This window comes from Selaginella moellendorffii, unplaced genomic scaffold (genome assembly GCF_000143415.4).
Source record: "Selaginella moellendorffii unplaced genomic scaffold, v1.0 SELMOscaffold_9, whole genome shotgun sequence".
Taxonomy (NCBI): Eukaryota; Viridiplantae; Streptophyta; class Lycopodiopsida; order Selaginellales; family Selaginellaceae; genus Selaginella; species Selaginella moellendorffii.
In genome coordinates this window covers 215,842-279,640 of record NW_003314270.1, presented here as the reverse complement: position 1 = coordinate 279,640, position 63,799 = coordinate 215,842, and the positions used below count along the sequence as shown (strand labels likewise).

General features: G+C 46.2%; 13 protein-coding genes across 14 annotated transcripts; 6 read left to right on the top strand and 7 right to left on the bottom strand.

Moving 5' to 3' along the window:
• Positions 1–2,028: 2,028 nt before the first annotated feature.
• Positions 2,029–3,912, bottom strand: LOC9630849 (pentatricopeptide repeat-containing protein At4g02750). Its single transcript, XM_002967514.2, has one exon. It carries the CDS (start codon positions 3,910–3,912, stop codon positions 2,029–2,031), a length of 1,884 nt encoding a protein of 627 aa, XP_002967560.2.
• Positions 3,913–3,981: 69 nt separating this feature from the next.
• LOC9632635 (transmembrane protein 230) lies at positions 3,982–4,490 on the top strand. The gene is made up of 2 exons (XM_002967772.3): positions 3,982–4,284; positions 4,340–4,490. Exons 1-2 carry the CDS (start codon positions 3,999–4,001, stop codon positions 4,417–4,419), a joined length of 366 nt encoding a protein of 121 aa, XP_002967818.2. The 5' UTR covers positions 3,982–3,998; the 3' UTR covers positions 4,420–4,490.
• A 14-nt stretch (positions 4,491–4,504) lies between these two features.
• Positions 4,505–5,686, bottom strand: LOC9632634 (chitinase 2). Its single transcript, XM_002967513.2, has 2 exons — positions 5,629–5,686; positions 4,505–5,563 (listed from the first exon to the last, which is right to left on the bottom strand). Exons 1-2 carry the CDS (start codon positions 5,684–5,686, stop codon positions 4,533–4,535), a joined length of 1,089 nt encoding a protein of 362 aa, XP_002967559.2. The 3' UTR covers positions 4,505–4,532.
• Positions 5,687–6,290: 604 nt separating this feature from the next.
• On the bottom strand, positions 6,291–8,087 carry LOC9632633 (pentatricopeptide repeat-containing protein At4g02750). The gene has a single exon (XM_002967512.2). The coding sequence runs from the start codon at positions 8,085–8,087 to the stop codon at positions 6,291–6,293; it is 1,797 nt and encodes a 598-aa protein (XP_002967558.2).
• Positions 8,088–11,682: 3,595 nt separating this feature from the next.
• On the bottom strand, positions 11,683–15,880 carry LOC9632631 (NFX1-type zinc finger-containing protein 1). The gene is made up of 2 exons (XM_024672907.1): positions 12,588–15,880; positions 11,683–12,535 (listed from the first exon to the last, which is right to left on the bottom strand). The coding sequence occupies exons 1-2, from the start codon at positions 15,827–15,829 to the stop codon at positions 11,746–11,748; spliced, it is 4,032 nt and encodes a 1,343-aa protein (XP_024528675.1). The 5' UTR covers positions 15,830–15,880; the 3' UTR covers positions 11,683–11,745.
• A 586-nt stretch (positions 15,881–16,466) lies between these two features.
• On the top strand, positions 16,467–17,720 carry LOC112345664. Of its 2 annotated transcripts, none has more exons than XM_024672906.1 (3): positions 16,467–16,655; positions 17,361–17,427; positions 17,482–17,720. In XM_024672906.1, exons 1-3 carry the CDS (start codon positions 16,478–16,480, stop codon positions 17,633–17,635), a joined length of 399 nt encoding a protein of 132 aa, XP_024528674.1. In that variant the 5' UTR covers positions 16,467–16,477; the 3' UTR covers positions 17,636–17,720. The 2 variants fall into 2 exon arrangements, with proteins under 2 accessions (XP_024528674.1, XP_024528673.1); XM_024672905.1 differs by having other exon boundaries at positions 17,477–17,720.
• Positions 17,721–23,212: 5,492 nt separating this feature from the next.
• LOC9630848 lies at positions 23,213–24,461 on the bottom strand. The gene is made up of 2 exons (XM_024672703.1): positions 23,734–24,461; positions 23,213–23,663 (listed from the first exon to the last, which is right to left on the bottom strand). Exon 1 carries the CDS (start codon positions 24,459–24,461, stop codon positions 23,775–23,777), a length of 687 nt encoding a protein of 228 aa, XP_024528471.1. The 3' UTR covers positions 23,213–23,663; positions 23,734–23,774.
• A 4,036-nt stretch (positions 24,462–28,497) lies between these two features.
• Positions 28,498–30,053, bottom strand: LOC112345595. Its single transcript, XM_024672719.1, has 3 exons — positions 29,981–30,053; positions 28,802–28,896; positions 28,498–28,668 (listed from the first exon to the last, which is right to left on the bottom strand). The coding sequence occupies exons 1-3, from the start codon at positions 30,051–30,053 to the stop codon at positions 28,498–28,500; spliced, it is 339 nt and encodes a 112-aa protein (XP_024528487.1).
• A 3,546-nt stretch (positions 30,054–33,599) lies between these two features.
• LOC9630847 (pentatricopeptide repeat-containing protein At4g21065) lies at positions 33,600–36,324 on the bottom strand. Its single transcript, XM_024672603.1, has 2 exons — positions 35,367–36,324; positions 33,600–34,992 (listed from the first exon to the last, which is right to left on the bottom strand). The coding sequence occupies exons 1-2, from the start codon at positions 36,273–36,275 to the stop codon at positions 33,664–33,666; spliced, it is 2,238 nt and encodes a 745-aa protein (XP_024528371.1). The 5' UTR covers positions 36,276–36,324; the 3' UTR covers positions 33,600–33,663.
• A 135-nt stretch (positions 36,325–36,459) lies between these two features.
• LOC9630846 (agamous-like MADS-box protein AGL62) lies at positions 36,460–37,251 on the top strand. The gene has a single exon (XM_002967770.2). The coding sequence runs from the start codon at positions 36,590–36,592 to the stop codon at positions 37,220–37,222; it is 633 nt and encodes a 210-aa protein (XP_002967816.1). The 5' UTR covers positions 36,460–36,589; the 3' UTR covers positions 37,223–37,251.
• A 1,491-nt stretch (positions 37,252–38,742) lies between these two features.
• LOC9630845 (homocysteine S-methyltransferase 1) lies at positions 38,743–40,952 on the top strand. The gene is made up of 7 exons (XM_024672606.1): positions 38,743–39,081; positions 39,187–39,243; positions 39,531–39,736; positions 39,792–39,921; positions 39,981–40,184; positions 40,232–40,303; positions 40,360–40,952. Exons 1-7 carry the CDS (start codon positions 38,905–38,907, stop codon positions 40,489–40,491), a joined length of 978 nt encoding a protein of 325 aa, XP_024528374.1. The 5' UTR covers positions 38,743–38,904; the 3' UTR covers positions 40,492–40,952.
• Positions 40,953–42,725: 1,773 nt separating this feature from the next.
• On the top strand, positions 42,726–43,196 carry LOC9630844 (peroxidase 15). Its single transcript, XM_024672718.1, has one exon. The coding sequence runs from the start codon at positions 42,726–42,728 to the stop codon at positions 43,194–43,196; it is 471 nt and encodes a 156-aa protein (XP_024528486.1).
• Positions 43,197–43,600: 404 nt separating this feature from the next.
• LOC9630843 lies at positions 43,601–60,469 on the top strand. Its single transcript, XM_024672602.1, has 67 exons — positions 43,601–43,715; positions 43,811–43,892; positions 43,949–44,052; positions 44,110–44,205; positions 44,264–44,311; positions 44,366–44,419; positions 44,476–44,579; positions 44,637–44,754; positions 44,814–44,915; positions 44,966–45,133; positions 45,183–45,343; positions 45,390–45,545; positions 45,599–45,694; positions 45,746–46,094; positions 46,151–46,264; positions 46,315–46,410; positions 46,468–46,535; positions 46,588–46,708; positions 46,754–46,951; positions 47,000–47,206; positions 47,260–47,369; positions 47,427–47,523; positions 47,573–47,671; positions 47,726–47,848; positions 47,895–47,954; positions 48,009–48,416; positions 48,474–48,770; positions 48,816–48,947; positions 48,998–49,111; positions 49,172–49,359; positions 49,412–49,520; positions 49,574–49,717; positions 49,769–50,056; positions 50,114–50,713; positions 50,758–50,955; positions 51,002–51,108; positions 51,156–51,448; positions 51,501–51,585; positions 51,643–51,939; positions 52,005–52,349; positions 52,406–52,724; positions 52,779–52,937; positions 52,993–53,156; positions 53,224–53,407; positions 53,467–53,727; positions 53,778–53,978; positions 54,030–54,084; positions 54,137–54,297; positions 54,351–54,869; positions 54,928–55,737; positions 55,794–55,870; positions 55,919–56,333; positions 56,393–56,482; positions 56,538–56,693; positions 56,751–56,935; positions 56,986–57,498; positions 57,548–57,725; positions 57,776–57,924; positions 57,986–58,112; positions 58,163–58,384; positions 58,442–58,801; positions 58,854–59,012; positions 59,076–59,399; positions 59,450–59,725; positions 59,779–59,837; positions 59,913–60,021; positions 60,069–60,469. The coding sequence occupies exons 1-67, from the start codon at positions 43,701–43,703 to the stop codon at positions 60,378–60,380; spliced, it is 13,095 nt and encodes a 4,364-aa protein (XP_024528370.1). The 5' UTR covers positions 43,601–43,700; the 3' UTR covers positions 60,381–60,469.
• The last annotated feature ends 3,330 nt before the right edge of the window (positions 60,470–63,799 follow it).

Genomic DNA, 63,799 nt, shown 5'->3' with positions numbered 1-63,799 from the left:
GGGCGAGAGGTACCCATACCGGGCCGTTAGGCCACGGTGTTTCGCCCCGACGTCCCGAAGCAAGTGCTACACCCAAGGCTTGGGATTTAGAGGGTCCCATGATCAAGTCTTGTGGTACCTTGGGGTGTTAGGAATCTGGAAGCTTGGTATGCTTGGTTGCTTGTGCCTGCGGGGAGTGTAGCCGAACCTTAAGTCCAGTCTAACCCGGGGAGGGGGATTGGGAGAGATTTGGGAATCCGTAGATGGATGGCTAACACTCCGTTGCTCGTGCAGTGAGTAGCTGAAACCAAGTAGGAGCAAGTAGGAGCTGGTACCATAGGCGAGAACTCTGGCGAGGGAACTTAGCACAAGCCAAGGCAGAGTTGGTCGGATAGTCGAGGTAAGCTGGCAAATTGGAAAGGAAAAATTTGTGGCTTACAATAAACACTGAGCATCATCCCAAGAATGATATGTGGCAATCACTTTAAAGTGATCAAACCAATGGTATACATCATTCTTAGGATTCCTAGAAAAGAACTCCAGCCGGATGTGAGGATTAGCAATAAGAGTCAGAAGAGTTGTACCACATGTTGTTAATGTTGCTATTAATTGAGTTTGATTATTTAATTACAACTGTATAGTATCAAGTAATTGCACCAACTATTGCTTCATAGTCAAAAGAGGAGGAGGTTGCTACTCTGTCATGAAGATGAATGAAAATGAATGAAAATGAAAAAACAAAAAGAAGAAGTTAAGAAAAGCTATAAGAAAATGGAGATTTAGACAATGTAAGAACTAGATTTAAACTAAAATCCCAAATCCTAGCACTCCTTAGGGATATATAAAATTGCCCTTCACTTTCACCAATGTGAGTGCATGGAATATGGACCAAAATCCCACTAATATTAGTATACAACATCATAGCCATATACTTGAACCTCACAATTAATAAAAAATAAAAAATTAATTTAAATATTAAATGGAGAATATCCCAGAATATACAAGCATATTCTAGATAAACACATACATATAGAGAGAGAGAAATCATAAAATATTATGAAATATGATGGTAAAATTATAGTGGTATTATAAAGTTTATTAATTTTAAACTTATTTATAATTTATAAACATTCTATTGTTTGGTTTAAATTTAATTTCTTTTCAATAGCTGTTTTTAAGAAGTTTGGATCCCTGAATCATTAGTAAGAAGCAGCAGCTGTGCGACTTTTTTCCATGTTGCACAATCATACATCTGGACGATGTGGCGTCCCAAACAAGGCCTTAAAGCCCAGTCATTGTGCCAGCTTGTACTCTTGGCTTTCTTTCCAGCAAACTCTACAGGCCGAGACAAGAGGAGAAGGAAGTTCATCTGTGAAGAACTATCCAGAACTATCCAGCAAGTGCTACAGCTCTGTGGACAAGTTCATGCTATGGAGGTTTGGAAACAAATGTGGCAGCCTTGAAGAGACGAGTATAGTGGTATCAGAGCAAAGCTTTTCAGACTAATGAGGCTAGAATGTGTCCGAGTTGACAAAATTGCGTTCACATCGTGCCGGCAGCAGCAGCCTCAAGTATGGATTGCTGCTGCATCCCAATCTCAAGTCTACATAACAGCTTCAAGGAAAAAGCTTTGCACCACCTTTCTCGGCCTTGGTCTGCGTCGATGTGACTCCAGACTTGAAGTCACTCGCTCGAGATCATCCACAAGGAGAGCAACACCCTCTTGACTCAGGCTCTCGGCTCTTGAGCAGCCTCTTGCTCAAGGTCGGGATGGCGTAAACGTTTGACCGGAGCAAGGACGGGCTCCAGAACTGATACATTCCAACCATTAGATTTTGAATGGCGATCACGTAGCATTATGCAGTTGTTTAAATGATATTGTAATATTAAATTACAAATTTAAGTTCTTTAGTCCCCTGATTTCTATTATAAAAAAAATGCATTGTTCTAGAGAATGTAATAGCTTGAAGATGTCAGGGTGACCAGTGTACGCCCCGTTTTGTGTTATAAACCATCATGCTGCACTGGTGCTGCCAACGTCGCAGTCATTCACGACATGACATGTGGAATTTTCTTTCTCTCTTTTGCCGAATACAGATTTGCTAGCAACACATAAGCGGAACCATTCGATGGGTCCAAGCCCAAGACGTTTTGACTCGCAAAACTTCCTCGCTTCTCATCCCTGTAACTCTTACAGGCTCCTAATAGGCACGTCCAGTCTAAATTCTCGGCCGCAAATGGCATGGTGGCTATGAGTTCTTCAGCCTCGCTCAAGTAACCAGCTCGACTGAGCAATCCCAGAAAGCAGCTGTAATGCTGCTTCTTGTGGGCCATTTCAAAATCAAAGCAAATCGATCGGAACAAGTTTCTTCCAGAGAACACCTCTCCTTTGTGTGACCACGCCAGGAGCACACACAAAAATGTGACTTCGTCCGGGGTTTCCACAAGATTCATCTCGTAAAAGAGCTGGATCGCTTCCCTTGACTCTACATTTTGTGCGAAGCCACCAATAATCGAGTTCCAAAGGATTACATCTTGGCTTAGCAAGCCTTGAAATGTCCTTTTGGCTCGATCCAGATGACCGTTTTGGGTATATGCAGTAAGTAAGGCAGTCCATGATATTAGATTTCTGATTTCCATTTTATCAAAAATTAGTTTCGCTTCTTTAAGGTAACCATGTTGGGCAAAGCTTGACAGCATTATATTGTAAGAACTTAGGTCTTTTTCTTGCATAGAATCAAATAGGCACTTCAATTCCTCCAAATGCCCGGCTTGGGCGTACATATCTAGCATCACATTCCACGAAATTATGGAATGTTCTTCCATCTGATCAAAGATAAGCTTACTGTGTTTAAGATACCCGTTTTGAGCGTAAGCTGACAACAATGATGTTAACACGTACAAGTTAATCTCGGGCATTCTCTCAAAGAGCTCCTTTGCTTTCTCCACTTGGCCGTGTTGGGCAAATGCCGCAATCATTGCCGTCCACGTGTACGTGTTGGTTTCTTTCATAGCATAGAATATTCTTTCGGCATCTTTAGAATGTCCCGATCGCGCGTAAGCTATTAGCATGGCGGTGCACGACACAAGATTCCATTCCGGCATAGAATCGAACATTCTCTTTGCAAAACCCAGATGCCCGCTTTCAGCATATGTTATCATCATGTCCGTCCACGTGTAGATATTCCGTTCCGGAATGGAATCGAACGTCTTTCTGGCATCCATCAGGTGGCCATTCTGGCCGTACGCCGACATCATGGCCGTCCACGCTACAGTGTCGCGTTCCGGAATGGAATCGAATAGCTCTTTAGCTTCCTGGAGATTCCCCGCCTGGGCAAATGCCCAAAACAACGCAGTCCAGGAGACGAGATCGCGCTCCGGCATCGCATCGAACAGAGATTTTGCGCGCGCTAGCCTCCCACCACGCGCGTGCCAAATCAACACCGTCGTCCAGGCCACTAGATCAGTCTCGGGGAATCGATTGAAGAGCTCCTGGGCCTCGTCCAAGAGCCCCAGTCGTGTCAGGGCGTTGAGCAGCAGCGTCCAGGAGACAAGGTCCCTCCCGGGCATCGAATCGAAGAATTGCTTGGCATCGTGGATGCTGCCGATCGACGCCAGCGCGCCCAGCATCGCATTCATCGCAAAGAGCCCCCATTCCTCCATGGCGTTGTAGATCAACCAGGCTTCTTCCAGGTGCCCATTGCGGGTGTAGGCCGTGAGGATCGAGTCCCAGGAGAATTTGTCCCTGCTCTTCATTGCATCGAAGATCAATCGGGCTTGCTGGGCGCTGCCGCATCGACCATAGGCCTGGATCATCACATTGCAGGTGTAGGAATCGACGCCCAGGCCGTCGCAACGGATCTGGGCGTGAATTTGATGAGCCTCGGCCAGGGAATTGCAAGACCTAAGCTGCTGGATCAAGGGACATCCCATGGACGACGGTTGAATATGCCTAGAAGATTCTCTCGGGGCATATACTATTTTTCCCTTGGAAGAAATTTTAGGGTTCTTGAGAGAAAATGAGAGAAACGCGCTACTCCAGAGTCCCGACGAGCGAGGGATTGAGCCGATCGCAGGGCGGGAGGAGAAATTTTGATGATTATGGCCCTGCTGGCGAGGATCTGCGGTTTAGGTATGATATCCCCGATCAAGTGCCTTGGAAATCAATCCTGCTAGCAATCGCCTTGCTGCTCTGTGGGACGATTTTCATCGTAATCTCGCATCTGATATTCACGGCTCACATCGGCGGAGAGACATCGCAGGCGTTTGGGTTCTTGCTGCTGGGAATTCTAGTTTTTCTACCAGGTAAGGAGTTTTTCCCTTCTTTGTGTTTCATATCTTGTGTGGCTTCTCGTGGCAGGGTTCTATGAGACGAGGATCGCGTATTACTCGTGGCGTGGGTTCAAAGGGTACTCTTATTCGCGAATTCCAGCTTATTAGCTAGGAGGTACTTGTGTCTATCCTTCTTCGATTTCTCTTAGCTCTGAATCTCAATGTATTTTATGCTTCTTCCATCTAGAGTGCTTCTTCCATCTATAGAGCTTTTCTTCCATCTAAAGTGTGCATTGTGCTACCTTCTCTACAAGGAACCCGGTTTCTTGAGAGCCTTCAGCAGACCATAGGAACATCCCCGGTACTTTGCGTGTCTTTTTTATCTCTTCCACAGCTTTGAAAAATTCCGCTCCTTGCACTCCTCGTCCCGAAGTCCCGTCGATTTCTAGACTGACCATCAGCTTGTTCTCGTCGAATCCCTGGGCTATCCAGTGATAGAGTTGCACGTAGTCGTATGCATTGGTGACGTTGCTGTAGGAGTAGAACTGGAAGTTGATGTAGTCGAACTGGTCGCCATAGTACCGGAGGAGGCTCCGGTAGTAAGGGGCCGAAGCTCCGTAAGGTGCGATGGTGGCAACGCTGATCACTTTGTTCCTCTTGAGAGCCTTGATCAGTTCTCCGATGCAAAACGGGAAGAGACGTAAGTTGCTTGGGTCGTCCATGCTTTCGTAGTCGATGTCGACGCCGTCCAGGTGATACTTTTGCACGAGCGCGCTAATGGACTTGACTGCGTTGTCGATCCACAGGTCGGCGTCGGAGGGGTCATACCAGCGAACGATCCAAGGATCCGACTGACCATCGACTTGTAAGCTGTAGCCAGCCAGACTGAGCAGGACTTTGACGTTTTGGTGCTTGGATTTTATCGCAGAGACGCTCTCTGGCGTGAGACCATCACTCCAGTAGCTGATGAAGCTCCCGTTTTGAACGATTCCGGAACGATTTGCGTCGATGGCGAAGGAGAGGATGAAAAAGTGGTCGACATCTGGTGACACTGGAACGTCGTCGAAGGCGGTGGAGTTTCCCATAGCACCAATGTAATCCATGACCACAGGGCGTTGGCCGTATCTGGGAGAAACCAGTTTTCGGAAGCAGGAAGAAGCACAGATCTCCTCGCCAACGATCAAGCTGCTGCAGTTCGTCTTGGGATTGAGGAGCATGAAGTCTTGGAGTGTCAAGTTAAGAGCTTGACTGAGCGACAGACAAGTATCTCCCTTCTCGATCTCCCGCAACTTGCCACAGGTATGTGCTCCACCTGCTGATTCATGGCAGGGTAAAACCACAGCTTTGAGACCAGTTGCTAAGAAAAAATGGACTTACAGGTGATGGCGGCAAGCAGGAAGCACGCAACGAAGAGCGGTGGCTTCATCTCCAACATTCGTACAAGACAAAAGGTACGAAGTTTTATCTTCCTCTGGTTCTTGAGTCGTGGATTTTATAGAGGTTTGTAAGCGAATGCTGTTTTTTTGCAGGCGGCGGCCGTGAGAATCTGGCAATAGAGTAAGCGAGCTCGCGAAGCTGTTAAGTTGGAGAAGAGGAGAAAGAGAGAATCATCTTGCGGAAGCATTGAATCTGGGCAGTGTTTATTGCGACAAAAGTTCCAAAAACTGGGACGATGGATTGGTAAGATTTTTGGATCCACACTGTCTGTCCGCGGCTGTTCAAAAACTGTGGGTTTGACAGGTGTTGCATGTTCGTAGCGCTGCTGCTCAATCCTTTTCTTCCTCCAGGTTTGTTGTATAGTTTGCTTTGCTGTGTTGCTTCAGGTAAAAACAATTCGATGAACTCCAAACTTCTTAATGTTTAATGTATCCAATCCATTTTAACACTAATAAAATATAACAACACTAAAGAATTAAAAGCATACTATTTTAACAATGGTTAAAACAAACTAATTTAAAATTAATCTGACTAAAACAAAATTAATCTCAGTTTAACTAAATGCGAGCATATACCAGAGTTTGACAGAAAATATTCTTATTTCAAATTTCTCGGTTTTGCGCGCCAGACGCCGCCCAGCGAAGAACCACCGATCGCAGCACCTGGGCAGTGGCGCTCGCCGGATTGGCATCCACGAATTGCTGCGCGGCCGCCGCCGCCCTCGTCACTTGCCCATGGATCTGGAAGATGCCCACAAACCCCACCCACGCCACCTCGTCGGGCAAATAGGGCATGGCGGCCATGAGCTCCTCGGCGCGATCCAGCTGCCCCACTCGCCCCAGCGCCTCCATCACGCAGCAGTAGTGCTCCAGCCGCGGCGCGATCGAATAGTCGCTCGCCATCGCCTGGAAGATCGATCGGCTCTCTTCCACGAGCCCGGCGTGGGCGCATCCATTGAGGGCGCCCAGGAAGGAGCCGTCGGACGGGGAGGACGATCCCTCGAGCAGCATCGCGTGGAGCAGCGCGACGGCGTCGGCGCCATTGCCGAATTGCGCGTGCGCGGCGATGATCGCGTTCCAGGCCGCGAGATTGCGGTGTTCTTGGGGTTCTTGGCCCTGTTCTTGGCGATCTTGGAGCGCTAGGGTTTGGAAGATCTCGTGCGCTTGATCCAGGCGGCCGTTCTGCGCGTAGGCGGTGATGATCGCGGCCCAGGTGTTGGAATCCTGCTGTGGCATCGCGTCGAAGATCTGCCTCGCGGTCTCGGTGTTCTTGCCCAGCGACAGGGATGTGATCAGGCAATTCCAGGACGCGATGCTCTGGGCGGGCATTCGATCGAAGATGGCTTTGGATTCCTGGTAGCACTGCGCGTGCGCGGTGATGAGCGCGTTCCAGGCCACCAGATCGCGCTGGGGCATGGCGGAGAAGAGGGATTTCGTGGCCGCCAGGTCGCAGCGCTGCGATCGCGCTAGCAAGATCATCGTCCAGGAGACCACATTCCTGGCCGGCAATCGCTGGAACGCCTCTTCCGCGGTAGCGAAGTGATTCGAGGACTGGAGGAGAGTCTGGATGAGCGAGCTCCACGCTACCACATCTCTTCCGGGCATTTGATCGAAAGCTTTCTTCGCCGCGGCCGGATTGGAGCTCGCTCCATGCGCCGTGACGATCGCATTCCAGACCCAGACATCGCGAGCAGGCATGAGCTCGAAAATCTCCACCGCGCGGTGGATCTGCCCAGCGGCAATCACCGCCTGGATCACGCTGCTCCACGATGCAATGCTTCGATCGGGGCAGTCGTGGAAGATCCCCTGCGCGGCATCCGGATTGTCGAGGCAAGCCGAGAGGATCGCGTTCCAAGAGACGCCATCGCGGGCGGGCATACGATCAAACGCCCTCTTGGCGAGATGGGTATCCCCCTTTTGGGCATTTGCTGCGACGAGTGAGTTCCAGGAGCGAAGATCTCTCTCGGGCATGAGATCAAAGGTGTTCTTCACGGCAGAGAGATTCGATCCCAGCGAGAAAGCCCAGATCATGGTGTTGGACGAGACAGAATCGCGGCACGGCATTCGATCGAAGGTGTTCTTGGCGTGTCCCAGATGCCCATTGCGGGCATACGCGGCGATCATCATGTTCCAGGAGGAAAGGCCTGGATGGCGCATCTGGGAGAAGACGAGCCGGGCGTCCTCCACGCTGCCGCACTTGCCATACATTTGGAGGAGGAGTTCGTCCAGGAGCTTGTCCCCGTTGTGACCGCTGTGGAGGATCTGGAAGTGGAGCGCCCGGCCGGTGGCCAAATCGTTGGCTCTTGCGCATGATTTGAGGAGGGTGGCGAAACTCTCCCTGGTGGATTCAACCTGGAAGAAGCTCTTGGCTCCCGTGGTTGATCGAAGGCAAGTTTGCATCTGGACGAACTCATCTCTTATAAGATATTTGGATACTAAAAGATTTTAAAGGTTTGCTGTTACAAGCGCTATAAGGAATTTGGAGCCTCGCTAGATTGATTTTTCTCCTCGAACTTTGGGAGTTTAGAAGCTCAAGGCTTTGAACCGAGAGCTTGTGCTCAGGCGATGGAGCTCGACGTTTGGGGCTCATTCTCAGAAACATGCATGCTCAATTCACTCAAACCACACCAGAAAAAATCTCATTTCTCTTCTTCCTTTCTGTTGGCATTGTTCTAGACACATATAATTCGTATTCTATAGAGACACAAGCGCAAGGAAGCCATGGAAGAAGTTGTGTTCATATTTTTTCTAGGAGCACGGTTTGCGTTTTCCCCGTGGTGAGAATTCTTGTTTCACATTCTGACTTTCGTTACCTATTCAGCGAATAAAAGGGAACAAGCTGCGACGGACAATGCTAAACGCCTCAAGTTCAACCAGATTGCGTGTCCAAACGAGCTAAGTCATATTCCGTCTGTGACGTATTTGCCTTCTCCGGACCAATGCAGAACACAACAGCTAAAGCATAGTATGCTTGTTTCAAAGATGGTGCGTCGTTTCCATAGAAGAGCTCCACCAATCTGTGCCAAAAGCTAGAACAACTTTTCTGCAACAAAACAAAAACAATGAAGAGAGAAAAAAAGAAAAGAAGGAGCAACCTCCTTCCAAAGCCACGTAATCTCCTTCTTGTTTGTTTCATCAAATGCTGGAAACTCAGAATGGAACTTCACACAAACCTGACTTACATAAATATCTTTTGGTTTTTCTTCCCATAACTGAACCAGCCCTTGGAGCTCAAAAGAGGACGGCATCCTCCTCTTTCAGCATGTTCCTTCATGAGAAGATACCTACTTGAGAGGATATCTGTGCCCACAGGGGAATCCCACCAACAGCCGTCTGCTACTCCTTAAATTGGAGTCGAGCTTCGATTGTGGAGCCAGTATGATCAGCTAAACTGGACAATGATAGGGATTTTACCCCGTTGCTGTAAAGATTGTATGTCAACAGGAGCCTGTATCCGGATTTAACTTCATGCTCACAGTCGGAATAGAAAGCTGGCAAGTGGATATTGTTATTGCTCTGGTTCTCCTCGGCTTTTCTCCACTTTTCCATGTCGCTCTACAAGTTCCCCACCACTGTGATTGCCTGGAAGCACTACCACCAGAGATGCAGAGGTGTATCTACGTGTGTTTTGAAATAGTCCCCAGCTTGTGCAGCCCAGCCCGAGGCTGGTTGCGTTTGGGACTAGTGTGTCCCTCACTATATCCAAAATCCCATAGTTTGCTGGATGGAAGTCTGACACGAACTCTTCAGGATTGAGCTTCAGTGGCTTGCGATAGCTCGGATCATAAACATCTGAACGTCATGAAGTCCTCTTAACACAATTCTCTGTCTTAGGCAGAGTATTTACCTTTTCCAAATGTTGCATTACTGCACTCACAAGCAAGCTTCTCAAGCTGCACAGCTGATGCCGGAAGTGTGATAGAAGTCAGGCACAACATGAACAATACATGGCTTAGTACCTGTTGAAAACAGCATCATGTATATCTACTTACCTGCTTCTTCACAATTCGTATCTCCTGAGCCGGGAAGAAACCGCGACAGAAGAATGGTTCTAACAAGCGGGATGCTAAACGAGATGCTTTACCTTGAAAATGTCGGACTTCATGCAGATTACATTTCCAGTCTGCCTCATCAATGTCGAACTCTGGTTGGCCTGGTTGTCGCTCTTTAACTCAGTTAGTGGAGGAAGCTCAGGTAATGTGCACTCATCCTCAAACCAAACGGTGGAACAAACTTGATTGCTTGTACAAGCTGTTTATCAGCTTCGGAACGTGCTATTCTTACTCGTGGATCAGACGGCACATCCTTCCTGTACTTGGAAGATAAGTTCGGAGCTCTAACTTGGGAGACGAGTTAAGAAAGGTGGAAACAAAGCTTTCTATGTTGGTAGCTTGGTTTGCAGCATGACAGTCTCCGACCACCTTTTCCAAAGACGGCATTGTCAGAGAAATTGTTTGAGAATTTGGTATATTCTGCCACAAGTAAAAAGCCTACTGCCTATCACTGGCGGCTCATGGCTGGCGTGCGACATCTCTCTGTCAAAGAGAGATGTCAACCCTTCACACATCAAAGATATTCCCGTCTATCATGTATTCATGCAACATTGTCAATGTATTAAGCTCTTTTCTTCTTTAACAGATGAGCTTAGCCTCAAACTATGGTTCTCTATTACTGCACCAACTAACACCCACATCCAGGACTTCAAGGTTGGGAGCATTCAGTTTGAGGCTTCCGTCATAATGTGTAGTTCCAAGACACTTGAGGAACTTGAGACTGGCCTAGTGAACTTGGAGCGCGATCTCGGCTGCCCAGTAGAGCACAAGCATCTCTAGAGCAGGGCACGAACTCACAAATTTGGACAACTTCTTGGCTTTTCCATATAGCCAACTTACTTCACTGCAAGCAGCAGCGAACTAAATCCGTCCAGCTCGATATAGAACCAGGGAAATATTCCATCTTTCGCCACGTCAGCAGTAAGTCACTGTTAGAACAGGGGGAAGTTAGAAGTAAAGAAGCTCTAGGGGATTGTACTATCGTTAAGATTACCAAGAGGGCTGAGTTATGGTAGTGCTGAGGCATATTAACAAAAGGTTGTGCCGTTGACAAGAAGCAAAAGACCAATGCAAGAATCAAAACCTTTGGCAGCTTTGCTACAAATATTGAGCTCCAGTAATTTTTGGTGGGTGTGCTAGTCTTCACTAATCATCCTTAAGATTCTGGGCAATGCATTAGTGAAGACTGGTGAATGTGACATTCACCAGAAACTACTGAAACTTAATTTTACAATACTGCAGCAAGGCTGCCAAAGGTTCTGGTTCTTATGCTAGTTTTTTTCTTCTCGTTAATGTCAGCACCACCATAGCTTGGGCACACCCCCTCTTTGTGATCTTAATGACAGGCATTTTAATTCTTGTTTCTTTATTACTGATTTAATGAGCCATTCGTAGTTTCACAGTACAAAGCAGTTTATACTTACACATGCATGGCTTAATCTTTGAGACAAGCATATGACTGCTGGCAGGATCAACCAGGTAACTACCGTCTGAGGATGCAAGGCACACAGGTCCTTGCACCCAGAGATGGAGCAAAGGCAATGCACAGCCAACATCAACTAAGATGCCACAGCTGCAAGGGTCATGCTTCAAGTGCCAAGGCAAGCCAAAGCCCTCAACAGCTGAGTGAAGCCTACGCACGGTGAGAACACACACACGCAACTTTCACCCGCCCTGGCTGGACTTGGATTGGAACTTGGCTACCTAATGCATGAGCCCCTACTTGAGCATCAGTCCAAAGGTAATAACTGAGCTAATACTTTTAACCTCCCTTTGCGAAAGATGGAATATTCCCTCAATTTTATTCCCTCAGTTTTACACTCACAATTGATTTACAGGAAATCAAGAGAGAAATGAGAGCCTAGAAATGGGTGTGTTTGGCCTTTCATGCAGGGCTGCATAAAGCATCCTCGATTACCTTGGGATCGTCAGGAAACTCGCGCTGAAACTATCGGCATATAACGGATATTAGAGTCAACCTATTTCAAACACCTGAACCTTAAACCCTAGTAGGGCTCGGTATGATCGCTGTAGAGCGCGTGGTCGCTCCCATCGATCGTCGAGTGCGTGTTCCCAGCAGCTGATTGATGATGCTCGCCGCCGATGATCGATCCACAGTCAGGGCAGTGCGATGTCTGCATTGGGCCGCCGCATTCTCCCACAACATAGACATGACCGTTTGGACACTGGTACCAGTGCCCCCTGGCTGAGAACTCGGCGCTCACGGCTTCCACTACCTGGTGAGTTAGTCGTTTCTCCGCCATTTCTTTCAAGCGTTTGCCGCTACCGTTGGTGCTGTCGTGCTTGAGAACGATCTCACAGAGTCTCACAGCGTCGGAGAATTCTGTCAGGCTTGTCAGTGCCGATCCCCACTGGATGAGCGCTTGGATCGTGAGAGATCGGCTTGGAACTGCCACAAAGCTCAAGTTTAAGCTGCTGGGGACCGGAGTGTATGGCCTCTTGAGTCGTGGTACTGGCAAACTTCGGATATCGGCGGCAAGGCTGCTTCTCTCGGCTATAAATCGGAGGTGAGTAACTGCGTACCCGAATTCTTTCAAGCCGCGTAGAGCTTGAGCCATTCCAAGGTGTGCTTCGAAGTTCCCGGGCTGGTTTTTGATGACTTCCGTGAAAATTTGGAATGCCTGCCTGTATTCTTTCCTGCTTAGCATGCCCATTCCTGCTCTTGTCTGCTCATGTCCATAAACTTTCATCTTGACGAGCTCTATCTGATGCAGTTTTTTCTTCACTACGTTCGCATAGCGGAAAGACTTCCGAACAGGCGTCTTGCATGCGGGGCTGCAAAGAAACAAAAGAATAGATTAACATCGAATCAAGGTGGTCAACTTACCAGAACTTAAGGACGATTGCTTTGGAGCAAGTTTCCGCACTGTCATCCATATCCATCCATTGATCCAGTCCAGTTACTTCGAAGATGTGCCCGCAGTCCAGAAGCTCGACGAATCTGTCGGAACTCTCGCTTTCCTCCAACGTCAGCTGTGTGATTGCATCAAAAGTACCAGGTTGGCAAACGCGGCAGGCACTTGGGCAAGGCTCTCCACACAGGCCGATGCAGGGATGACCGCAGACGAGCCGCTTCGTGCATGGCCTGTCACAGCGTGGTCTCTGGCAGATCTCGCAGCAGAGAAGCGTGCAGCTGAAGTGCCGGCAGTTCCAGGAACAAGGCTCGAGGCACTGCTTGCATGGTGCTCCACAGATGGCGGCGCATCTGCTGTGCAAGCAGCGTTTCTGGCAAGGCTCCGAGCAAGGTGGACATGAAGCGGAGCACCTCGCTTTGCATTGGTGTCCGCAAAAGAGATCTCTTTTGCACGGCCGCTGGCATGGTATGTGTTCCGTTCCTTGCTTGCACTTACCACATGTTCCTCCACATCTGTGTTCGCAGTCTGGAAGGATATCTCTGCACGGCTCAAGGCAGGAAAACGTCCATGGATCTTGAGGACACATCATCTTCGTCGCATGGCCGCAGGGCAGTTCTTTGCGGACAACTTGCCTGCACAACTTTGCACACGGCAATCCGCAAGGCTCCGGACAGGCATGGCCGCATGAGAGTAACTTCTTGCATGGACTCCGGCAAGTAAGTTTCGCAGGATCAGTCGAACACGGCACTGATTGTTCGTGTCCGCAGGTTGGAAACGTCTTCAGCACCGGTTCTTTGCATGGCGGACAGGCCGGGTCTTCCCTCCCGTGGCAAGACTTCACGCAACGATGGGTGCATCCGTCATATGGCTTGAGGCACATCTTCGGACATATAAAAGTGTCGTGAGATTCCGGGTGACACCTTCTCGGGCAGGCATGGCCACACTCCAGCTGATATTCACAGGGTCTGCTGCAGCCACCATCGCCAACCTGGAGAAAATCCTCGGCATGCTGCACGCTCGTTTCCACACCTGGATGGTTCTGGCAGCAGAGGACGAGCTTGGAGCCCATAAGTCCGTCTTGGTGGAGACCGTGAAGTATGCCTTTCCAGAGAGGACTTTTGAGCGCCAGCAGCTGTGCATTCCCAAAGATATACAGTCCCTTGCGAGCTCTGGAGAGCGCCACGCAGACGCGGTTGCCAGTTTTGAGGAAACCAATGGTGCCTTCGTCTTCCTTACCAGGTACCAGGTTGCTCCGGACCAGCGACAACAGAATGATATCGTTTTCTTCTCCCTGAAAATCATCCACACTGGACACTCTCGGCATCCAACTATCCGTGGCTTCTGAGTTTTCGGCTTCAGGTCCAAGCGGTCTTCCCGTTACCCGGCGACACTGAAAGCGGTCTTTCAGCCTCCTGCTTATCTCCTGGACCTGTCCCTTGTACATGGTCAGTATCGTCATATCTCCTGGGGCGTATGCTTCTTGTTTGAGGAGATAGCTGCAGAGCTCCACAACAAGCTTGGCCTCCGCAAGATTGACTTTACTTCCAGCTTCGTGACCGGCTTCTTCAGGTGCATTGTGATCAAGGAAGAACAAACTCGACTTGACTCCCTTCACGTCCTCATACTCGAGTACAGAAGGGTGGTTCCTCAGCTGTGGATAGATGGACGAGATCAGCTTCGCAATGCAAGGCTTCATCCTCCTCTGCGTCTTCAGCATGGTGTGCTCGACTCCGCTCTGTACCAGCCTCTCAAACATGGAAACGTCCAACTTATGCCTCTGAGCCAGCCTGAAGGTGGCGACCGATGGCCGCAGCTGCAAGTGGTCGCCGATGAGGATCAGATGTTTGGTATACGGGCTTATGCAAGCAAGGATGTGGCTCTCCAGTACCTCTGCTGCTTCTTCCACGACCACAATCTCAGGTTTGAGCGCTACGAGAATGTCATGCAAACGAGCAGCGGCGGTCGTGGTCATTCCGATGACTTTCGCCCTCCTCAGCAAACTCAACTGGATCTCACTATCTGCTGCCTTGCACTCAATGCAAGCGGCCTCATACTCCTGTTTGAACCTGGTAAGTTCTTTCTGAGCGTTGGCATGTATCTCATCAAGCCAATACTCGTGCAGCCTCTTTCGTTCCCTCAGAGGAAGGCTCCAAACGTCAGGATAATCTACCAGGAGCTCAAGTGGAACCTCGTCACGGTGTGCATTGTTCACAACTGGATCCTGCTGCTGCTCAACTGCTTCAACCGGACGATTCCGACGCCGAGTCTGGACGTGTACCCAACCACCATCCCCTGGAGCAGCCAAGCCTTGGGTACGTCTCCCTTCTTCGCGGGGAACATTTACCGTTTGGTCATGCAGGTCCGCTGCTTCGACTTCATCATCCAGAACGGCATACCTGTTAGCTACTTGCTCAACTCTTCGAGCTGGAACATCAACGTATCTGAGATTTTCAGCTTCCAGCCAGGCTTCTACCACCTTCTTTCCTGCTAATGCGCTCGTGCGTCCCAGGTAGAATAAATTTGTTATCTGATCTTCTGTCGCTACACCGTGAAGAAGAGTTTCTGTCACATAGGGAAGATTCAGCTCATCCACACACCGGCGTATTTCTGCCTCTAGTCGCCTCCGGTCGTCTCTAGCAGCCACTGCCTTTCTCACGTAAGCTCCCTGCACATCCCGGTTCTCCCTTGCTAGCTGTAAAAGATTCTGCAGATTGCGGCCATCTAGCTGCTTGTTTTTGCTTCGACCTCCTATCCTGATCACATTTTTCTCAGAACGAAAAATTCCTTCCAGGAACTGGTCCAGTGCATGGTTCGTGTAGCAGACAATCAAAACAGGTCCACAGAGGTCGGGAACATCTTCTGCAGTGCTAAAGTGTCTTGTCTTTGTAGCCTCCCTCTTTAGATTTGCAAGCAGCAACTTCACGATAAGCATCCCGACGAACGTCTTTCCAGTGCCGGGTGGTCCTTGAATCAGTGCGAGGTTTTTCGTCAAAGCGTGCTTCAATGCTGCGACCTGGCTCGAGTCCAGGGTTGAGTTCCACTCAGGCCAATCTTGCAGTATATGAAACTTGAACTGACCGAATTCTTTCGTGCCTCCAGGGAAAGCAGAGCTGAAGTCGTATCTATCGCCCTCTGCTCTCTGTGGCAAGTACGCTGGCTCCTTCACATGCTTCACTAACGATATCAAATGCGACTTGAAAGGTATGTTTTCCATGTCCTCTCGTTGCAAGCTTTTCAAAACGTGAGAATAAGCTTCGAAGTATGCTGCTGCAGACTCGACCATGACGTATTTGAATGATGCGTCGAGATCACTTCCATCTAAAAGACGAAGGTCCACCATATTCTGAGCCAACTCTTTCCTTCCTGCCACCGTTGCCCAGGTAATGGTCTGAAAGTTATCCCTTGACATGCACAGCAAGGAGCCAAACATCAACCGTTTGCTCTGCTCCCAGTTTATCTCCCTCGTTTTGTTCCTGACTTTCTCTGCAACGAACGACACCTTGTTTTCTATCCCGTTTAGTGTGAAACGTACTCCTTTCAGCTCCACATTGCTATATATCCTCACCTCCGCAAAGTATCCTCCCTGCCTGTTTATGTACTGCTTTATCCCTTGCCTGAGTGGATTGATGAAGTCCTCTCGCAGCAGCCGGAAGTGCGTCTCTAAGTACTCCAGAACTGAGGTGTAACGAAGCCCAACTTTATTGACCGGAACTGCGGTTGGGATGACGCTGAGGAGCTCGTCCTTGCTGGGAATTATCGGTATCTTGCGGAACACCGGTCCCTGCATCGTCATTCAACGTAAGTTTTTCGAAAAACAATCTCTTTTCATCAGAACTTGCCTGTAAACTTGCGTCAGGATCTGATGTGGCCATTTGTAGCCGGAGTTTTCTCCTGTGCTCGAGCAGTACCCCCAACCTTTCGCCTAGCTCGTCCCTCAAGGGCGTTTCCGGAAGCTCTGCGATCAGCTTCTCGGCGGCGTCTAGGGGGAGATACTTCCATCCATCGGAAGTTCGCAGCTGCAGCTCTTCAATCAGCAACAGGTATGGCTTTAAACCTTCGTCCGTGCGTGGCATCTGATTGGTCATGTGAGCTTGGAGCTGCATCGCATACCTCGAGTCGGCCAGTGATCCATATATCTTGTTTGTCTCGTGCCTGAGCATGCTAGACCGCATTTCATCCCTGGTCAGCAGCTTCGCGAGCATATCAGCCGCCTTGCGCGTGAGCTGCAAGCTTGAAGCTACCTTGCATAGCATCTCTAGTCCCGGTGGCGAGCTCAGCTCCTCGATGTTGTCTGCCGGGGATCTTCCTATCAGATTCTCGAGCCACCTCTCAATCGACCACGCAGACAGCAGCACCGGTCTCACGATGCTGGTACTTCCCGTGCTGCTGTTGTTGCTCGAGTGTGAAAACTTGCATCTTGATCCATTTCGGCAGTAGCCACTCTGGAAAAACTTGCATGGTCCTGCCTGACTGGAAGGCTTTGCAGGAGCAAGACCCGTCGCCATTGCTTTCTCTCGCACCGAAAACCTTGGCACGGCCTGGCTCGCAGACATGTCCCCGAGTGCTAGATTCAGGTCCTCGTCCGTCTCGACTGTGATTGTTTCTCCTTCCGAGTCGCCGTAGCTGATGACGATGCCGCTCGCGCTCTTCAGCTCGCTGAAAGTTTTCTTGATGGCTTCCACCAGAGCCTGCATGCTTAGCTGCAACGTAACCATCACTAATCTGATGCTTTCGTTGTGACACAGCTTCAAACGAAAAGCACGACTGCAAGGTTCTTCCTGGATTCACAAGGCGAAAAGAAAAAAAGGAAGGGTATGGATTAGAGAGAGAGTTTTTTCTTGCTTACCATGGTTTCTTGCAGAGCAGCTGCCGCATGTCGATCACTTCCTCTCCCTTCGCTTGCCATGGCCTCTCGACTTCCAGTTCTTCCAAAGGCTTCCAAGACTGTGATCACAGCGTTTTATCTCCTAAACGGCCTCCCGCCCGCTTTCATTACGGTTCACTGGCATTTATTTTATAGATGGCGTGACTTGCGATCACGCTTGAGGCTTTATTCGCTGAATTCTTTATTTGAGGCCAACTCAGTATTCCATTAGAGCCCTTCACTTTAGGTTCTCTTTGCCCAAAGTCCCTCCCAAAGTTAATATGGGCGGCAGATGTGATTCTGGCTTTACATCTGTTTTATTCCAATCCCTGTCCAAGGTACAATGTCGGCTGCATCCCACGATGCTCGGTGTTAGTGCGTGTTCTGGAGTCCAGAATCTAGACCATCTTTGACACAACATGCATTCAACGTTGTTTACAATGTTCGTAGGAGGACATACACTGTGGTTTAGATTGTACTCGTGTCCATGTAGTTAACTCTCTAGATTCAATTACCTTGTGTTTGAACGTTCTTAGAAAGCGTTGCAGCGAATGAGATTGATCAAGCACACTGATTGGAAGGAAAGTCACAGGCTATATCTGTTCCTTCAATTTTCCCAGGAATTTGATTGTTCATGAAGAAGTTCGGTCGATATGTAGATGACGATACAATCAAGTGACACATAAATTCTCACAGTGCGTGTGCACGTGGATTTATACGCGTGTGAAGCTTAGAATACGACTGTGTCACTCTGGCCTGGAGAACCATGCAAAAATAAAGGAAAATTTGAGAAAAAGAGAGTTTTTGTGTGTCGAGCTCCATTATCTGGAGCACAGTTTCTCGGTTCAAAGCCTTGAGCTCCTCTGAACTCCCAAAGTTCGAAGAATCGACTTGTAAAAAAGGGTCCAGAAGTCCGAAGGCTAGCTGATGAGGGTGCAGCTAGGAATAAGAATCAGTCGAGCTTGGAACAAATGCCCAAACGGGGCAAATGGCTTGCGCGGAGGGTGAGAAAGAGGAGCTCGACGTGGAGACAGCGTTGCTCCTTGCACGCCGACATTTTGGACAGAAGCCATCGAACTTGCTGCGGGCTGACGGCGGAGATGCTCAACGCGTAGAGCCTTTGGGGCTGCAATACGGCTGGTGCTGAAAGAAGCTGGCGGAGGCCTGCAAAACAAGCGGATGGAGTGCCAGGCACGCGCGTGTTGCTTGAGAAATGCACGACATGATCTGGATGAGCACCTCATCCGGCACAGCAGCACCGCATCAAAACCAAGAAAACGAGAAGTTTGAGCTCGAGCTCCGTTGTGACCTCGATGTGCAGAAAAACCTTGTCAAGAAGAAACTAAGTGCTAAAAAGCTATGAATACCCTGTCATGGTGAGAATGAGGGCCTGAGCTGTTGTTCAGATCTTGCTCGAGCATTGGAGCTAGGTCAAGTGTGCAAGCAGTGGAGGAGCTACTGGAGCTCAACTTTTTGCGCGAGTTTCCTGATGATCCCGAGGTGATCGAGGCTGCTTTGTGCAGCACCCTGCGTGAAAGGCCTGGTCCGCATCCACACGCCGCCTGTCAACATTTCTAGGCTCTTTGAGGCTTTAAAGCAGGTTTCGTTTTGTATCCAACGGCAGCAGGCTGCAACCTGCCCGAACTTACACTCTTTCTAGATTTCACTATCCTAGAGGAGTTGAGTTGGACGGATTGGTTCGCTGCTGCTTGAAGGTGAAGTCAATTGGCTATGGAAAATCCAAGAAGTTTTCCAAGTTTGTGAGTTCGTGCCCTGCTCTTTTGATTCGTGGTTTGAGTTTCGGCCAACCGAAAATTTGAACTGAGAATGCCGTCTTTGGAAAGGGTGGTCAGATGCTGCAAAGCAAGCTACCGACATAGAAAGCTTTGTTTCCAGCTTTCTCAACTTAAAACGATGTTGTTTTCAACAGGTACCAAGCCTGTTCATGTAATGCCTGACACTTCCGGCAACAGCTGTGGAGATTGAGAAGCTTGCTTGTGAGTGCAGGAATGCAAAATATTTAAAATATTCTTAGATATTTTGGGATTTATACCATCTAATGGTTGTTATTTGTTTAGATTAATCTTATATTTATAATTTAAAAATTTTCCTAAACACTTCCTAGTATATTCTAGTTTATTTTAAGATTGTTTTTATAAATTATAAATTTTATTGATCAATTAGATTAATAAATTAATAAGTAATAACACTACTAAGAGTTATTGCAAATTTAATTTTCTTTTTTATATATTTGAAATTCTTATTTTTTTTCCAACAATATTCAACAGTAACAGCATCATAATCTTTCTAAAGATCTTTATGAGTCACTTGGATGCTGTCCCACAAAAGCTTAATTGTGACCTCTTAAGAATTTATTTGAGAAAGAAAAATTGCAAAATTATAAATGTGTTATTACATTGTTTTCTTTTTTGTTTAATTTTTTATTTATACGTCACCTCACACTGCAATCTTTTACAAGAATTAGAGTGGAATACCAATGGATTCTCTTTTATCTATACACATAGATTAACATCATCACTCTTTTAATTGATGTTTTTTTATTATATATTGATTCACTTGCATATGTTTTGGTTAGTCAAAATGTTTATTTACAAATTCCCTAAGAAAGTCTTAATTTGCAAAGCCATAGCCATTGATTTTTGTTTCTCTCTCTTTTACGAAATATAATAGGTTGTTATACTGTTTTAAATTTGTTAGACTTATTCTCACTAAGAATAAATATTTTGTTAAAAAAATATTTTATAACATATATTTCAATAAATATTATTTATGTTCATAGATTCATCCAAATAGCAAACCTTGAAAGCTTGCCCTTACCAAGGAAACCATTTTATTTCTTAGTCCATATGCACTAGGATCACCTGTGACTAGTTGGACCGCAAGTTTATGAGGTTTGGCATAACGTTCAACCTGCCGATCCTCCAGAAATTGTGCATGTGCAACAATTGAAATGCTTTGTACAAAGGGATCAGAAATAACTGATACCACTTACAAATCTGTGTAAGCAACTAAAGGGAACGACTTGAGAGACGATCCATAGGGGTTCAAATATAGAGGGAAAGGGCCCATGAACAAGAGTGCACCCCCTTTTCCAAACGGTTAAGGGTATTGGGATATTTGGGGTTAAGCGTCCTTGGGTGTGAATAGTACTGGGTTGGGTGACCTCCCGGGAAGTCCAAACTCAGGAGCTTACATTTGGTATCAGAGCAGTCTCGGGTCCGACTCTGTTGGTTGGCTAAGGGAATCACACCATATGTTGATTGACATCTGGCTGATCCAGTTTGCTCCCACTGGGCTCGACCCGAGGGGTAGGGTGTCAAGAGAGTGGCTCTCTTATGAGAGCTGCGGCTCTCAGCTTCCGTTCACGAGGGCGTCACGAGGGCGTGAACTTGCAGGGAAGTGTGGTGGATTATAAGCAACCAAAGGGAACGACTTGAGAGACGATCCATAGGGGTTCAAATATAGAGGGAAAGGGCCCATGAACAAAAGTGCACCCCTTTTTCCAAACGGTTAAGGGTCTTGGGATATTTGGGGTTAAGCGTCTTGGGTGTGAATAATACTGGGTTGGGTGACCTCCCGGGAAGTCCAAACTCAAGAGCTTAAAGGTCTTGGGATATTTGGGGTTGGCTAAGGGAATCACACCATATGTTGATTGACATCTGGCTGATCCAGTTTGCTCCCACTGGGCTCGACCCGAGGGGTAGGGTGTCAAGAGAGCGGGGCTCTTATGAGAGCTGCGGCTCTCAGCTTCCGTTCACGAGGGCGTCACGAGGGCGTGAACTTGCAGGGAAGTGTGGTGGATTGTAAGCAACCAAAGGGAACGACTTGAGAGACGATCCATAGGGGTTCAAATATAGAGGGAAAGGGCCCATGAACAAAAGTGCACCCTTTTTTCCAAACGGTTAAGGGTCTTGGGATATTTGGGGTTAAGCATATTGGGTGTGAATAATATTGGGTTGGGTGACCTCCCGGAAAGTCCAAACTCAAGAGTTTAAGGGTCTTGGGATATTTGGGGTTAAGCGTCTTGGGTATGAATAATACTGGGCTGGGTGACTTCCCGGGAAGTCCAAACTCAAGAGCTTAAGGGTCTTGGGATATTTTGGGTTAAGCGTCTTGGGTGTGAATAATACTGGGCTGGGTGACCTCCCGGGAAGTCCAAACTCAAGAGCTTACAATCTGCTAATGAGGAGGGGATGATGTGAGGTTCAAGTGTACGTTACGATGTTATATATTAATATTAATATAGTGGGATTTTGGTAGTCGTGGATTAGTTTCAATTCGAATTACTTGCTCTTGTATATAAACTAGGTTATAGGTGAATTGATATGCACATTTTCTATATTCCCTTTCCATATTCCATGTACCCACAATATAAAATATTTTTAACAAAATAAAATTCTAACAAATTTAAAACACCTTTGATTTGTTTATTTATTTTAAATATTATATATTATTATAAATACAGGTTGTGTAGAGAGAGAGAGAGAGAGATGCTTATCACATTGTAAATTAAGGCTTTCACAATGAATTAGTAAACAAACATCTCAACTAACCAAAACACACGCAAATGAATCAAGATAAAATAGAAATTTATCAATTGAAAAAGTAATGATGTTAATGTATGTGCACAGACAAAAGAGAATCCATTGATGTTCCATTGAAGTGTGAGATGATGTGTAAGTAAGAAATTAAAGAAAAAATAATAATAACATATTCATAATTTTGCAATTTTCCTTCCTCAACTGAATTCTCAAAGCTCACAACTAAGCTTTTTGTGGGGCATTATCACATGAGACTATATTGAAGTGTCACACGTGGCAGTCCACATGATTGGCCACATATAACAACAAATTCATTTGCAAGGAAAATGCATTGAAACTGCCAACAGCTTTGCTAACTTTGACAACCTGAGCATAGGCAAATGTAAACTTCTAGAGAATAAAGGTAGAAAAGAGAACAAGTTTTGTAAGTTCCTCTTGACATCAATAACTTTCTTAAAGTTTTCCTGGAAGGTATTTAATATTTAGAAAATATCTGCAATTTCTTTGTTCTATTGGTTTGTTAACATCCTTTTTCTACTAAGAATGGAGGTTTTCTTATTCATGTTAAACGGTTTACTTCCACCTAACCTTGTATTGAAGAAAAGCATCCATTGCCTCAAAAACATCTTGGTCCATATGTTTGTGGATCCCACAGCCATAATAGTATTCTCTAGAAAGTGGGAAATACTGTTCAGGATGCCTACTGAAGTGACACTTCAGACTCCTGTACATTATAACAAGAATCCTCCATTCACGGGAGCATTGGCTACTGGTTCTGCTTTGGATTTTCTCCGCAATCTCCTCCCATACAGCTTCACGAGACAAATTCCTTCTTTCTTCTGGCCTCCGCAGGTGTTCCTGGCGCTTACGTATCAAGGCCATATGCTCTTGTTTGCTCCATCCTCCACGACGCTTGATCGGCTCCTCTGTTCCCTATCAGAATACATTCAAGTGCATATTACAAATATTTAATTAAAGAAATACCTTGTCATCATCGCCTCGTGCACGCGTTCCATTTCCATCGCACCCCATCAATGAACAAGACCTAAAAGCTAGCCCACAAAACCTAAAAGCTAGCCCCAGTGACAGCCATGATCCGCAAACCCTAAAGCCAGCTGTCCAACCCCCCACAAAACCCTAAAAAGTGTCAAATGCCACGTGGTCAGCGAGATTTTTATAAACCCCGGTATTTTTGGCATCCGCCTATTATGAATAAGAAACACAAAAGTTTATACTTATACATAAAAGCCATATTTTCTTTGATTCATGGCCTTGCGAAGCTGGGTGCGAAGGTGTAGGCCCGAATGTCTGGAAATTCAGATCTCCCATAGTTGAGACTAGCAAAGAAGACCAGTTCCTCGTCCGAGTGGCCACAATACTCCCACTTCTTCTCCACCAAATGAAACGCTAACAAAGGATACATGCGGCTGGAGACAACGATCACATCGCCTGCTAGATGGGCCATCCACTGTTCACCATGAATGTCAATGTCATCAAGTGGCCACTCACCACCAAGTATTTCCCGGATGAAAGTATGGCTGAGTGTGAGCCATTTACCAAGCTCTTCATCCTTTTCTAGCACGCTTAGAGCAGCTCTCCGTATCCCATCTTTGTCACCTTCCCTGTGAACAAGCAAAATCCTTCTTCCTCTGTGAAGAAAACATCGAACAGGCCAGTTCAAGCCCTCCTCACCTGCCTCCAAAATACTCCCGTCCCAGTAGCCGAAGGGATCTTCACTCACCACTTCCCGCTTCCATGACATACTGTCTAGGATTGCCATCCTCCTTTGCCTCGTTTTGGTTGTAACCCGGATTATACAGGTCTCCAGCAGTCGTGGATCCCCCCAGCGCCCAGCTTCCGGAGCCAGAATTGTACTGGAGAATGTAGGCCACGTCCTCTTCATCAATGATGTTAAGCACTGCAATCCGGTAGATCCCTGTCTCAAGATCCACATCCATCGCCTCGATCAAGAAAACCTTCTCGGGACACTGGAGCACCTTCCAAGAGTTTGTGAGCGGATTGCCCACAGCCAGAGACCGTGAGCGAGGCCATTTCGTCTCCGGCCACCCAGCAAGCGTGCCACAGACGAGCCCATTTGCCGTGACATGGCTCGCAAACATTGTAGAGGGAACTCCAGGCGGACCGAGAGGCAGAGATGTGGGCTCGAGTGGTCGGCCGGAGAAAGGGCGCCAGAGGACTGCGGATTGGGCGCCACGGGAGAGAATCGTCCGTACCACCCAGGGAATGCCATGATGCTGCTGCTTCCCGTGGCGATCCAGAAACGAGCGAGAGGAAAGAATGCGGTACCAGGAGCAGCAGACCACTCGCATCCGGGCGACGCTGCGGAAATCGAGTCGCAGGAGGACGTCCACAAGCAATTCCTGCTCCCGGAGCCGATCGAAGGCAGAGCCGATCGCCATGCTCGCTTATGCCCTAAATGAAATTCTTTTAATTTCTTTTCATTACAAGGGCTAAAGTGTGCCACGTGGCATGTTTTACTATAAGTTATCATGTTGCGATGGAAAGCGGCGCCAAGAAGAAAGGAGAAGCTTGTTGTTCTATGTTCAATAGCAAAGACAAGATGGAATGTCTGGTTGTCATGTACAGGGATCTAAAGTCTTATTTTAGTCAGCACACTTTAGATTATTTTCCACTCTCTTGAAGAGCAGCAATTGGGTGAATAGCTGCAACACTTTATATGGTCCTTTCCATTGAGCAAAGAACTCATTAATTAAATTATGTACCGTAAGATAGGGAAAAATAGATTAACACTAAGTTATCCACTTTATATTTTGCAGATGGATGATAATGGGAGTTCTATGGTAAATTTTGCTCGAAAAATGGAAAAATGCTCATCAAATACTAATTTCACAACTTAATATCGGCAATTCATGGCAATTGCAAAAGTAAACTCAACTCTATTGGTAATATTAGATCATGACTATATAAGAGTTTATATGGTGAAACACTAACAAAACTCTACACCCCTATGACATATGCATATCGAAGAAATGGCAAATAACCATCCCAGTCTGAATGCTGAAAATTCATGTACTTCGTGATCATTGATCATTCCTTTGAATGTCTAAATGAACCGTTCCACCAAACTATCTGATTGTGGATGATAAACACTCATGAAAGTGTGGCATATCCCCAATCGAGATGTCAAAACATGAAATGCCTTAGCCATAAATGCGGGACTATTATCCAAAAGAATCCGCTCTAGACAAAAATGTTGGAACACCACTTGATTGAGGAGGAAATATTCAACAACAATTGCAAAGGCATTAGCAAAAGCACCAACTTCAACCTAACAAGTCAAATAGTCAGAAACAATAATAACATATTCATTGCTAGCAGTCAATCATGGAAAAGGTCCCATAAGATCAAACGTCACTAACTCAAACAATTAGGAAACTACAATTGACTCTAACCATCCTTCCACAACACGAGAGGGAGTATTACAAATTTGGCACCAAACACAGCTATGCATATACCAGATAATATCATATTGCATTTGGCAAATAGAAAGACCTGCGCAGCTTCTTGATCACTATATGCCCACCTAGAACAAAAGAATCATGGTAAGCATGGAAAAACCGTGGAATAAAGACAGAAGGCACCACCAACCATAAAGGATCATCAAGATCCGTCATCACAAAATAAAGAAAGCCGTTTTCAAGGCAATATTGAGAATGTAAATGCTGGAATGGCAAATCATCAGCAAATAATGCAAGATTCTCAAACCCATCTCAAAGCCTTCAAATCCACAGCTCAATCTTTTGAGCCTCGTGAATCTCATCAAAAGAAGGTAGATCTTGCTCTACATCTTGTGGGCATTAAACATCAAGTACAACAACCGCCAATAGTATAGAATCCTCGTCTAGAAAATCCACAGATGTTGGAATAATAGGTTCGTTAGAAACATGAGAAGAGAGTGAAGAAGGAAGACGAGCTCAAGAAAGGGCATCAACATCAACTATAGAACTCCCTAGGTGATGAACAACATCAAAATCATATATCTGAAGTCTCAAAACCCATTGAGTAGTACGACCAACCAGGTTCTTTTGCTTCAATAATGAAGTAACGGCAGCATGATCACCTTCAAGTAACATCCAAAAACTATATAGATATGCATGAAGTTTCTCAAAACCCCAAACTATTGGTAAACACTCCTTCTCAATCGTGGAGTAATTCACCTCCACTGGTAGTAATGTATGACTTATATACGCAATAGGATGGCACTAACCAGACACACTTGGCCTCTCTTGCATCAACACACCTCTTGCATCAACAGACCAATATTAGAAGTATCCACATGCAAAATGAAAGGTTGAGTGTAGTCAAGATATGCCAAAACCGGAGGAGTCGTCAATACCTCTTTGAGATTCACGAATGCCTGCTCACAATTCGGAGACCAAATGAAAGATGATATTAATGACTTCAGCAACACTTACAATGGTGCAGTATGATCTGAAAAATGATCCACAAAACAACTGAGATACTGCACCTTGCCCAAGAAGTGTTGCAAATTCATTCACACACTTTGAAATAGGGAACTTTAGAACAACCACAAATTTGTCAAAATCAATTTGTAAACCCTTACGAGAAATATGGTATCTAAGATAAATTGTGTCCTTGGACCCAAACATGCACTTAGATGGCTTCAGCTTTAAACCGACATTTTATAGTCGATCCAACACTTTACAAACATCATAGACGTATTCCTCTCATGTCCCCTCTGAGTGGATCAAGACATTATTAATGAAGTTAGTAGTCACCTCTGGCATATCACAAAGAACCTCATCCATCATCTATTAGAAAGTTGTTGGAGCATTGTTCAAACTAAACGGCATCACCAAAATTGGTATACGAAAAACAGTTTTAGGAATATCTTCTTTGGCCATCAGTACTTGCCAGTACCTAGAAGCAAGATCGAGTTTGGTAAATCAACGACTTTTTCCTAAACTATCCAAGAGATCAACAGTGTGAGGAAGAGGGTACACATCCGGGATCATCACTTTGTTTAACGGACGATAATCAATGCATAAATGAATACTCCCATAAGGTTTTGTCACAAGATGAGGTTCATATGTCTAAGGACTCCACAACTTTTGAATAACACCCTTTTATAACATCATTTTGACATTTGCATGTAAAATATTGATTTCTAACAGGAACTTTGATTAAACAAGCATCCCTAGTTGGAATCGGATGACATGTGGAAATCTTAGCCCCAGATGATAAGTCAAATTCAAAGATATTGACATACTTCTTCATGAGCTGGTCAACCGCTACAACACAAAGACTGTCAAAGGGATTGGAAAAGGAAAGAGTGAAATAAGACGGAAACATAGGAAAAAGTATGGGGAGATAAAAGTAATGGAAGAAAAGGTAAAAGTAAAGAGACGAAGAGGTATGGAAGTGAGAGGAATGGATGAAATATAAGGAAGTATGAGACAAAGGGGAGAAACCTCAAAGTCACACTTGGCATGATTATGCTACAAAAAATCCATACCAAGGATGAGGTCAAAAGCTTAATTCGGCACCCCCCACAATAACTACAACCCAAGCTCGAGATTGCCCACACACACAACTAAGTTCGCCTCATCCCATGCATATATATGTGTATGGCCGTTGCCATAAAGAATAAAAACTAACTTTACCACACAACATAAGTGTTGACGGCAACGTGTGGCAATAGATCGAGCGATAGAAGATAAACTTAAACCTGTATCAACCAATATAAAGAGAATAATAAAAGAATTCTTGTTATAAAAATGAGCTTGGAAAGTAAACACTTGATGAATTGGTGCTAAGTGAACCCCTTGATGATACTCCTAAAAGAAAGATGAAGGGGTCACTGACTTATTTGCGCAAGATCCCTTCGTTACTTATGCGACTCCTTGTTTCCTAGATGCATCTCAGTGTCTAAACCTTCCACTACATCAGCACTAACAGTATGTTGTTGACACCAAAGTCTCTACCCAAGAAATGGAGCCTACCAATCTGGAAAACACTAACAATGCCGATAAATGTGACCAACTTCATCACATGTCCAACAGTGAACATCACAACCATGACCACGTCCTCACCCTTGTCCTTAGACTTGAGCAATAGTAGCATCAACCTCCATTGGAATAGGACCATCACCCACAGGAAGTGGAGTTGGAGAATGCATAGCGAAAAGTGGAAGAGGTGACATTTTATAACATTGTACCAAGCGAAGAGCATCATCAAGGGTGGCTAGAGCAAGTGCATATACAAGTCCGACAAGATCTTAACAAAGTGCTAGCCATAACATTCCTAGCTTGATCCACTCTGATATATTTGGCTTTATACGAAACAAGATGCTTTGAAAACGAACACCAAATTACATCACTGACTTAGATAGCTCTTGACGAAGATGATGCAATTGTTGGAAGGTAACATCACATCATGCACCTACTTCCACCACTACTCCAACATCCCAATGTATCCCACCAATAGCCTCACAAGGCCGGCTTCAACACCGGCCTTGGCCCTCTTTGCCTCATTTAGCTCACTACTTGTGCTCAAGGGTGAGCATGACATGAGAGTCTCGTGGTAGCTAAGGCTTGGCATGTCCAAATGCGTGTTTGAAAATGTCTGGAAAAACACTCCAATCCCTACGAGTGGTTGCACTTAAACTATTATACCACTGTAGTGCCATCCTTTGAAAACATGTGGAAAACTTACGCAAATATCAAGCATCATCCCAAGAATGATATGTGGCAATCACCATGAAGTGATCAAACCAATGGTTCATATCATCCCCATGATTCCCACGAAAGAACTCCGGCTGAATGTGAGGATGGGCAGCAAGAGTAGGAGGAGCTATACCATATGCTAGCCATCAACTGAGTTTGGTTATTCAATTGCAATCACATAGCACTAAACAATTGTATCAATTGTTGCACTAAAGTCAAATGAGGAGATTATTGCTCTACCATGAAAATGAATGAAAAGGAAAGAGAAGAATAAGAAAAAAGAAAAAAATCTAGAAGAAAAAGGAGATTTAAACAATGCAAAAGTTAGATCTAAACCAAATCCTAAAAGGAAAGAACAAAAGAAAGGAAATGGAAAAAACTAAATTTAGATGATGCAAAAGTTAGATCTAAGCTAAAATTCTAAATCTAAACACTCCTCAAAGACAATCAAAAGTGCCCCTTATCTCCACTAATGTGAGTATATGGAATATGAAAAGGGAATACAGAAAATGTGTATATCAATTAACCCAAAAACCTTAGTTTATATACAGGAGCATGTGGTCCAGATTGAAACCAATGTGATAGCTACCAAAATCCCACTATGCTAATATTAGTATATGGCATTGTAGCCGTATACTTGGAATTATATATTGAAATAAATATTTTATATGTTCAATTCCTCATTATTTCAATAAAATAGATTTTTCAAGAGACATCTTTAATAATTATGTGTACTAAATAGCAAAGCTTGAAAACAAGTCATTGCCTCAAAAATCTCTTGGTCCATATGCAATGCACAAGGATCACTTGTGACCATTCACCTCTTCAGAGAGTGGGAAATAGTCTGCAGGGTGCCACCTAGATCCCTGGACATGACAACCAGATTTTGCCATGCATGGTTGCATTTGCTAATGGTTACATCTTCCATCTTGTTTACAATCTGCTGCCATTGAACATAGAATAACAACCTTCTCCTTTCTTCCCAGCGCAACAAGTATTCATGGTGCTTGAGGCGTATCAAGGCCATATAATCTGCTTTCGTCCACGTTTTACTATGCTTGATCAGCTGCTCTGGTCCCTATCCAAATGAAGCACATTCAAGAAAAAGCTTTAATAGTACTTTTGATGATAGATACCTTGTCATCACCTCATTCCCACTTCCCATTGCAACCCATGAGCCATCAAATTAATTTCATTGAGACAGAGCTAGCCTTGTTCTTGGTGGAAAAGGAGCTGGATAGGGGCAGCCAAGGCAATTGTCAGCATAAGTGAGGGTAGATCCATGATGGCGTAAGAGGTGGAGATCCAGTTACTGACACAACATAGCCACATATAGTTCCAGCAACTATATAGTCTTCAAGAAAGAGCTTCTCGATCTTCAACGGAGATCACCACCACCACAGATCGATGCCTTTCAAGAACATGCTCCTACTCATCTTCTTACAGCGACTCCTCCGACCACCACCATAAAATCTCGCACGTTACCACAACTTTCAGACCACCTTTGATTCAGTCAAGCTCTTCGGTACCACCACAAGTACGGTGATGGTTGCTGGTGCCGGCCGTGTGACTCTCCACACTTGGCCGTGCCACATCTTTGCGTGCAAGAGAGCCACAAAAACCCTAGGAGTTCTTTTACCCCTTTGGAGTTACCTTTTACCCTGACGCGCTTTTCAGCTGATTCTTTGGATTTGTTCATTAACTAACCCAGAGGTTCGTTGCCGCATGAACTGCTGTTCGGGAGTCAGGATCGAGCATTGGAGCTAGGTCAAGTGTGCAAGCAGTGGAGCAGCTACATGCCTAGACTGGAGCTCAACTTTTTGCGCAAGTTTCCCGACGTTCCCGAGGTGATCGAGGCTGCTTTGTGCAGCACCCTGCGTGAAAGGCCTGGCCTTCGCCGTCTCCGCATCAACACACCGCCTGTCAGTATTTCTAAGCTTCTTTCAAGCAGGTTTCGTTTTGTGTCTGTTCCTTTCCTTCATAGCTTTTGAACAATTTACACTCTCGTGCATCACAGTGACTTGAGATTTTAGACTTTTATATTTCCGACGGCGGCATACCATGGTCTTTCAGCTGTAAGGTGGCTGCAGCGTGCCCGAAGTTACACTCTTTCTCGATTTCCTGTGAATAGGTACGTATCCTCGAGAAGTCAAGCTTCCCGGATTCGTTCGCTGCTGCTTGAAGGTGAAATCAGCTGGCTACGGAAAATCCAAGAAGTTGTCCTAGTGTGTGAGTTCATGCCCTGCTCTAGAGATGCTTGTGCTCTACTGGCCAAGATTCTCTGCTCTACGAATTCATGCTCCACAGTTCCAGTCTCAAGTTTCTTGGAGTTGAACGTCATGACAAAAGCGTTAAACTGAATGCTCCGAACCTTGAAGTCCTGGATGTGGATGTTAGTAGTAATGGAGGATTGAACCAGCTGCATAGCTTGAGGCTAAGCTCATCTGTTCGGCTCATGGCTCGCGTACGACATCCCTCTGTCAAAGACGCTTCACGCATCAAAGATATTACCGCTGTTCATGCCTTTCATGTTCGAGATTTGTTTATTGGCAACATTGTCGAGGTATAAGCCATTTTTTGGTTGGCAGTTGGTTTCTAAGATGGTTCTTAATTTGTGGCAGATTATACCAAATTCTCAAACAAGTTCTCTGAGAATGCCGTCTTTGGAAAGGGTGGCCAGAGACTGTCATGCGGCAAAGAAAGCTACCGACATAGAAAGCTTCGTTTCCATTATCCTCACTCATCGAAGTTGGAGCTCCTTCTGCTCATGAACTTACCTTCCAGGTATAGGAAGAATGTGCCGTCTGATCCACGAGTAAGAATAGCACGTTCCGAAGCTGATAAAAAGCTTGTTCAAGCAATCAAGTTTGTTCCACCGTTTGAGGATGAGTCCACATTACCTGAGCTTCCTCCAGGCCAACCAGTTCGAAATTGATGACATACGAATTGTATACTCAACAAAGCAGCAGGTGAGTAGATATAATGCTGTTTTCAACCAGTACTATCCATATTGTTCATGTAGTGCCTGATTTCTATCACACTTCCGGTGGAGATTGAGAAGCTTGCTTGTGAGTGCAGTAATGCACCATTTGGAAAAGGCAGATGCTCTGCATGAGACATTGAATTATGTTAAGAGAACTTCATGACTTTCAGGTGATTCGGATGTTTATGATCCGAGCTATCGCAAGTCAGTCAAGCTCAATCCTGAAGAGTTTGTGACAGACTTCCATCCAGCAAACTACGAGATTTTGGACATAGTGAGGGACACACTAGTCCCAAACGCAACCAGCCTCAGGGCTGAGCTGCACAAGCTGACTCTGTACCGAGCTGAGGACTATTTTAAAACACACGTATATACACCGCGGGATGGCCTCGTTGCATCTTTGGTCCTGAGCTGGGAAGAAGCCGCGACAGAAGAATGGTTCTAACAAGCGGGATGCTAAACGAGATGCTTTCACCTTGAAAATGTCGACTTCATGCAGATTACATTTCCAGTCAGCCTCCAGGTAATCACAGTGGTGGGAGACTTGTAGTGCGACATGGAAAGGTGGAGGAGACACTTCAAATCGACGAGAACAAGAGAAGTATCAATATCCACTGACTGCAAGCATGAAGTGGAGGAAGTTAAATCGGGATACAGGCCCACGTTGACATACAATCTTTACAGCAACGGGGTAAAATCCCTATCGTTGTCCAGTTTAGCTGATCATACTGGCTCTACAATCTACTAAGAGTTTCTGAAGCTCAAGTCTAAAAGGAGTAGCAGATGGCTGCTGGTGGGATTCCCCTGTGGGCACAGATATCCTCTCAACGAAGGTGAAAGGAGGACGTGTGAGGAAATGGCTTACATGTTGACAGGGGAGGATGCCGTCCTCTTTTGGGCTGCTAAACTTAATCCACTTGTGGTTCAATTATGGGAAGAAAAACCAAAAGAAAAGAAGGATATCTATGTTAGCCAGGATTGTCTGGGATTTATGCTATCTTTGGAGGTGCAAGAGTGGAGTTCAATTCTATGTTTCCGGCATCTGATGAACCAAACAGGAAATTGATTACGTGGCTTTGGGAAGGGTTGGTTGGTCATTTTTTTCTTTTTGATCTCTACATTGTTTTGTTGCTCTAACTTTCTAGTTTCCCAACAGATTGGTGGAGCTGGCCTCTTTTATGGAAACGATGTTCACCGTATGCTTTAGCTGTTGTGTTCTGCATTGGTCCGGAGGATGAAAATGAAGGCACAGTCCCCTACTGCAATTGTCCGGAGGGCAACTACACAGATTACAAGGATGACTGAGGTTCGAGCGGCTCGTTTGGATGTTGTCTAACAGTTGATATAAAATTACATTAATCTATCTGGATGGATCGAAAATGAAAACAATTAGGAAAGAGCCGGGTTGCTTTGTGGTGCTCTCTCCAGGATCATCAAGTGCACAATTCATGAACACCACGGAGAAAACAGCTCACAGCATTCTTTGCTGGGTAATATTTCTAGTGTGGCAGCTAGGATTAATCTTGCCCTCCTGACAGAATCAAAGAGAAAGAAATATGAACACGAAAAGATGAATCCAAATGCTTACTTGCGAGCTTCTTCGTTTATGCATTTGAGTGTCGCTCTAGCCTGGAGAACAAGAAAAAAAAGGAAAAATTGAGGGATTTTGTTGCCAAACCTGGTGTGTTCTGAGTGAATTGAGCAAGTGATGCATGTTTCTGAGAATGAGGCCCCACTCTTCGAGCATACTGAGAAGGCCTCTCCACCAAAGCGTCGGCGAGCTTGGAGCACAAGTTATCGGTTCAAAGCCTTGAGCTCCTTGTTTTCTAAACTCCGAGAGAAAGATCAATCCACTCAAGCAATGTTCCTGTAAGTTTGATAGTTACTAAAAGTTGATATGATATGATCAATCTACCAGTAGTCCCTGCAAGAACAGCTACCATTCTCAAACAAATGAAACCGCGCAGCGTCCCTCACAACGATCTTCCTCCCGGTAATCCTCGACATAAACTTGGTAGCGGTGTGACAATCCAAGCACACCCTCAAGTTCTTCACGATCCTCAGCATCGACTTCCCAGGCACCACCATATTCCCATAGACAATCGCCAGCTTCTCGCTGTGGCAAACCAGCAAATCCTCCTTCTCCTCCTCCTCTAAGTCGTGAAATACGCTGCTCGTATCGGGCACGTATCCCAGCCCTTTCATCTCCTCCACCATCTTTCCCAGCTCCACGTAAATCTCCTCCCCCTGTGGATGTGAGCTATCCCCGGACACGAACTCATGCACCACGTCCCCGATCTCTATCCAGCTCTTCCCGGGGCTCTTCTTCACGCCCCGCGCAGCCATGATCTTCCGGATCTTCTCCACGTCCTTCCACCGCCCGGCCGCGGCGTAGATGTTGGAGAGCAAGACGTATCCCCCGGAAGTCCACGGCACCCTGTCCACCACTTGATCCGCGGCTCTCACCCCTCGCTTGAGATCTCCGTGCGTCTTGCAAGCCCCGAGCAGCGACATCCACTGCACGGCGTTGGCTTGTATCGGCATCGACTTGAGCACCAGCTCGGCCTCCGCCAGCCTCCCTCCTCGTCCGAGGAGATCGATGATGCAGCCGAAGTGTGGGACGCTCGGTTTGATCCGGTGGTCGTCTTGCATGCGGTAGAAGTAGTCGAGGCCGTCGGCGACGAGGCCGCCATGGCTGCAAGCCGAGAGAAGCCCGACGAAGGTCACCTCGGTCGGCTTCACACCTTGGAGATCCATCTCCTGGTAGAGCAGCAGCGCTTGATCGCTGTGGCCGTGGTAAGCGTACGAGGAGATGATGGTGTTCCACGAGATCTCGTCCTTGAGCTTCATGGAGTGGAAGACGTCGAGAGCTTCGTCCAGACAGCCACACTTCCCGTACATGTGAACGAGTGCGTTGGAGACGAGCAAGTTGGCGTCGAAGTTCGTGGCTCGGACCCTGGCGTGGATGGCGCGGCCTTGCTTGAGCGCCGAGAGCTCCGCGCAGACGTCGATCACCGTGACGAAAGTGCCCTGCTTCGGTGCTAGATCGGTGGTGTCGTGCATGGATCTGTAGAGGTCGAGTGCTTGCTTGCCTCGGCCGTGCTGCGCGTAGGCGGCGATCATCGCGTTCCAGCAGACTGAATCGGCGTCGTGCCTGATCGAGTCGAAGACTTTGCGGGCTTCTTCCAGATCTCCACACTTGCTGTACATGTTGAGCAATGCGGTGCCAACCACCACGTCCTGGAAGTGGAAGTTGTCATTGAAGATTACAAAAGAGAAAGAAGAAAACTAGAAGAACAAGAGAAAGACGAGAACAAGAGAACAAGAGAAAGAAGAAAACTAGAACAAACGAGAACTTAGAAGAAACTAAGCGAGAACTTGGAAGAAAACTAGAAGAGCAAACGAGAACTTAGAAGTAAACAAACGAGAACTTGAAAGAAACAAACGAGAACTTAGAAGAAAACTAGAAGAACAAACGAAAACAAAAGAGAACTTGCAAGAAAACTAGAAGAACAACGAGATCTTGGAAGGAAACTAGAACTTAGAACTTCGAAGAAAACTAGAAAAGAATTTATAAAAAAACTAGAAGAACAAGAGAAAGAAGAAAACTCTACCTTGTGGAGCTCCTTTCCCTCCCTGCGAAGCATCTCATGGATCTCCCTCCCCTGTTCCAAGTCCTCCAAGTTAGAACAAGCCTCGATCGCGATGCTAAAGCTAAACTTATCTGGCCTCGCGCTCCTCGAGCGCTCGCACATCTCCCGGAAGAGCTCCAGGGCCTCGCGATCCCTCCCATCCAGCTTGTAGTTCGTCATCATCGCGTTCCAAGTCACCGAGTTCTTCCACTGGAGCTCCTCGAAGGCCGCCCTCGCGTCGTCCAATCGGCCACACTTGCCATACATGCTGATCACCGCAGTGCCCACCACCACATTGGGCAGCAGCCCACTGATCCGCGCGTACCGATGGATCTCCCTCCCCTGATCGATCGCGGCCGCGCCCATCTGCGCGATCGCTGCTAAGATCACGCTGAAAGTCACTCGATCGGGCCTCTCCCCGGACTGGTACATCCGCCGGAAGAAGACGAGCGCCTCGCTGTGGCAGCCATTGTGGGAGAAGGCTGCCATCGCCACGGTCCAGGTGTGGACGTTCCTGGAAGGCATGGATTCGAAGAGCTCGCGCGCGTACGGCAGCCGGCCACACTTGCCGTACATCTCGATGAGGAGATTGGCGAGAAATGGGGGCTGCGAATTGCTGTGCGGGAGGGAGAGAATGTGAGAATGGAGGCGGCGCGCGGCGGAGATGGCATTGGCGGCGCCGCAGCGGCGGATGAGCGCAGCATAGCCGACGGGATCGAGTTCCAATTCGCGCGACTCTAGGAGCTGAATGGATTTGTGCAAGCTCTCACGCTCACCGAAGGAATTCGCTCGATTGCTTGAAGAATTCTGCTGCTGCTGCTGCCATTTCGTGAGAGGATGCGATGGCGGCGTGGATTTCTTCAGAGGAAGTGGAGATTCAATCGTTCCCATTCATCCTTGCCGCAAGAACCCTAAACCTCAACAGCCCTAAAAAAGTTAAAAGTTGTTTTACCCCTTCGGATTTACTATTTTTACCCTGACGCGCTTTTCTCCCAGAATCGCAAGGAAATCTCTTCCAGTTTAGTATGTCCGCCATAGCCAGATGGGAGCCAAGTGTGGAAGCTACTGCCACGTGGCGGTGGACGAGCTCACAGTGCGCGGTGATTTTGGGCGAGTTTTGGAGCGATTCTTTGGCATTGGCGAGAGGATTCGTTCTTGAGCTGTGATCCAATCGATTCAATCGTCAATCTCTTGTGAATTTGGACATGGGGCGGGCCAAGATCGAGATCAAGAAGATCGAGAATCGCAGCGCCCGCCAGGTTTGCTTCTCCAAGCGCCGCATGGGTCTGATCAAGAAGGCGAGCGAGCTGTCCATCCTCTGTGGCTCCGAGGTGGGGATCATCGTCTTCTCGCAGGCGGGCAAGGCCTTCTCTTTCGGGCATCCCTGCATCGATTACGTGATCGACAAGACGCTCAAGCGGCCCGTGCAGGTGAATTGCGAGAAGATCGAGAGGATCCGGCAGCTAGAGAAGCAGTACAACGAATTGCTCCAGGAGCTGGAGAATGAGAATGAGAAGCACGCCATCTTGCAGAGGGAGTTCGCGGGAGGAGGAGGAGGAGGGCGGGGATTGCAGTGGTGGGAGGAGGATGTGAGTGGCATGGGAATCGAGGAGCTCAAGCAGCATGCCGAGTCGCTGGAAGCGATGTACAGGGTTGTGATTGAGCGCGCCAAGTTCTTGCAAGTCCAGGCATCACTCGTGTCCTATCAATTGCCATCACATTTCTTAGGCGATGATAACTTCCAGCACGGACAAGATCAAGAAAAGCATGAGCTCTCACTACTAGTAGCCCCAATTCCAGATGATTTGTGTGAGAATGAGAATGGCAAGAGAGTGTAAATAGAGGATTCTAGCAGAGCATTTGGTGACGATCATAGTTGTGTATATTGTTTTTGTGTATGTTACATTGGAATTTAGGGTTCTTAGTTTCTTCATGCGCCTGCCAGGCATTACTCTCGCGTGAGGGCTCGGGCGCAGCGGCGATTAAATGTTAGTTATGTGAATAACTTGTTCCAAAGCTACTCTTCGTCTATTCCTCTTTGACTCTTCAATACAATCGTGAGTCTTGCTCGTCTTGATGCAAACTATGGTTGTGTCGAACTGGAGTTTCGTCAAAGACGATTCGCACAACTGTGAGACAAAGTTTGTGAACGGTTTGTAGAGTTTTCATATCTTTGTTACAGTTCGTAAAGAATTGTTTCCTGCATTTTCGACAGCGGTGATGTTAGCTGCTCAAAGCATCGCACTGGGAACAGATGAGCTCGTCGTGGCTGGCGGAATGGAAAAGCATGGCGAATCCACGCCAGAATCCTTCACAGAAGCTCCTGGAGGATTTGACTATGAAGGACAGCATGTTTTGTGATGGGCCTTCACAAACAACACGATGGGAGCTTATGCTGAATCTTGCGCACAGGTCTCTGTCGTCAGTATCATTGAAGAGTGTTCCCGGGTATTTTGCTTTTCAATTCATTGATGTGTTTCAAGTGAACGCTTTTTTCTGGCTGTTTAATGCCAGTTTGATCCGGATAAAATGCGGGAGCTTCTGCCGGTCTTGAAAACCGGTAACTGCTGGCCAGCTCGTCCAAGATAAGCGATGGAGCGGCGGCGCTTCCGCTGGCGTCGAGAGTTCGCGGAAAAGAATAAGGTGCCGGTGATTGCTCGCCTCCGGGGCTTTGCGAGACGCAGCTCAGGTAAGCAACTGGTATCGAATTTCTGTTTTCAGTGCTGATGGAGTCTCTGCTTTTCTCTTTTCCGTCTGCCTCCAGAACGAGCCCGGCCGTGGCAATTCCTCGAGCTCTAGCGCATGCACGTCGGAAGATCAGCGATGTTTGACGTGTTTGAGAGTTTCTTGTACCATCCCCTTGTTTTAATACGATTTGTTTTGTTGTATTGTGGCTCTAGCAAATCTCAAGCTGCTTGGGATATCCAGCGACTTTGCGGCGGCGCTGTTGCATTGAGTTGGTGCGTTCGCTCATAAACGATCTGAGGAACAGGGACAAACAAGGACCCAAGATGTGGCAGACAAGCAGCAAAGTGCATCAACAAACAGCCAAAAGTCATGAAAGAAAAGTTGGATCATATGCTTTGTTTAGTATCTTGAAATTATAAGCTGATAGAAATAAACTTATTTTGGAAGTGTGGTAGCAAAAGAAGAAGAGATAGAGATTCAACTGAAAAAACAGCCAGCTGTTCATCTGGACACACGTTTTGACCAGGTACAGTGCCGTTTGGATGACCAGGTACAGTCTGCTACCAACCCACTAAAAAGTCCATTTGTGTGTTGATTTTCTTCTGACACCGGACTGGCAGGCAGGCGGCAACCTGCGCTGGCTTGAAAGTTGCCCTGCGTTCAACACGTCGTCCTTCGCTTGCTTTGAATGGAAGAATGTGGAGAAAAAGTGGCCAACAAATGTAGATAAAATCACACACAGATATCTAGGTAGGAGAAGAAAAAGAAGGATTGATAGATCTAGGCAGGCTGGAAGAAGCTCTAGAGCCCTAGAGAAGAGAATAGATAGACAATGGGGTCTGATGCGAGGCCTGGCGGCTTCGATTGCTTGGAAGAGCTAGTGCGGCACAAGGGATGCGTTGTCAAGGATGGCGGATTTGCAACGCAGCTGGAGAAGCACGGCGCTCTCCTCAACGATCCGTTGTGGAGCGCGCTCTGCCTCATCACCAATCCGGGCCTCATCGCTAAGGTTTTTTTTGTTCTTGCGGTTCTTGTTTGGATGGATGGGTGGAAAGATCTTTGCTTTGCTTTGGCTGGAGTTTTGGGAGTGATTGTCTTCTTTTGGATTGGATAGGTGCATTGGGAGTACTTGGAATCGGGAGCGGAAGTTCTTGTCACATCCTCGTATCAGGTAAATCTCAAGTTTCCCTTCTAATCTCTTTCCTACGGCATTTTCTCTTATCTTGAGTTTATACGAACCTGTTTCTTGTTTGATTCGTTCAGAGCTTACTTTGTTTTCTATCGATTTCTAAAAGTTCGATTCTGTTTTTTTCTTGACGAAGTAGTTCCTTGTTTTTGTCCACGGCTTTAGATGATTGAGTTATTGTTTGACTTTCTAGTGTTAAGTTAGCTTGCTTCAAAGCCTCAACTCCTTGATTTTTTTTCTTAAATTGAAAGCGTTGGTGTTGTTTCGTCCAGGCCACACTTCAGGGATTCCAGTCTCGTGGGATAAGTCTGGAAGAAAGCGAGGCTCTTCTCCGCAAAAGCGTGACGCTGGCTTGTGAAGCTCGGGATCGGTTCTGGAGGACAAAGAGAGCTCAAGGAGCTGAGAGATTTAATCGTCCTCTAGTCGCAGCTTCGATTGGAAGCTATGGAGCATTTCTAGCAGATGGTTCCGAGTATAGGTACTCTAAAAGTTCTTCCACCTCTTTTCGGAAGCATCAAACTTCTTTGTTCCAGCGGTGACTATGGTCCAGGAATGACTCTAAAAAAGCTCAAAGATTTCCATCGACGAAGGCTTCAAATTCTTAGCAGCTGCGGCCCAGACTTACTTGCCATCGAAACAATTCCCAGCAAACTCGAAGCTCAGGTTTGATAATTTATGAATAAGAAACTGCTAAGGAAAAAACACGGTTTTTTTTTGCTCAGGCTTTTATCGAGTTGCTCGGAGAGGAGGATATTGACGTACCAGCATGGATAGCATTTAGCTCCAAAGACGGGAAAAATGTGGTGTCTGGAGACAACTTCTCGGAATCCATAGCCATGCTCGATAAGTGTGACAAAGTTGTGGCTGTGGGAATCAACTGCTGTCCTCCACATTTTGTGGAAGGACTTATTCACGAAGCTCGCAAGGTACCTTAAAATCTTTGACTTGATTTCATGCCTGAAACTTTTACCAGGCTACCTCAAAAACAATCGTGGTTTATCCTAACAGTGGAGAGCAATATGACCCGAAGACCAAACTTTGGAAGGTACAAGAAAGAGTTTCTATAGTTTCCTAGTATTTGCTTCTTTTTTCCTATTTCAGCATGAAGAGAATTGTGAAAAGGATTTTATGGCGTTTGTCAAAAACTGGAAGCGAGCTGGGGCTAATGTGATTGGTGGCTGCTGCCGAACGACTCCAGACACAGTGAGAGGTATTTGCTCGGCAATTTTTTGAAACATAAACCCAGCCAGCTCTCAATTTTGTATAACTCATAAAAAATATGTTCACTCAAACGCAAATCTCAGAGGCTCTAGATAAGAGCGGGGCGCAAAGGTTGCCCCATTTAGTCTATTCTTGAAGAAAAAGAAGAGTTGCTCAAGGCTGCTCGGAGGCAAGAAAATCAAGGTGAAGCAGCAGCAGAAGACGAAGAAGACCGTGGCGGAAGTTCAACAAGAGCCGCATGGATCCAGGTGCTGCAATAGAAAGGGCTTTCGTGGAGTGAAGACGGGAAGGTAAGGTGGACGCTCTCTTGCTGCTGGCCATGGCCTCAGGGATGCTGTGAAGATGATGATTGCAAAGTGAGGAGAAGCAGACAGGGTATGCCAAGGCATGGCATTAATAACAGCTATATTAATCCTTCCTTTGAGATTATGACTTTAGATCAACACAATATACTTTATAGCATAATGTTTTAACTATAATTTTGCCTCTATCAAAGCCTTGTAAGATTTGGATGAATAATTCCTCAATTTATTCTTCGTTAGTATTGGTTTTAACTTTTTTTAAGCTGGAATCAAATACAAGAGTTATAAATGTCCAATTTTCATGCTTATGTATGTCTTGTGACACGCTATTAAAAAATGTGTCATCTAAAAGTCTTTTGAGTAAGAACTTCCTCAAAAGGAAAAAAATTTAGAGTAGTTGATTATGTTTTCCACATCAAATAAACTCCATTCCTTTTTCTTTAAGATTTTTTTCAAGAAATTACTGGCAAAACAATTTAAACTTGAGTTTCTTGGCAATATATACCATACTCCAATTTTAAACTCGTCCCATGTTCTATGAATTTAATGATGGATGAGAAACTATCTTTTTTGTATTGTTTAGAAATGTAGATTAGGAAGAGAATATAGTTTTTTCTATTGATGAAAACTTAAAATATAATCTATTACAATCTTCCTAAATTTAAATCTAGAAATACTTCTAGCAACATTGTTTTCTTGAGTATCATATCCTAAATCATAGTTTTTACCATCCCACTCATCCTAAAACCTAGCACTACTAATTATCATTATGTTATGCATAGTAACACAAGCTGTGATGTAATTAAACTATGTGTAAGGAGGGGCTAGGTTAGTGGTGAGATCCTTTATTGTTAATTTGATGAAAACACCAAAACCAGTTGAAATATGTATAAAAAAGAAATGAGATAGAAAAAATTAAAAGTTTCAAATTGAAAAACTAATATTGCTTAGCTTTTATGTTTCAAAAGAAGTCCTAGGGGTAGTTGAGAGAGTGATTGTTACATAGATTACACAATACTTATATGTTTAAAATCACATAAAATATTTACTTGTGGAGTTTCTACAATGTCTAAATCCAAATTTTCCTTAAAAATGTTTTTTAGCTTGAATGCATTGAAACATTGAACTTACCATGGCATCCCCCACATTCTACTTGGAGAAAAAAATGTGGATTCTGAATGTCCCAGTAAGCAAAAATGTGGATTCTGAATGTCCCAATAAGGGTATTCCCGGGTGGACCCACACTGTGGGGTACCCCTGGTAATATGGCTATGAGGGGCATGACATGTACAATAGTTGGGACTCAGTATAAAAAGAAGCCAAAACTTCTTCGTTTGCAAAGAGGAGTGGAGGGAAGTTTTACTGATCAAAATGCAGCGATCCAAATTCCAGGCTCCAGTCGTCTCTGCAGCATTACTGCTGGTGCTAGCACTGCTGCGGCGCTATGCATTTCGCCAGGGATCGCCAACAATGTCATTGGAGCTCTCAACTTCTTTCTATGCTAACACTTGTCCCGATCTCCCTCAGATCGTGAGAAGTGTGATTCGCTCTGAATTTTCCAACGACAGTCGATCTGCTGCGTCGATCCTCAAGCTCCACTTCCGAGATTGCTTCTCTCGAGTAAGTCAGAAATTAAAATAGCGTTACTCATTTATGGCTGCCAGGGCTGCGACGGATCGCTGCTCCTCCAGCGAGGAGATGGGCGCTCCGCCAAGGGACTCAAAACCATCAACAACGTCAAGCGCGCCGTGGAGACTTCATGCCCGGCAACAGTATCGTGCGCGGACATTCTTGCGCTGAGCGCCCGGGAATCCGTCATAGCCGTGAGTGAGAATCTCCATCGCGGCTTGAGTTGATCATTCTCTTTCGACTTTGCAGCTGGGCGGCCCTTCATGGACAGTAGAATTTGGCCGACGGGACAGTCCCGCGACCGTCGCCGCCGCAATGGAGGCCATTCCCAGCCCAAACCTCACCGCAACGCAGCTCATCGAGCGCTTCCAAAGGCGGGGTCTTTCCAAGCGTGATCTCGTAGCACTTGCAGGAGGCCATTCCATCGGCCAGGCCAAGTGCTTTACATTTAGCGCACGCCTCTTCAATGGAACCCCAGGAGATAGCATCGATCGGGCCTTCAAATCTCGACTCGAGAAGAATTGCCCTCCAACAGCCCCAGACAGATTGACCAATTTGGATCCATCCCCCACCACCTTCGACAACTTGTACTTTCGAGCTCTCCTGGCCAATCAGTCGCTCCTCTTTTCAGACCAGCAGCTCTTGGAGATTGATCTGGTGGGCTTTGTCAAGGAGTTTGCGGCCAACCAGCAGACATTCTTTACCGCCTTCGCTGATGGCATGATCAAAATGGGCAACCTCTCGCCAATCACAGCAGGGCATGGTGAAATTCGATCCTCGTGCTAGTTTTTTTCCTATACATGTAAATCTATTCCCCACATAAAAATATACACCACAGCCCTGACTATAGAGAAAGGAATGTTGGCATATCCCGTATAACTTTAGAGCTTGATGATGGTGGTGGAAATTTTCTCGTCCCGCTTGGTGAGAGATTCCATTCTTCCCAATCAAGATAGCTCGTGTAATCACTTTTGCCAAAGAGCCAAGATTTTCGTCGCGAGCCAGGGCACATCGTCGCAGCCGCATCGGCGAAGAGCCAAGATTTTCGTCGCGAGCCAGGGCACATCGTCGCAGCCGCATCGGCGAAATTTCAATTGCCACGATTAGGGTTGTTCAACTCTTAAACCCTAACGTTAATATATATAAACCTTAGGTTTTAGACGTATTGCCACGCAATGGCGAATATTCACTGACATATACTTGCTTGCTGTGGAGAAAATTTTGTGCTGCCTAGGGCTAGCTAGGCGCTGCGATCGGCAGGAGTGATGCGCTTGGGCGCTCGGTGTCGTCATGTTTGAGGCTCATGTGAGTGATCGATCGCTAGTTTGGGGATTGGAGAGATGGATTGCATTGGCGGACTGGATTGAGCTCGCGATTTTCTCCATTTCTTGTTTCTGCAGGTCTTGTATCTTCTTCGCAGATACCTGGGCCAGTATGTGCGGGGTCTCTCAGCGGAGGCGCTCCAGATCAGTGTGTGGAAAGGTGAGAGCTAGATTTTTTGCTCGCGAGGTGTTGAAAGTTTGGTGTTTTTTGGACAGGCGATGTAGTGCTCAAGGACTTGCAGCTCAAGGCTGAAGCACTGAATGCTCTGAGGCTTCCTCTCACTGTCAAAGCTGGATTCCTTGGGTCTGTCACGTTGAAGGCAAGGCATTGATCAAGAAAAGTGTACCTTCGATTCTTATGCTTTCGTTTTTCTTAGATTCCTTGGAACAAGCTTGGAAAAGATCCGGTGATTGTACTTCTCGACCGGGTTTTTGTTTTGGCGGAACCTGTTGAAGATGAACAGCTTTTCAAGGTACGATTTGGTTTTTAGCTTCAAGCGTTACGGAAACTTTCGTGAAATGCGGTTGCAGAACGAGAACATGGAAGCCTGGCTTGACGCTAAGCGGAGCCAGATTGAGGTTAGTACATACTTGCCTGTGAAGTTTATTCTCAAACGCTTTTTGTGTCTTAAGGAGCTGGAGATGGCATTGCTTGATGCGAAGGCAGGAAGATCCGGTGATGATGCGGTATGTGCCGCAAAATGCTGTTTGAGGTTTCGTGTTAAATTTTCTGTTTTTTGCAGTCGCCGGAAAGTAAGTCCTGGTTAGGCTCGCTCGTTGCGACGATCATTGGCAATCTTAAAGTCTCCGTGACTAATCTTCATATTCGTTACGAAGACACCCTCAGGTCGCGTTCATCTCTATCAAGCTAAATGCTGGTACTGATACTGGCTTCATTTTTCAGCAACCCCTCCCATCCATTTTGTTTTGGCGTTACTTTAGCCAAACTTGCCGCTGTGACCATTGACGAGAATGATGTAGAAACCTTCGTAACTAGCGGAGCTCTTGACAAGCTTCACAAGGTATTTTGATCAATTTTGTAACGTGTACTTCAGTTTCTTTTTTCCTGCTTGCTGTGCAGTCGCTCCAGCTGGATAGTTTTTCTATCTACCATGACTCGGATACTGGGCCGTGGACTCTGGAGAAACGGTGGGATGAGATGACATCCAAAGAATGGAGCGAGGTTTGTGTTTTCTTCAATGAAAACAGCATTTAAAATTATTATGGTTTCAGATGTTTGAACCGAGTATTAAAGGGAAAATACAACACAAGTACCTGCTTCATCCGGTTGCTGGCCTGATGAAGTATCACCGGTGTGGAAAGAGAGAGAAAAGGGATTCTAAAACACCTTTTCAGAAGGCTTCTCTTGTTTTGGATCAAGTGTCTATTGCTGTGTCTGAGGTTGGTTTCTCTAAATGCTACACTTGGGTTAACTTTCATTCTGTTTTAGGATCAATATCGGGATGGTATTCAACTGTTGGAGGGTGTTTCACGGTACAGGATACGAATGGAGTTCTCTCTCTTCAGACCTATGATACCCGTATTGGTAGATGCTAAGGCATGGTGGCGCTATGCTGGTCGTGCAGTAACGCAGCAGCAGAGAAAGTCAAGGTTCGTTTTGATTAATAACCGAGTATGCTAAAGCAAATGTTTGCAGGTGTAACTTCTCTTGGGAAAATCTGTCTCGAGCATCAGGGTTACGAAAGAAATATGTGGATCTTTATGTTAGCGGGCTCCAGCAGGGCAAGTTTGACAATTTTGAAATAAGGCAAATCGACCGGGAGCTAGACGTAGAAGTTATTCTACTTTGGAGGTCGGTAGTTTGTTTATCCTTTCTGTTAGTTGATGGAGGAGTGGTGGCTGCAGAATGCTTGCCCATGCAAAAGTTGAGACGGCAAAGTTAAAAGAGGCAGCCGCGGCACGCGAAAAGTCCAGGAAAAGCACCTGGTGGCCATTTGGCGGGTATTGTGGCATATGTTTTCATTTGTTTTACATTAATCGCTTGCTATGCAGGAGCGGCGCTGGTCCAAGGGCCTCAGTTGCCCAAGGCCCTGAAACGGAAGCGGCCCCAGCGCAACTTACAAAGGAAGAATGGAATAAGATTAACGAGCTTCTAAGCTATCAACCGGGGCAAGACTATCCGCTGCTTTCTACTCAAGAGCCACAGAACATGCTGCAAACAATGCTCGACGTGACCATAAAACAGAGCTTGGCGTGCATAAAAGACAGCACCGATTTGGTCATATTATGTGGGACTTTCTCCAATTTAAACGTTTCTCTCAAGCTGTTCCCGAAAACGTTCTTCTGCGACACTAAGTTGACGTACTATGGCCTTTCATCTCCAGAGGGGCCTCTCATTTCGGTAAGCTGAATGGAATTTGCTTGTATTAAGATGATAATATCTGTTTGGTTTGACAGAGCGTGAGTAGAGAGGGAAGAGCACAAGCGTTGGATTTGACGTTTGTGTATGTTCCTTTCGAAGAACATTTGGATTGGAAGCTGTCTGTGGCGATGTCATCATGCTATGTGACGGTAACGTTTTGTGTTGAAAAAGTTCATCCCAGCTTACATAATGCGTGCAGGTTTGGAGATCCAGTTTTGACAGGGTCATGCACTTTATGAAATCTGGCCAAGCTATGAGCCCGACAGTGGCTTTGGAAACTGCTGTCGCTTTGCAGGTATGAGGCTCCGTAGCAAAAATATATGTTACTCATTTCACAGTGCATGCATGCCAGACAAAGCTAGAAGAGGTAACGAGGCGTGCTCAAGAACGGATACTATCTCAACTAGAGAAACAGAGAAGGTATTGAAAAGTTTATGCTACTCTTTTTGGCTTGACTTTTTCTTGCATGCAGGTTCTCTATAGATATTGATCTTGACGCTCCAAAAGTTTTAATTCCTGCACTCAAAGATGAAGGAATTGGAAAGAAAAGCCAATTGTTGGTAGACTTGGGACATTTTAATCTTCGAACACTGGTACGTGCATAAGATGCATCTAAAACTTGCAACATCCTTCTTCAGGGGAATGACGACGTTGAGTTCCTGAAACGAAGGCGCTACACTAAACTTCATGTATCTGGACGGGATATATCGGCTTTCTTTGTTGATGGGGATTTCGAATGGGCTCACTTTCCTGCGCTGGCCACAGATGCTTGTGACAATGCATATTCAATCTTTCCTGTACTTGACCGTTGTGGGATGTCGATTATGCTGCATATGGTGAAGCTAGTTACGACATAGTTTGTGGTTATTGACTTTATGTTCCAGGCTCAATATGAAGATTTGAATTGGCCTTCAACATGCGTAGCAATTGAAGTTCCTCGCCTTGGTATCCATTTTTCTCCTGCAAGATACCTTAGGCTGCTCTATCTTCTGCACGCTCTGGAGTCGGCTGACCGGTCCAGCTCCCAGCCGAACGCTTTATCTTGGCAACCATCAGAGGCATCTGGAGATGCACGGGTGCTTCTGTGGGGGGTAAATTGTTACTTTCCTCGTTCATCAGCGTCTAAGCATCGCTCATTCTGCAGGGAATCGGTAATATTACTGCAGAATGGCAGCCTTGTTGGATTACATTGGCGGGGCCATACCTGTACGTTCTAGAGGCAGAAGACTCAAAGACATATCAACGTTATTGTAGGCAAGTAGTCGTGCGGTGTATAAAGTTCTTGTCTTAATCTTTTTTTGTGTTTTACAGCTTAAATGGCAAACAAATAGTTGAAATACCTCCCGAATATATTGATGGTTCAGAAAACGTGGTTGCGGTTTGTAACAGGGGTATTGATTTGCAGAAGGTATGCTTGTTTTAGAGATGGAATTCAAACAGTTCTTGTCTTGCTCTAGGTAATCGAATCTTCGAGCGCAGTTGTTCTCCAGTTGAAAAGTACAGAATCAAAGGCGTCTTGGTTTAAGTATCTTACACTTGCTACTTACCGTTCGTCCGTAAGTTTTTCATATCACTTTTACATGGTTTCATGAAGCTATTTAACTGTTCAGGCTTCAGTTTCTCTTCTGTCTAATCCCGAAGAGACGAGTACAAAGGTGTTGGATTCTTCAAAACAACTCACTTTATTTGTTTCTGGCGCTCTAAAGGAGTTAAGCATCTCTGTTTCCGGAAAGGTATGGTTCCTTCATTAGTTTTGTAGGTCTTAATGAACGTTTATAGATTGGTAAGCCGGGAAATGACGAGATTGTCATAGCAGAGCTCCAAGCATCAGGTGGTAAGGTGAGTTTGGCTCAACACAGGATTCTAGATATGTGAACTTAAAAACTGTTGCAGGTGAATTTGCTGCAGCGGCCGTACGACATGAAAATAGCAGTGAAGCTACATTCCTTAAAGATTGAGGATAAGCTCCAGGGATCAGTTTCTCAGTCCTGTCGGTATGTTGCTCGATCAGTTTTGTCCACAACTTTTGTGGGAGCAGAAGAACCACAAGAACCAGAAGCACCGAAACCAGATGACGATGAACAGTTTAAAGACGCTCAGCCTGATTTTGGAGGATTTTCTGAAGAGGCCGAAAAGCTCGTTCTAAGCTGGCAGCCTGACCAGGCCAACTTCCTTGAGATATGGGGGAGCTTGGATCAGTTGTCCGAAAAAGCTGAAGGTTCAGAGGCATCTGATTTTGTCAAGGTGATACTTGTCCTGAGGGAAACAGAGTCTTCCGAATATGTTGATACTGATACGCAGGTATTCGTTTCTGTACTTTTGTATGCTCTCCTTATCTAAAGTCTTCATATTTTGCAGATGATTATGAAGATGGCCACCTTAGACTTTTTCTGTAATCGTCCAACAATAGTCGCGTTGATCGAGTTCGGAATGCAGCTCAGTGAAATTATGGAGGCAGAAGAGTCACCATCACAGGCTGCTCTTTCTCTGGAGGTGGAGCAAAGACAACTTGTTAAAGGATTACTAGGACGAGGAAAGTCCAGGGTTGTGTTTGGGCTCAAAATGGATATGGAGAGCACTCGCATTTTCTTGAATCTGGAAGACGGATCTCAACTTGCTATGTTGGCTCAAGAAAAGTTTCAAATGGACTTAAAGGTGCGTGCTTGATAAGCTTGGAGAGGCTTAATGTGTTGAACGCAGGTATATCCTGGTTCTTTCACCATCTCAGGAAATCTGGGAAACTTGCGGGTCTGTGACATGAAGCTTGGCCCTGAACACCGATGGGGCTGGCTTTGTGACATTCGAAATCCTGACTCCGGTTCACTTGTCGAGGTACTTTCTTCAGACAGCTTGTCTGTCGTAAAATAACATTTCTTTTATAGATAGAGTTTCAATCCTTCAACAGAGACGATGACGACTTTGAAGGCTGTGACTATAGTTTGGTTGGAAAGTTTTCTGCGGTTCGAGTAGTTTTTCTTTACAGATTTATACAAGAGGTTCGTATCTTTGCTGCTAATATATTTTAGCTTGATGTTCTTACTTTTTCCCATCTTCAGGTGGCTGCTTATTTCTATGCACTAGCCTCCCCTCAAACTCAACAAACTCAACAGATAATCACAGTTGTCGATGGTGGTACTGAAAAGATCATGCAGCAAGCTGATATGGACGGAGCACCCGCTTTGAGGCTTAATTTATCGATGGATACACCGATCATTATTATGCCTCGCAGTTCCAGCAGCAAGGAGTCCGTATTTTTTCCGTTAATCTTGTTGTTTCTCTAACATTCTTGTCACCAGGTTTATGGAGGTTGATCTCGGCCATTTGAAGCTGTCAAACACATTTGAATGGCATGGAGGCTCGCGGGACGTAGTTTCTGCTGTCCATCTCGATGTTTTAGACGTGGATGTAAGCATGAGGAATTTTGTTCTTTTATATATCCTATTCACTCCTCCTCATAGATTTCAGGAGTAAACATGGTGGTCGGAATTGATGGTAAAGCAGGGAAGCCCATGATACAAGAAGCTCAAGGTCTACATGTGACCATAAGGCGTCCTTTGCGCGATCTTTTTCAGAAAGTACCTGAAGTGCAAGTTGATGTCCAGGTAAAATTCCGGCGTTGTGCTTGCCTTTCTTGCTTACTTCGCGGTTGCTAGGTGCTAACTTTGTGCGGAGTAATGTCGGACCGAGAATATCTGGTCATTATTGATTGTGCTTCAACGAATATAAACGAGCCACCTGACGTGCCGCCAAACTTTCGAGAATCGACTTCGAGCGAATCCGATGACCAAGAAACTCCAAATTTCAAATCAGTGGAGCTCGAAGAACATTTCCGTGATTCTCAGACATACTTCACCAAAGTTTGGGTTATAGTAGATGTGTTATATGCAGAGCTGGAACTATTCAAAGGTATAGAACGTGAATCCCCTCTTGCTCGTGTCGAGGTAATTCTACAAAACGTTTCCTTGATTTCATATACTGACGATTGGTTCTAAAACTAGGTGCACGGTTTTTGGCTTGGTTATCGTTTCGCATCAACACTGGAAACCGATATTTATGTCACATTACCAAAGCTCTCGGTTGTGGATCTCCGGCCTGGCACGAATGCAGAGATGAGGATGATGTTTGGCTCTATTGCCGATGTCGAGAAAGACGGCCAGCCTAGCGAAAGCGAACATAAGTCTGTCACTCGACTAACGATGTTAGTAATGGACCTGCGAATGAAGCCTCACGCTCAGACTATTGTTATTCGGATGCAACGACCTCGGCTGCTGGTGGTGGTGGATTTTCTCTTGGAAGTCAGCCAGTTTTTTGTCCCATCGGCGGTGGCATCAACTGGTGATGAAGAAAAAGATCCCCTCGCAACAGCAAAGCACGTCAGGCTTGTTAGTTCTCATTATCGGCAAGAAGAGCCAATGTCGATAATATCACCGGAGCGTCAAGTTATCGCTGATGCAGTTCACATCCAAGAGTTTTTATACGACGGATGTGACCGGGTGCTGGAGTTACAAGTTGAAGATGATTATGCTGGTGCCAACGCAGAACCTGTTATCGTTGTTGGACATGGGAAGAAGCTGCGTTTCAAAAATGTTAAAATCAAGGTATAGATGTGCTGTGCTACTTTTTTTTACCAACACATCTGCAGAATGGAGCGCGTATTCACGAGTGCATCAAACTCGCAAGTGGTGCTAGCTACAGTTTTCATGAAGAAGATGGTGTCACATTTGTAAGTAACGAGGAAAAGATCACGACAGTAGTGGATGAAGGGTCAGCAACAGATCCAGGGAGCCCAAAACTTGACGATCATGGGGACTCCAACCAGGACTTTCTTCTGGATGTACAGGTATATGCACTTGAACTTTTTCGTGTTTGCTCATGTTTTCTAGCAGATTGTAGCACCGGAACTGACATTTTACGATAGCACAAAATGGCCATCGTCTACAACATTGTCCCGGCAGGAAAAACTCCTGAGAGCAAAAATGGATTTTAACCTTATGTAAGTTGCTTATTTCTTTTCCTCTTGCGCTAATGCTAGTCTTACAGGTTCGCGTTGAAAGGTGAAAACAGATGGGTGAGGAGTTTTGTGAAGGGACTAAGTGTAGAAAACAGTTCGGGAGTCATGATATTAGATCCACTTGATATTTCTGCCGAGTACGTCTGTGCCCAAGGAAAGTCCAATATTCTAGTCACCGCATCAGACGTTTTCTTGCGGCCCTCTTTCAACGTTATGCGGTTGGTAATGCGTTTGCACGGTGATGCTGTTGCACGATTCCATCTTGATCGCGGAGTCATACATCGTTGCACCCATTTTGACCGAATATGGGTGAACAAGCCAGGTTTAAGCTGGTCTTTGATTAATTATTGTTCTTAACTTTCGTATCACCGCAGGGAATACTTCTTCGCCCGAAGTTACTTTCTGGAGGCCAAAAGTTCCTCCTGGCTACGTGATATTAAGCGATTGTGTAACCTCGGGGTGAGTGATTCTTCGTGGCGAGAAAAAAAATTATGTACTGATCTTTTGCATTTGCAGGACGGCACCCCCGTCTCAAGGGGTTGTAGCTGTTTTCAATTCTCACCATCGAGTTAAAAAGCCTTTAAAGTTCGACCTTGTCTGGAGCTCGTATGGGAATTCCAGCAACTCAGTTTTCAATGAAGAACCATGCTGTGTTTGGCTCCCGGTTGCGCCGCCAGGATACAAAGCCGTTGGCTGTGTGGCCGAGCGAGGAACTTTTCCTCCCTCTTTAAATACTGTCCACTGCGTCAGATCGGACCTTTTGACATCGAGTGCAGTCACAGACTGCGTTCTGTGCATTCCTCCTGGTGACAGGTATTTAGCTGAGTCTTGTTTCTTTCTTTCGGTGAAGAAGCTAAGCTTTTGTGTTTCCTGTGAAGGGACTATGCGGATGGTTGCAGCATTTGGCGTGTAGACAACACGATTGGCTCCTTTTTTGCACGCTCTTCTGTTAATCCACCACAAAAGGATATGTTGTGCGACCTGCGTCACCTAGTTCTGAATCACTTGAGTAGTCCGACCGAGAGAACGGACGACGCTGTCGAAGTTAAAGTGGTGGAACGTACGCCTCATCCTGCACCACGAGCTAGCAGAAACTCCTTGACTACTCCTCAGTTTGAAAGGCTTTGGTGGGACAAAGGCACGGAAACCAGACGCATGGTTTCGATTTGGCGGCCTATCCCAGCCAGCGGGTATGCAATTGTTGGCGACAGCATCGTTGACGGGTACGTGAAGTCTTTCAGTCACAGAGGAAGTTTGAACGTTTCTTTTTGTTTTTCAGGCTCGAGCCACCAGGCATTGGATTAGTTTTACGTGATGATGGCACAGGACGTCTCTGTAAACCCATTCGTTTCCAGCAAAAGGTTCACATTTGTGGGAGAGGCCTTGAAGATGTGTACATCTGGTATCCAGTCGCACCGGCGGGCTATGTTGCCTTGGGATGTGTTGCAACAACAACGCCTGATCATCCTCCACTTGATATGGTCCGGTGCGTTCGTATGGATCTTGTGAGTCAAGGAAGTCTTTCCAAGCGTCCAGTGTGGAGCTATATAGGCAGCCGTGGTGGTCACAGCTGCTGCTTGTGGAAAGTGGAGAACCAGGTATCTTCAAGATCTCATATCATTTTGGCTCATTCCACGACTTTTTGTATGCAGGCTAGCACTTTCATTGCTCGTGCTGACTTGAAAAAGCCTCTCGTGCGGATGGCATACTTCCTTGCCGAAACTGGACGGCCTAAAGTCCGGGAAAACCTGACTGCCGAAATGAAACTTGGACGTTTATCGGTTACTGTCGTTGACGATCTTTCTGGCATGGTATGCGCAGTTTTTTATATATTGTTTTAAAACACTAGTAACTTTGTTATTGCAGGCAACACCTCTTGTTAATGCGACTTTAACCGGTGTCAACTTAGCAGCCCATGGTCGACCGGATGCTCTGAATGCCGTGGCATTGACATCGATTGCTGCGTCCACGTTCAACGCGAGCCTTGATGCTTGGGAACCACTGATTGAACCATTTGATGGCATTCTGAAGTATGTGACACCTTTTATAAGTTTCTAGCCATGACCTTACCGTGCTTGTTTCTGTGTTTGGCTATAGATACGAGTTCTATGGTGGGGATTCGGATGCAACGTTAAAGATTGGTAGACGTGTTCGAATCACCGCAGCCAGCACGGTCAGCATTAATATTACATCTGCTAGCCTGGAAGCTCTGATAGGAGCTATGGCTGTCTGGCAAAAGCAAACCGAGTCGGAACAAGAGGCGCTAAGCGCGATGAGGACGGTATAATTTTTCTTTCTTGATGGAATACATACACTGACTGCGTATGGTTGTGATGATAGGAGAAAACGGATTACAAAGCAGGAATGACGGGCAAAGCTGCATTGGAGGAAGATGACAGTGAGAAGCTTGTAGTTCAAAATATGCTCTTTTCTGAGCTCTACCTGAGAACTTTCCGAAGCGGCTTTGAGAATGTAGAAGTGCTGCAAGAAGGAGAAACGTCCATTATTCCTTTGCCACCCCCTAGCTTTCCCGACAAGCTGGCAAGCGGGGTTCAAAAACCATCCCGGCAATTTGTCGCAGTTCACGTGCTTGAAGCAAAGGTAATTTACATTATTTTGTTATCTACATTGTTAACGGCTTGTCGATGCAGGGCTTGTTGGTAAATGATGATGGTAATTGTCCCGATTTTCTGTGTGCTCTTCGTTTAGTGACTACGAAGCAGCTACCTGAAGATCCGAAAGCGCTCCCACAAAGTGCTAGATCTCGTTGCGTGCGTCCAAATGACGTGCAGTCCCTGTCCCGGGCTTCAGCAAGCTGGAATGAAGTTTTCATTTTTGAAGTTCCGTCACAGGTAAGTAATTTCATTACTGTTTCTTTACAGTATTGATTGTTTAGCACACAGGGGTCTGTGAATTTGGAAGTGGTTATTACCAATCAAGCTGCTAGAAGTGGAAAAGGTACTTTCTTCTTTGTTACTTGAAGTTCCATATGTTTTATTACTCTTTGCAGGAGAGGCAGTCGGTATTCTCTCACTTCCTGTGAAAGAAGAAGCGAGTCATAAAGTATCTCAACCTTCGACGTTGTGGAAAATGGTCAGGCAGTCGATTAGTCAAGAATCCTGGCCAGCTGCTCAAGCCAAAATTCTCTCCTTGAGACCGCCTCGAAAGCGGGTATATACAGCTGACATTTGCAATGCTAGTTTAGCTAATGGTTGGCTGTGCAGGGAAACATTGCAGAGCTGCAGTCTCAAGAGTGTGGCAACATAGCTGTTCAGCTTTACTTCTTCTCTACTGCACCAGATTGGCGACGTGACAAGGATGAGAAACTGCCGACGAAAGACTATGGCCTGCTGTTTTCGTGCCGTTCTGATGGTCCTTGGGAAAGCTTGCGGTGCGTGCTACCATTAGCAACAATTCCCAAAACAGTTGGTGAGCAACAAGTTGCTGTGGACGTAACGATGGATCAGGGTCGAAAGCATGCTACGTTTCGGAGTTTGGTTATCGTCGCAAACAACACAGACATGGCGTTGGAAGTGGCTATATGCCCATATTCTCTGCTCCATACGCCGAATGACACAGATGGTGGCGCTACATCTTTAGACAATTCTACTCGTGTTGACGAAGAATGCTTTGAGAACCAAAGATATCAACCTTTAGCAGGGTGGGGAAGCAAATGGCCGGGACATCTTATTCCGACCGATCCCGGACGGTGGAGTACGCGAGATTTTACTCAATCATCTCAGGTACAAAGTCGATCATTTGTAGAATTGCTTGAACTGACTTGAGTGTATCCTCTTGTAGGAAATACTAAAGGTTCAGTTGCCGCCGGGCTGGATTTGGACTTCAGACTGGACAGTGGATCTTTCTGGAAACGTAGATCAAGACGGCTGGTTCTACGGTCCGGACTTCCAGAGCTTAAGGACGCTGCCAGTTTCTTCTAAGGCATCGAGGAAGTCCACTTTCGATTTTGTTCGACGACGACGTTGGATCCGCACTAGACAACGTGTGCCAGACAACAAGAAGGCGCACAAAAGAGAGGTGGTGGGAGTGATACAACCGGGGTCGTCCATCCAGCTGCCTCTTGCAAGCACTGCTCGTCAGGCAGATTACTGTGCTCAAGTTCGTCCGGTGACAGACACATGCGGAAGTTATCTGTGGGGTCGGTTAATAAGCGATCCAAATCCCATTGCTGCGAACTCATCCACGCCAAGAAAGTCTATCAAGCAGAGTAAAAGCAACATCTCCTCACAGGATTTCACGTTGGGCCACCTTGAGAAAAGAGAACAGCTGCTACTATGCGTCACGGCTGATATGACAAGCTCAAAAGGCCATTGCTGGCTCAGCATGGAAGCGGATGCTACTATCCTGTCTGGCGACTTAAACACTCAAATTTACGACTGGAGATTATCAGTGAACGCACCCTTGCGGCTGGAAAACCTTCTGCCTTGCAACGCAGAGTACATAATCTGGGAGAAGATAAATGAGGCCAGGCCGGTCAAACGGCAGCATGGGATAGCTTCAGCCGGTGACTCTGTTTGTGTCTACGCTGCGGATATAAGGAGGCAGATCTTCTTAACGTGGCTGCCACAAGGTGGCTGGAGACCAGAGAAGGTACGTTTTCTATGTTCTTAAGTCTTATTTTCGAAATAAGCTTGCCTTGCTTGCAGGAAGGCGTCCTTATTTTTGATCCAAAGTCTGAAGACCTTCCTCTTGGGTTCTGGATGGTGCATCATGCTAGCAACAGGTGCGTCAGGATTTTATAGCGTGTGTTCTAAACAATGGTATCCTGCAGGAGGCTACGCGTAAGCCTGGAGTATGACTTTGGAAGCTCACTTCTGGCTGCTAAAACCGTGCGTTTGCTCGTGCCATACTGGATATCCAACGATACCGGGTTACCACTGGCCTATAGAGTGGTTGAAGTCGAAAGCTCGGAGCCTCTTTCTACACCGAAGGGCACGAGGAATTCTAAACTGGCTACACCTGCAAGAAAAGCAAGGATGCTGCCCGTTACTCGCGTTCTTGATGTCATAGAAAGCTCTCCTGCCCCGCTCATGCTTTCGCCTCACGCTCAACTGGACCGACTAGGTCCACTCCCGAATGCTCCTCGAGTGGAGGACGTGCTTTCGCCTCGTATTGGGCTAGCTGTGTCTGCTGCAGACAGCGACAACTTCAAATACGGCTTTTCGTTCAGAGAATTGGAGGATAATGTAAGTAGTTTCTTCTTCTCTGTTTTTTTCTCTTATAAATGCATTTGGACTGTTTTCAGAAGGATCTCATAGTTGTGAAGGCATACGATTCAAACGGTGGATATGTAAAGCTGACAACCACTTTGGATCTATCATCTGAGAGAACCAAGGTTCGTTTAGACGGAAAATCCGTTGAAGTTTTCTCACGGCTTTAAATATGTGCAGGTTGTCCGTTTTCAGCCTCATTCAGTGTTCATCAACAGGCTTGGCAAAAGGCTACAGATTCGTCAAGGTGATATACAAGCTCAAGACTTTCTATATCCCAATCAAACGCCGAAAACATTTGTGTGGCGCACAAGTGATGAGCCTGAACTTCTCAAGGTATGCCAACACAGAAAGGTCACACTTTTCAAGCTTTGTACTGAATTTAAAATGCAGGTCTATCTCGAGGGCTACAAATGGAGCCCGCCCTTCAACATTGAGACTATTGGAACAACACACTTGAAACTAACAAGTACAAACGGCAGCTCCAAACTCTATATTCGCATAGAGGTGCGAAGCGGATCTAGGCATGCCTCGCAGCTGGTCATTTTTCGATACGCTTCAATTCATGGGCCATACAGGTATAGCCTTTCTACTGTCAAAACTTCCTCTATTTACATTGCTTTCCCAGGATTGAGAACAAGTCCACAGTCTCAATCAACTATCGACAGGAAGGTACATCTTCTGAATCCTGGCAACATCTACCAGCCGGGAGCTGTGATACGTTTGCATGGGAGGATCTTGATCTCCCTCGCATGCTGGAGATCAACGTCGAGGGAGCGGATCCGCATTCATCACAGACGTACAAAATTGATGAAGCCAGAACTCATCAGCTTATTACTTCGAGTAGTCCGGGTCCGGTTTTGCAAGTTAAGGTTCATCGTGATGGTGCCATTCACCTGGTTTCCGTGACCAATTCGATCACAAGACCCGAGGACATGAGTATTGTTCCTGTGTCATCATCCTCCACTCAGCTTCCCGAGCGAACTCAAACTAGCCAAGCGGAGAACCAGTTCCACACGTCAATAGAACTGGCCGAGCTTGGACTGTCGATTGTTGATCACACTCCGGAGGAACTCCTCTACCTGTCCGTGATAAACTTCTTTGTTTCATATTCTACAGGACTTGGATCGCAAATCAGCAGGTAACTTTGTGTTCGTTAAGTTGGATCTCTTCTAATGGTCTGCTTACAGGTTTAAAGTAAAAGTGGACGGCCTCCAAGTTGATAATCAGCTGCCATTGACTCCCATGCCTGTGCTTTTCTCGCCTCAGGACACTGCAAAGAATTGCGAGTTCTTGTTGAAGTTTACAGTGACTCTGAAGGAGAACAGTTTGTCGGATCAGCAGGTTTACCCATACATCGGCATCCAGGTATTACTCGTGTTGCATGCTTTTTTGGTTGCTTATACTGAGAATTTCAGGGTCCGAACGTTCCAAACGTTTCATTTTTGGTGAATATTCACGAACCAATCATCTGGCGGCTTCATGAAATGTTCACCCGACTAAACTTGGGACAGTTAAGAAGCAGCCAGACGACTGCTGTAGCTCTGGATCCGATTATTAGCATTGGGTAAGATAGTGTCAGCTTTTTTTCTCAAGCCTGTGTTCCTTATTATATTTTGCACTTACAGACTGCTGAATACGTCGGAGATACGCTTCAAGGTGACCTTAGCAATGTCTCCAACACAGCGGCCTCGCGGAGTTCTTGGATTCTGGTCCACGCTTCTTACTTCCCTTGGCAACACCGATGATATGCCGGTACGCTGTTTTTATTCTTCAGCAGGAAAGAGCTAATTCATGGCTTCTAGGTTCGCATTACGCCTCATGTCCACGAAAACATATGCATGAGTCAAAGTGCGCTGGTTGCAGCTGCAATCGCAAGTGTTCGTAACGATATGCTCAGTCAACCTCTCAAGCTATTATCTGGTGTGGATCTTTTGGGAAATGCGAGCAGCGCGTTGGGACACATGAGCAAAGGCGTTGCTGCACTCTCGATGGATAAAAAGTTTATCCGGAGCCGTCAAAAGCATGTACGTATCCAAAGTTTCTCACTCTTCACAACTTACAACTTCCACTTGATTGTTCAGGAGACAAAGGCGGCAGTAGAAGACATAGGTGATGGTATTCGTGAAGGTGGCGAGGCCCTTGCCAAAGGATTTTTCAGGGGGGTGACCGGGATATTAACAAAGCCACTGGAAGGTGCTCGTTCGGCGGGAGTGGAGGGATTTCTTCAAGGTGTTGGGAAGGGAGTTATCGGTGCAGCAGTGCAGCCGATGAGTGGCGTGCTTGACCTGCTGTCGAAAACTACTGAAGGAGCCAATGCTACGAGAATGAAGCTGGCAGCTGTTCTCACGTCCGAGGAACAGCTCCGGCGTCGTCGTTTGCCCAGAGTTATTGGCGGTGACAACATTCTCCGCCCATACGATGAGTACAAAGCTCAAGGACAGGTATTCTTGAGGTTCTTTGCAAACTTTATATACGAAACGTTTGCTTCCTTAGGTGCTATTGCAACTGGCCCAACGAGGAACTCTTTTTGGACCCGTAGACATCTTTAAAATTCGTGGGAAATTTGCGGCATCAGATGCATACGAGGACCACTTTAATCTTCCTAAAGCTCGTACACTGATTATCACCCATCGGCGAGTGATCTTGTTGCAGGTAACGGAACGAGTTGCTCTTTCTTTTTTTCTCTTCGTCAACTCCTCACTTCTTGTTTTGCAGCATCCGACTGGCATTCTGGTGCAGAAGAAGCCCGACTTGTTAAAAAACCCGTGCACTATTGTCTGGGACGTGACATGGGGAGAACTCATGACAATGGAGCTAGCTATCGGCAAGCAGGAAACCAAGGAGCCGCATGAGCCTAAACCATCGCGGTTGATCTTGCACCTTCGGACATCCGGCCAGGAGACCTCCATATTCGACACGAGAGAAACTATGCGTGTCGTGAAGTGTCATCCTGGTACCAATCAGCCCGCGGAGATAATGGCATCAATTCAAAGAGCGTATGAAACATTCGGACCTGAACGCGCCGCTATTCGTTCAGAGGTTAGTGTGTTCTACTTCTCTTCCTTGTTTTTCTTATAGTAGATTTTCAGAGTATGAAGCTAAAGCCAGGAAGTAGACCATACGCAGGATCTAGTTCAAGCGCGGCTCCTGCACTTGGACTTTTAGCTGGGCCTGCAGCTCCGGTTTCCATACCAATGCTGGCTACGTTTGGTGCATTGCTTGGCTCCGCGCACCGGAGCTCACTTCTAGCAAAAGAGTCGGATGCTGCCACGGACAAAGTTTTGAGCATCGACGAAGGCTCGTCCACTGGTTCTCCAAGAGCCGGAAGGTTCATCAGTGATTTTGATCTCATATGGTCGAACCAGGTACGTGGATCTTGGCCGGTTTCTTTTCGTGCTCACAAGTTTCTCTCTAACAGGGTGATCCCGATGGTGAAACCAACCCCATATCCATTTGGCGACCGGCCTGTCCGTCCGGGTGAGTGATAGTCATGACACTCTTTTTCTTTTCTTTTCTTTCTTTCTTATTGTCTAAGACTCCTCTGGTTTGTAGATATGCCACCGTTGGAGACGTCGCTCACGCTGCTCATGACCAGCCTGAGAGTGTGCTCGTGTATCCTCTTTCCGACCAGATCTTCCTCCATCCTCAAGGCTTTGATCAGGTAAAAGAAACTATCCTACACAGGACTAAACTTCTCGAACTTCACAGGTCTGGCGAGAGCAAGGCCCATCCCCTCTCACAATCTGGATGCCCCGAGCTCCACCCGGATATGTCTCGGTGGGATGCGTCACGGTGGCCGACTTCTACGAGCCTGAGGTGGAGGTGGTGTTTTGTGTACTTAGTAAACACACAACGCAGGCGGTTTACGTGGAGCCAGCGCTCCTGAGGAGTCCATCGCCGGGCGGTGCAGCGTTTTTGACGTGCAGGCTTTGGAGAGTGGCGAATGAGGCCCGGACTTTCGTGGTGCACAGGGATGATGGCCAGCCACCGTCGAGCCTGGCGTGTATGGTAGTGTTGTAGATAAGTACTTTTTTCATTCCGGGACTAAAGCTGTACAGGAGCTCTCCTTCATTGTTCTATACACATTGCAAATAAGCTTCTTTCTTTAATCTTTGGCCAGTTCTTGACGTTTCCTTGTTCGTAGAAATCTGCAGCGATGGTAATTTCAGACAACTTACTAAAAACTTGCTGTAGCAGATTTCTAAAGTTAAAGTGGGTAAGTTGGTAGTATCAAAATCACCGCCAAGCCCACATTGATGGAGGTGGAGCGCTCGAGCGGGACAATAATTATGTGCTCGCCAGCTATCGGGTCGCGACGAAAAACAGAACAAACTCAGCTCAAATTATTTAAAATTATGGGTTGCAACAGGGGGGTGGTCCAGGATTCCGCGGTCGCATTTCTCGATATTCTGCTAGAAGTGGTAAAGAGAAAACTAACGATTTTCATACAAAAATTTACTAGGAGTTTGCTCAAACTCAAGTGTTCTCCGCTCATTCCGAAGCTCGTCGATTGTGAGTGCTGATGAAGAACTATCAAAGAGAAGGCGAGTAGCACCTGAGAAGTGAAGTTCCAAATGGAGTAGTATGAACATCGCTATGATGATAGTGTTGAAATATCTCCTCATTTTTGCTGGTTTTGTAGACCCATCTCTGCAATTTATCAGGAGATGCAATGCAACACGCGGTGTATTGATTGACTAGCCCACTAGGCAGTGGCAAATGCTTACAATCTTCTTCGTTAAAACAACAAAGCAGTTAAAATCTAAACTTCTAGTTATCATGAGTTTTTGCATTTGACTCCTCATGTTTCCAGATTCCGCCCGAGAACGAGGACTAAAGATTTGTCAAGATTTCGAACCCGTAAGTTCCAAGTTTCTTCATTTTTTTCTGGCTTGGAAAGTTTAGTCCCAGCTCACTTGAGTTAGGCTTGTTCCCTACTCTAAGTTATCTGAAAGATGAACTTGGGACAAATCTTACAAGCAGACTCAGTCCGTGGTACCCGAAAAGTATGAGTCAAATGCAAAGACAAGAATACTAGTCCTCACAACCTTGCAAGTGGCTGCCAATGCCTAGTGGGCTAGTCAAACATATTGTGTGTTGCAGCACGTGAAAACCACACAATCATGTTCTCATTTGAGGAGATTCTGCAACACTTCCACCATGGCGATGGTGATCCAACATTTGCAACTTAATGCTTCTCTTTGATACTTCTTCCTCAGGCACTACACCTCTCACAATCAACAAGCTTCAAAACGAGTTTGGTATCATCAAAGTCCTAAGTTTTCAGATGAAGACCTATAATTTATTTTACCACGCTTCAAATTTTTGTACAATATCAAGAATTTCTACCAACAAGATGAAGAGTTTACAATGCGGGGCACCGCGCAAATTCCTCACATAGAGATGGGAACCTTTCCGTGGGCACGCTCCACGGCTACCACTACCTGGCGATGCTTCCAAGCTTCGAGCGCTGGCGTTGTTCCTGTCGCGCCTGAGAGCAATCTCACATCCTTAGCGCGGATCCCCAATTGATGCGCGCCTGGATCGGGAGAGATTTGCTTGGAGGTGCGATGGAGCTCGAGTTAAGCTGTTGGAGTCGACGTCGAGCGGAGTATAGCCTGGGCGTGCTTGAGCCGTGGCGCTGGCAAGCTTCAGACTTCGTCGGCTATAAGGGGCATGAGTGACTGCGTGCTTTAACTTCCTCATCCCGCAATTGATCACTTAACAAAGGGACGTACTCATGGCCTTGATTTGTGACCAGCAAGTCTAGATTCAGCTTTTTTTCTCCCAGCGTGTTCGATGGCTTCTGCGGCGTGCTTTCTTGTATTGTTTCCTGCTTAGCATTTGCATGCCTAATCTTGTGCATGGACTTCCGTCTGGACGAACGCTGTCCAATTATACAGCTTGTGGACTTCCAAGTGTTAGCAAAATCAGATATGGAATTGGAAGTTTTGAGAGCGATTGCCGCACTGTGACCATATCCATCCACTGGTCAAGCATAGCCACCTCGAAGATGTGGCTGCAGTCGGTAAGCTCAATGAATCTGTCAGAGCTCTCACTCTCCGCAGAGTCATGTGTGTGATTTCTGGCGGCAGACACTTGGGCAAGGCTCTCCACACAGAATGGCCACAAGCGAGGCGCTTCGTGCAGGGGTTGTCACAGCAGGGGCAGATCTCGAGGCACAGCTGAAATGCTCGCAGTTCCAGGAAGCATCTGCTGTGAAAGCAGTCTCACAAGGCTGTGAGCAAGGTGGACATGAAGAAGTGCAGCTCTTGGGGGTGCCTGCAAAAGAGATCGCAAGGAAAAAAAACATTCAGAATGAACTAGCGGGTTTCCTTAAACTTACTTGCGTGTCCTTTCATTGTTTATTCATGAGATTCAATTGGATTCAAGAGCAAGGTGAGTTCCCATGAGATGCATTGGTGGCCCGAGGTGGAGGTGGAAAAGAAAAATGAATAACTCCTTCGGCCTTTATTCAGTTATACCCTTTAAACTAAGTAGAAGTCCTTTAGAAAGTTTTGAATACTCAACTTTCAACTAGTATAATCTAAAATATTCTAGTTGTTAATATATCTTCCAAGGGAAAAACAAAGATGGGTGTAAGATTGTATATGTTTCCTCAATCACATGATAGTTACAGCTGTATATAGAATACTAATCTTTTACCAACCAAAGCAAGAATAAGTTTTTTCAGCAAGCCTCAAAACTTTAATACAATGTTCCAAATGAATCTTCCAGTGCCCGGATTTCTCAAGTAAGTACTAGGTGGTTTCCTTGTAAGTGCCGGGCACGCGAAAATCAGGCTCATCCTTGCGTCGTAGAGCTCATGAAGCAAATCCCGAGGTTGCAGATTAAGGCAGGAGCCGCGACAGTGTTGGCAGCTGCAAGAAGAATGGCGCGCACAATGCCACCTCTACTGATATTGTTTGGTTTGCAAACCTCTGAACCAATCTAAGCCGTTGGTCTTAAACCAATTTTAACGTTTGATTGGAGAGGTGAGAGGTGAGGGATGCAGCGCATAGCCTTGGCAGAAGCTGGGATCGTTAATTGCTCTCGCCATTTGCGGCACATGCAAGCCTGGCACAGATTGATTGCTGACATCCTGAAGAAGATGAGCTGCCACGCTCCTCTTTGCCACATCCTTTGATAGACTTAAAGGTGCTCTTTAGAAACGCATTCGGGATTCCAAATGATGTGACGAGAATGAGCTAGAGGCCTTGACAGAAAAGTTGAGCGTGAGGCTCGGAACTGTCACCTGACAGGGTAGAGTGGAGTGGCGTTTACCAAGCTAAATGGCTCCGATGCAATCTCGGTTACTACCGCCATTGCCAACTTTGGTGAGAGAACCCAGCCAGAATAATAATCAACCATCAGGCGTTGATTCATCCATCGTGAGGATGAACAAGTATCAGTTCATACGGATGGTTGCCAAGCATTCC

Excerpts from the sequence above, each read along its gene's own strand:
- LOC9630849 (XM_002967514.2), bottom strand. The coding sequence starts at position 3,912 with ATGGGATGTCCCTTGATCCAGCAGCTTAGGTCTTGCAATTCCCTGGCC.
- LOC9632635 (XM_002967772.3), top strand. The coding sequence starts at position 3,999 with ATGAGAGAAACGCGCTACTCCAGAGTCCCGACGAGCGAGGGATTGAGC. Across the intron at positions 4,285-4,339 it reads AATTCTAGTTTTTCTACCAG|GGTTCTATGAGACGAGGATC; the intron begins GTAAGGAGTTTT and ends TTCTCGTGGCAG.
- LOC9632634 (XM_002967513.2), bottom strand. The coding sequence starts at position 5,686 with ATGTTGGAGATGAAGCCACCGCTCTTCGTTGCGTGCTTCCTGCTTGCC. Across the intron at positions 5,564-5,628 it reads CCTGCTTGCCGCCATCACCT|GTGGAGCACATACCTGTGGC; the intron begins GTAAGTCCATTT and ends ATGAATCAGCAG.
- LOC9632633 (XM_002967512.2), bottom strand. The coding sequence starts at position 8,087 with ATGCAAACTTGCCTTCGATCAACCACGGGAGCCAAGAGCTTCTTCCAG.
- LOC9632631 (XM_024672907.1), bottom strand. The coding sequence starts at position 15,829 with ATGGAAAACATACCTTTCAAGTCGCATTTGATATCGTTAGTGAAGCAT. Across the intron at positions 12,536-12,587 it reads GCAATCGTCCTTAAGTTCTG|CCCCGCATGCAAGACGCCTG; the intron begins GTAAGTTGACCA and ends GTTTCTTTGCAG.
- LOC112345664 (XM_024672905.1), top strand. The coding sequence starts at position 16,478 with ATGTGGCCATTTGTAGCCGGAGTTTTCTCCTGTGCTCGAGCAGTACCC. Across the intron at positions 16,656-17,360 it reads AGCTCTTCAATCAGCAACAG|CTTCAAACGAAAAGCACGAC; the intron begins GTATGGCTTTAA and ends GTTGTGACACAG. Across the intron at positions 17,428-17,476 it reads CGAAAAGAAAAAAAGGAAGG|AGCAGCTGCCGCATGTCGAT; the intron begins GTATGGATTAGA and ends GGTTTCTTGCAG.
- LOC9630848 (XM_024672703.1), bottom strand. The coding sequence starts at position 24,461 with ATGGCGATCGGCTCTGCCTTCGATCGGCTCCGGGAGCAGGAATTGCTT.
- LOC112345595 (XM_024672719.1), bottom strand. The coding sequence starts at position 30,053 with ATGGATCTACCCTCACTTATGCTGACAATTGCCTTGGCTGCCCCTATC. Across the intron at positions 28,897-29,980 it reads CCTTTTCCACCAAGAACAAG|CTCCTCCTACTCTTGCTGCC; the intron begins GCTAGCTCTGTC and ends CATATGGTATAG. Across the intron at positions 28,669-28,801 it reads ATTGGTTTGATCACTTCATG|ACATTTTCAAACACGCATTT; the intron begins GTGATTGCCACA and ends GTGTTTTTCCAG.
- LOC9630847 (XM_024672603.1), bottom strand. The coding sequence starts at position 36,275 with ATGGGAACGATTGAATCTCCACTTCCTCTGAAGAAATCCACGCCGCCA. Across the intron at positions 34,993-35,366 it reads AGGGAAAGGAGCTCCACAAG|GACGTGGTGGTTGGCACCGC; the intron begins GTAGAGTTTTCT and ends TTCCACTTCCAG.
- LOC9630846 (XM_002967770.2), top strand. The coding sequence starts at position 36,590 with ATGGGGCGGGCCAAGATCGAGATCAAGAAGATCGAGAATCGCAGCGCC.
- LOC9630845 (XM_024672606.1), top strand. The coding sequence starts at position 38,905 with ATGGGGTCTGATGCGAGGCCTGGCGGCTTCGATTGCTTGGAAGAGCTA. Across the intron at positions 39,244-39,530 it reads TTGTCACATCCTCGTATCAG|GCCACACTTCAGGGATTCCA; the intron begins GTAAATCTCAAG and ends TGTTTCGTCCAG. Across the intron at positions 39,922-39,980 it reads CCAGCAAACTCGAAGCTCAG|GCTTTTATCGAGTTGCTCGG; the intron begins GTTTGATAATTT and ends TTTTTTGCTCAG.
- LOC9630844 (XM_024672718.1), top strand. The coding sequence starts at position 42,726 with ATGGAGGCCATTCCCAGCCCAAACCTCACCGCAACGCAGCTCATCGAG.
- LOC9630843 (XM_024672602.1), top strand. Across the intron at positions 46,709-46,753 it reads ATTTTAATCTTCGAACACTG|GGGAATGACGACGTTGAGTT; the intron begins GTACGTGCATAA and ends ATCCTTCTTCAG. Across the intron at positions 49,718-49,768 it reads AAGTGCAAGTTGATGTCCAG|GTGCTAACTTTGTGCGGAGT; the intron begins GTAAAATTCCGG and ends CGCGGTTGCTAG.